This window comes from Ciconia boyciana, unplaced genomic scaffold (assembly GCF_034638445.1).
Source record: "Ciconia boyciana unplaced genomic scaffold, ASM3463844v1 HiC_scaffold_65, whole genome shotgun sequence".
NCBI lineage: Eukaryota > Metazoa > Chordata > Aves > Ciconiiformes > Ciconiidae > Ciconia > Ciconia boyciana.
Window position 1 is genome coordinate 1 of NW_027328433.1, and position 51,261 is coordinate 51,261.

Consider the following 51,261-nt stretch of genomic DNA (forward strand, 5'->3'; position numbering starts at 1 on the left):
TTCAACCCCTGCCATGGGCAGAGACACCTGCCACCAAACCAGGTTGCTCAAAGCCCCATCTAACCTGGCCTTGAACACTTCAGGGATGGGGCATCCACAACTTCTCTGGGCAACCTGTTCCAGTGCCTCACCACCCTCATAGTTAAGAACGTCTTCCTTACATCTCATCTAAATCTACCCTCTTTCAGTTTAAAGCCATTACCCCATGTCCTGTCACTACATGCACTTGTAAAGAGCCCCTCTCCAGCTTGCTTGTAGAGCCCCTGCAGGTACTGGAAGGCTGCTATAAGGTCTCCCCGGCGCCTTCTCTTCTCCAGGCTGAACAACCCCAACTCTCTCAGCCTGTCTTCATAGGAGAGGTGCTCCAGCCCTCTGATCATCTTCGTGGCCCTCCTCTGGACTCCCTCCAACAGGCCCATGTCCTTCTTCAGTTGGAGGCCCCAGAGCTGGACACAGTACTTCAGGTGGGGTCTCCCGAGAGCGGAGCAGAGTGGGAGAATCACCTCCCTCGACTGCTGGTCACGCTTCTTTTGATGCGGCCCAGGAGACGGTTGGCTTTCTGGGCTGCGAGTGCACGTTGCCGGGTCACGTTGAGTTTCTCATCAACCAACACCCCCAAGCCCTTCTCCTCAGGGCTGCTCTCAATCCATTCTCCACCCAGCCTGTAGTTGTGCTTGGGATTGCCCCACATCAATGGAAGCTACTGGCTGGTTACAGCCGTGAGCTTCATACAGCCTCACATACTTAGGGGTTTATCAGAATTAGTAGTTTCGGGTTCTTTCATCTCCTCCAAGCACATACCTCCTAAGCATCACTCTAATGCTTCTTCATCAAGAACATACAGTATCGCAAAACAAGCCTAGCCAATTGCAACAACAACACAGTTCTCAAATACAACCAAATCCTGACTTCCATCAGGCCCCTAGCCCATCGGTCCGCTTGTGTAGAGCTGTCAGTGAGCCTACTCACACAAGTACTCTGAGGGAAGTCAACAGCCCACCGATGCAAGGAGACGTCTGCCAGGGACCACACTGAATTTATAAGAGGCCAGGTGCCTTGCTTCAAGAACTTAATTTCTGAAGCAAAATCCAATGACAATCCCTCAGATGGTGCCCAGAAGTCATCACCTCAGTGATCCTCCCGTTGGCTACTATTTTTATTGGATAAACAGACCTTTATCCTCGGGTCTAACAAGTTGAGAAGCGATCAGCAGTGATTCATGGTTTCAAGGCAAGGGGCCCTCCCAGCCAGGCTGGCTCTTGCTAGCATTCCTTTGGCAGCAGTACTGTAGACGCTTTCAACTAGGTGAAAGACAGAGAGCGCAAAGCTTTAACCCAAACAAAACCCCTCCTGAACATATTCCCCCACCCACTGTCATTAAAATAGTTGACACAGCTGCTATGTAACTGTCCATGCAGTCAGTTACACTGCCTATGGGTGGCTTGAGACACAAGGTCTCTGAACAACTACTTTTCTCCCTGCACCTTTGACCTATCGGCACTTTTTGTCGCTCCAACAACTCCCTGTCAAATCCTCCTGTGAAGGTACAATATCAACACCTTGGGGAGAGCACAGGGCCCGTAGCAGGTACAGTTGGGAACGTATTGTAGAAGTGACAGGGGAATAGCAAGAGAGACAGAAGACAAGGCAAAACTAACCCTGGCTCAAGAAAACAATAGAATAGCCTCCATTGAGGATATCTCCTGTGTTCAAAAACTCTCAGCCCCCTCTCATCAGTGGAGTCCTTGCCCTCAGCCAAAGGGCACACAAAGAAAAACCCTACCAAAGTCTTTGTTGACTGGGAACCAGAGAACACCACCACTTGATACACAAGCTGTTAAGCACCAGCTCAGGAGCAGCTGTTTAGCTCACCAATGAGCCCTCCAAAGAGAGAGTGCTGCAGCCAGCCTCCTCTTCCCCACCACCCCACCCCATCACTGCCAGGCCCACCTAAACCATTCACTGGAGGAGCCACAGCTGGGCACCGAGCTGGAGAAAGGTTGGGAAAGAGTTCTCTTTCCCAACCTTTCTCCAGCTCTAGGCTTCTCAGGAGGATGCCCCTGCCCACAGGAGCTGGCAGAATTCAACTACAGAGAGGGCAGGGAGGGGAAGTGGGGAAGGTTTGCTCAGAAGCTGGAGACAAACCTTTGCTGTAAGTGGTCCTAACTATCACATACCAAACAGAGGAAGTACTCAAAATTAGGGTCCTGCACAAAACAAGCAGCTTAGTGGGGTTTTGTTGGTTGGTTGGTTTGGTTTGTTGGGGTAGGAATCAAGTTGCCCAGGATTTATGCTTTGCTGATGTGTGCGTTAGCTAGAGTCTCCTCTGGGGTGTAATCACAGTCAACTTCACAATTCGCTTGTCAAACTTGCAAAAATGCTTCCTTTTGTATGGAGGAGTAAACAGGTCAATATTCTGCCAAATTTTGCCCTTCCCCTGCCCTCACTGCTGACAATAACTACACACAGTAGCAGGTAAGGCTCAAGAGGTACTTGTCCAAGTTGAACTGACTTACCGCAAGTTAAGCAGAAAAACCAGCAAAAGCATCAGAGACTGGGACATTCTCTTGCTTCCAAGACAGGACAGATCATGCCTCTAGGAAAAGGGAGACAGGCAAGTGCTACTCCAACAATTAACTAATTAGCAAGCTAGTTCAGCAAATACCATCAACGTTTTGTGCACAGAGAAAAAAGACGTGTTTTTTAATAGTTAAAATATCATAGAATCACAGAATGGTTTGGGTTGGAAGGCACCTTAAAGATCATCTAGTTCCAACGCCCCTGCCATGGGCAGAGACACCTGCCACCAAACCAGGTTGCTCAAAGCCCCATCTAACCTGGCCTTGAACACTTCAGGGATGGGGCATCCACAACTTCTCTGGGCAACCTGTTCCAGTGCCTCACCACCCTCATAGTTAAGAACGTCTTCCTTACATCTCATCTAAATCTACCCTCTTTCAGTTTAAAGCCATTACCCCATGTCCTGTCACTACATGCACTTGTAAAGAGCCCCTCTCCAGCTTGCTTGTAGAGCCCCTGCAGGTACTGGAAGGCTGCTATAAGGTCTCCCCGGCGCCTTCTCTTCTCCAGGCTGAACAACCCCAACTCTCTCAGCCTGTCTTCATAGGAGAGGTGCTCCAGCCCTCTGATCATCTTCGTGGCCCTCCTCTGGACTCCCTCCAACAGGCCCATGTCCTTCTTCAGTTGGAGGCCCCAGAGCTGGACACAGTACTTCAGGTGGGGTCTCCCGAGAGCGGAGCAGGGGGAGAATCACCTCCCTCGACTGCTGGTCACGCTTCTTTTGATGCGGCCCAGGAGACGGTTGGCTTTCTGGGCTGCGAGTGCACGTTGCCGGGTCACGTTGAGTTTCTCATCAACCAACACCCCAAGCCCTTCTCCTCAGGGCTGCTCTCAATCCATTCTCCACCCAGCCTGTAGTTGTGCTTGGGATTGCCCCACATCAATGGAAGCTACTGGCTGGTTACAGCCGTGAGCTTCATACAGCCTCACATACTTAGGGGTTTATCAGAATTAGTAGTTTCGGGTTCTTTCATCTCCTCCAAGCACATACCTCCTAAGCATCACTCTAATGCTTCTTCATCAAGAACATACAGTATCGCAAAACAAGCCTAGCCAATTGCAACAACAACACAGTTCTCAAATACAACCAAATCCTGACTTCCATCAGGCCCCTAGCCCATCGGTCCGCTTGTGTAGAGCTGTCAGTGAGCCTACTCACACAAGTACTCTGAGAAGTCAACAGCCCACCGATGCAAGGAGACGTCTGCCAGGGACCACACTGAATTTATAAGAGGCCAGGTGCCTTGCTTCAAGAACTTAATTTCTGAAGCAAAATCCAATGACAATCCCTCAGATGGTGCCCAAGAAGTCATCACCTCAGTGATCCTCCCGTTGGCTACTATTTTTATTGGATAAACAGACCTTTATCCTCGGGTCTAACAAGTTGAGAAGCGATCAGCAGTGATTCATGGTTTCAAGGCAAGGGGCCCTCCCAGCCAGGCTGGCTCTTGCTAGCATTCCTTTGGCAGCAGTACTGTAGACGCTTTCAACTAGGTGAAAGACAGAGAGCGCAAAGCTTTAACCCAAACAAAACCCCTCCTGAACATATTCCCGCCACCCGCTGTCATTAAAATAGTTGACACAGCTGCTATGTAACTGTCCATGCAGTCAGTTACACTGCCTATGGGTGGCTTGAGACACAAGGTCTCTGAACAACTACTTTTCTCCCTGCACCTTTGACCTATCGGCACTTTTTGTCGCTCCAACAACTCCCTGTCAAATCCTCCTGTGAAGGTACAATATCAACACCTTGGGGAGAGCACAGGGCCCGTAGCAGGTACAGTTGGGAACGTATTGTAGAAGTGACAGGGGAATAGCAAGAGAGACAGAAGACAAGGCAAAACTAACCCTGGCTCAAGAAAACAATAGAATAGCCTCCATTGAGGATATCTCCTGTGTTCAAAAACTCTCAGCCCCCTCTCATCAGTGGAGTCCTTGCCCTCAGCCAAAGGGCACACAAAGAAAAACCCTACCAAAGTCTTTGTTGACTGGGAACCAGAGAACACCACCACTTGATACACAAGCTGTTAAGCACCAGCTCAGGAGCAGCTGTTTAGCTCACCAATGAGCCCTCCAAAGAGAGTGCTGCAGCCAGCCTCCTCTTCCCCACCACCCCACCCCATCACTGCCAGGCCCACCTAAACCATTCACTGGAGGAGCCACAGCTGGGCACCGAGCTGGAGAAAGGTTGGGAAAGAGAACTCTTTCCCAACCTTTCTCCAGCTCTAGACTTCTCAGGAGGATGCCCCTGCCCACAGGAGCTGGCAGAATTCAACTACAGAGAGCCCGGCGCCGGGGAAGTGGGGAAGGTTTGCTCAGAAGCTGGAGACAAACCTTTGCTGTAAGTGGTCCTAACTATCACATACCAAACAGAGGAAGTACTCAAAATTAGGGTCCTGCACAAAACAAGCAGCTTAGTGGGGGTTTTTGTTTGATTGGTTGGGGTTTTTGGGGTAGGAATCAAGTTGCCCAGGATTTATGCTTTGCTGATGTGTGCGTTAGCTAGAGTCTCCTCTGGGGTGTAATCACAGTCAACTTCACAATTCGCTTGTCAAACTTGCAAAAATGCTTCCTTTTGTATGGAGGAGTAAACAGGTCAATATTCTGCCAAATTTTGCCCTTCCCTGCCCTCACTGCTGACAATAACTACACACAGTAGCAGGTAAGGCTCAAGAGGTACTTGTCCAAGTTGAACTGACTTACCGCAAGTTAAGCAGAAAAACCAGCAAAAGCATCAGAGACTGGGACATTCTCTTGCTTCCAAGACAGGACAGATCATGCCTCTAGGAAAAGGGAGACAGGCAAGTGCTACTCCAACAATTAACTAATTAGCAAGCTAGTTCAGCAAATACCATCAACGTTTTGTGCACAGAGAAAAAGACGTGTTTTTAATAGTTAAAATATCATAGAATCACAGAATGGTTTGGGTTGGAAGGCACCTTAAAGATCATCTAGTTCCAACCCCCCTGCCATGGGCAGAGACACCTGCCACCAAACCAGGTTGCTCAAAGCCCCATCTAACCTGGCCTTGAACACTTCAGGGATGGGGCATCCACAACTTCTCTGGGCAACCTGTTCCAGTGCCTCACCACCCTCATAGTTAAGAACGTCTTCCTTACATCTCATCTAAATCTACCCTCTTTCAGTTTAAAGCCATTACCCCATGTCCTGTCACTACATGCACTTGTAAAGAGCCCCTCTCCAGCTTGCTTGTAGAGCCCCTGCAGGTACTGGAAGGCTGCTATAAGGTCTCCCCGGCGCCTTCTCTTCTCCAGGCTGAACAACCCCAACTCTCTCAGCCTGTCTTCATAGGAGAGGTGCTCCAGCCCTCTGATCATCTTCGTGGCCCTCCTCTGGACTCCCTCCAACAGGCCCATGTCCTTCTTCAGTTGGAGGCCCCAGAGCTGGACACAGTACTTCAGGTGGGGTCTCCCGAGAGCGGAGCAGAGGGGAGAATCACCTCCCTCGACTGCTGGTCACGCTTCTTTTGATGCGGCCCAGGAGACGGTTGGCTTTCTGGGCTGCGAGTGCACGTTGCCGGGTCACGTTGAGTTTCTCATCAACCAAGGCCCCCAAGCCCTTCTCCTCAGGGCTGCTCTCAATCCATTCTCCACCCAGCCTGTAGTTGTGCTTGGGATTGCCCCACATCAATGGAAGCTACTGGCTGGTTACAGCCGTGAGCTTCATACAGCCTCACATACTTAGGGGTTTATCAGAATTAGTAGTTTCGGGTTCTTTCATCTCCTCCAAGCACATACCTCCTAAGCATCACTCTAATGCTTCTTCATCAAGAACATACAGTATCGCAAAACAAGCCTAGCCAATTGCAACAACAACACAGTTCTCAAATACAACCAAATCCTGACTTCCATCAGGCCCCTAGCCCATCGGTCCGCTTGTGTAGAGCTGTCAGTGAGCCTACTCACACAAGTACTCTGAGGGAAGTCAACAGCCCACCGATGCAAGGAGACGTCTGCCAGGGACCACACTGAATTTATAAGAGGCCAGGTGCCTTGCTTCAAGAACTTAATTTCTGAAGCAAAATCCAATGACAATCCCTCAGATGGTGCCCAAGAAGTCATCACCTCAGTGATCCTCCCGTTGGCTACTATTTTTATTGGATAAACAGACCTTTATCCTCGGGTCTAACAAGTTGAGAAGCGATCAGCAGTGATTCATGGTTTCAAGGCAAGGGGCCCTCCCAGCCAGGCTGGCTCTTGCTAGCATTCCTTTGGCAGCAGTACTGTAGACGCTTTCAACTAGGTGAAAGACAGAGAGCGCAAAGCTTTAACCCAAACAAAACCCCTCCTGAACATATTCCCGCCACCCCCTGTCATTAAAATAGTTGACACAGCTGCTATGTAACTGTCCATGCAGTCAGTTACACTGCCTATGGGTGGCTTGAGACACAAGGTCTCTGAACAACTACTTTTCTCCCTGCACCTTTGACCTATCGGCACTTTTTGTCGCTCCAACAACTCCCTGTCAAATCCTCCTGTGAAGGTACAATATCAACACCTTGGGGAGAGCACAGGGCCCGTAGCAGGTACAGTTGGGAACGTATTGTAGAAGTGACAGGGGAATAGCAAGAGAGACAGAAGACAAGGCAAAACTAACCCTGGCTCAAGAAAACAATAGAATAGCCTCCATTGAGGATATCTCCTGTGTTCAAAAACTCTCAGCCCCCTCTCATCAGTGGAGTCCTTGCCCTCAGCCAAAGGGCACACAAAGAAAAACCCTACCAAAGTCTTTGTTGACTGGGAACCAGAGAACACCACCACTTGATACACAAGCTGTTAAGCACCAGCTCAGGAGCAGCTGTTTAGCTCACCAATGAGCCCTCCAAAGAGAGAGTGCTGCAGCCAGCCTCCTCTTCCCCACCACCCCACCCCATCACTGCCAGGCCCACCTAAACCATTCACTGGAGGAGCCACAGCTGGGCACCGAGCTGGAGAAAGGTTGGGAAAGAGTTCTCTTTCCCAACCTTTCTCCAGCTCTAGGCTTCTCAGGAGGATGCCCCTGCCCACAGGAGCTGGCAGAATTCAACTACAGAGAGGGCAGGGAGAGGGAAGTGGGGAAGGTTTGCTCAGAAGCTGGAGACAAACCTTTGCTGTAAGTGGTCCTAACTATCACATACCAAACAGAGTTTGGAAGTACTCAAAATTAGGGTCCTGCACAAAACAAGCAGCTTAGTGGGGGTTTTTGTTTGATTGGTTGGGGGTTTTTGGGGGTAGGAATCAAGTTGCCCAGGATTTATGCTTTGCTGATGTGTGCGTTAGCTAGAGTCTCCTCTGGGGTGTAATCACAGTCAACTTCACAATTCGCTTGTCAAACTTGCAAAAATGCTTCCTTTTGTATGGAGGAGTAAACAGGTCAATATTCTGCCAAATTTTGCCCTTCCCTGCCCTCACTGCTGACAATAACTACACACAGTAGCAGGTAAGGCTCAAGAGGTACTTGTCCAAGTTGAACTGACTTACCGCAAGTTAAGCAGAAAAACCAGCAAAAGCATCAGAGACTGGGACATTCTCTTGCTTCCAAGACAGGACAGATCATGCCTCTAGGAAAAGGGAGACAGGCAAGTGCTACTCCAACAATTAACTAATTAGCAAGCTAGTTCAGCAAATACCATCAACGTTTTGTGCACAGAGAAAAAAGACGAGTTTTATAATAGTTAAAATATCATAGAATCACAGAATGGTTTGGGTTGGAAGGCACCTTAAAGATCATCTAGTTCCAACCCCCCTGCCATGGGCAGAGACACCTGCCACCAAACCAGGTTGCTCAAAGCCCCATCTAACCTGGCCTTGAACACTTCAGGGATGGGGCATCCACAACTTCTCTGGGCAACCTGTTCCAGTGCCTCACCACCCTCATAGTTAAGAACGTCTTCCTTACATCTCATCTAAATCTACCCTCTTTCAGTTTAAAGCCATTACCCCATGTCCTGTCACTACATGCACTTGTAAAGAGCCCCTCTCCAGCTTGCTTGTAGAGCCCCTGCAGGTACTGGAAGGCTGCTATAAGGTCTCCCCGGCGCCTTCTCTTCTCCAGGCTGAACAACCCCAACTCTCTCAGCCTGTCTTCATAGGAGAGGTGCTCCAGCCCTCTGATCATCTTCGTGGCCCTCCTCTGGACTCCCTCCAACAGGCCCATGTCCTTCTTCAGTTGGAGGCCCCAGAGCTGGACACAGTACTTCAGGTGGGGTCTCCCGAGAGCGGAGCAGAGGGGAGAATCACCTCCCTCGACTGCTGGTCACGCTTCTTTTGATGCGGCCCAGGAGACGGTTGGCTTTCTGGGCTGCGAGTGCACGTTGCCGGGTCACGTTGAGTTTCTCATCAACCAAACCCCAAGCCCTTCTCCTCAGGGCTGCTCTCAATCCATTCTCCACCCAGCCTGTAGTTGTGCTTGGGATTGCCCCACATCAATGGAAGCTACTGGCTGGTTACAGCCGTGAGCTTCATACAGCCTCACATACTTAGGGGTTTATCAGAATTAGTAGTTTCGGGTTCTTTCATCTCCTCCAAGCACATACCTCCTAAGCATCACTCTAATGCTTCTTCATCAAGAACATACAGTATCGCAAAACAAGCCTAGCCAATTGCAACAACAACACAGTTCTCAAATACAACCAAATCCTGACTTCCATCAGGCCCCTAGCCCATCGGTCCGCTTGTGTAGAGCTGTCAGTGAGCCTACTCACACAAGTACTCTGAGAAGTCAACAGCCCACCGATGCAAGGAGACGTCTGCCAGGGACCACACTGAATTTATAAGAGGCCAGGTGCCTTGCTTCAAGAACTTAATTTCTGAAGCAAAATCCAATGACAATCCCTCAGATGGTGCCCAAGAAGTCATCACCTCAGTGATCCTCCCGTTGGCTACTATTTTTATTGGATAAACAGACCTTTATCCTCGGGTCTAACAAGTTGAGAAGCGATCAGCAGTGATTCATGGTTTCAAGGCAAGGGGCCCTCCCAGCCAGGCTGGCTCTTGCTAGCATTCCTTTGGCAGCAGTACTGTAGACGCTTTCAACTAGGTGAAAGACAGAGAGCGCAAAGCTTTAACCCAAACAAAACCCCTCCTGAACATATTCCGCCCACCGCCTGTCATTAAAATAGTTGACACAGCTGCTATGTAACTGTCCATGCAGTCAGTTACACTGCCTATGGGTGGCTTGAGACACAAGGTCTCTGAACAACTACTTTTCTCCCTGCACCTTTGACCTATCGGCACTTTTTGTCGCTCCAACAACTCCCTGTCAAATCCTCCTGTGAAGGTACAATATCAACACCTTGGGGAGAGCACAGGGCCCGTAGCAGGTACAGTTGGGAACGTATTGTAGAAGTGACAGGGGAATAGCAAGAGAGACAGAAGACAAGGCAAAACTAACCCTGGCTCAAGAAAACAATAGAATAGCCTCCATTGAGGATATCTCCTGTGTTCAAAAACTCTCAGCCCCCTCTCATCAGTGGAGTCCTTGCCCTCAGCCAAAGGGCACACAAAGAAAAACCCTACCAAAGTCTTTGTTGACTGGGAACCAGAGAACACCACCACTTGATACACAAGCTGTTAAGCACCAGCTCAGGAGCAGCTGTTTAGCTCACCAATGAGCCCTCCAAAGAGAGAGTGCTGCAGCCAGCCTCCTCTTCCCCACCACCCCACCCCATCACTGCCAGGCCCACCTAAACCATTCACTGGAGGAGCCACAGCTGGGCACCGAGCTGGAGAAAGGTTGGGAAAGAGTTCTCTTTCCCAACCTTTCTCCAGCTCTAGGCTTCTCAGGAGGATGCCCCTGCCCACAGGAGCTGGCAGAATTCAACTACAGAGAGGGCAGGGAGGGGTAAGTGGGGAAGGTTTGCTCAGAAGCTGGAGACAAACCTTTGCTGTAAGTGGTCCTAACTATCACATACCAAACAGAGGAAGTACTCAAAATTAGGGTCCTGCACAAAACAAGCAGCTTAGTGGGGGTTTTTTGTTTGATTGGTTGGGGTTTTTGGGGGTAGGAATCAAGTTGCCCAGGATTTATGCTTTGCTGATGTGTGCGTTAGCTAGAGTCTCCTCTGGGGTGTAATCACAGTCAACTTCACAATTCGCTTGTCAAACTTGCAAAAATGCTTCCTTTTGTATGGAGGAGTAAACAGGTCAATATTCTGCCAAATTTTGCCCTTCCCTGCCCTCACTGCTGACAATAACTACACACAGTAGCAGGTAAGGCTCAAGAGGTACTTGTCCAAGTTGAACTGACTTACCGCAAGTTAAGCAGAAAAACCAGCAAAAGCATCAGAGACTGGGACATTCTCTTGCTTCCAAGACAGGACAGATCATGCCTCTAGGAAAAGGGAGACAGGCAAGTGCTACTCCAACAATTAACTAATTAGCAAGCTAGTTCAGCAAATACCATCAACGTTTTGTGCACAGAGAAAAAAGACGTGTTTTTTAATAGTTAAAATATCATAGAATCACAGAATGGTTTGGGTTGGAAGGCACCTTAAAGATCATCTAGTTCCAACCCCTGCCATGGGCAGAGACACCTGCCACCAAACCAGGTTGCTCAAAGCCCCATCTAACCTGGCCTTGAACACTTCAGGGATGGGGCATCCACAACTTCTCTGGGCAACCTGTTCCAGTGCCTCACCACCCTCATAGTTAAGAACGTCTTCCTTACATCTCATCTAAATCTACCCTCTTTCAGTTTAAAGCCATTACCCCATGTCCTGTCACTACATGCACTTGTAAAGAGCCCCTCTCCAGCTTGCTTGTAGAGCCCCTGCAGGTACTGGAAGGCTGCTATAAGGTCTCCCGGCGCCTTCTCTTCTCCAGGCTGAACAACCCCAACTCTCTCAGCCTGTCTTCATAGGAGAGGTGCTCCAGCCCTCTGATCATCTTCGTGGCCCTCCTCTGGACTCCCTCCAACAGGCCCATGTCCTTCTTCAGTTGGAGGCCCCAGAGCTGGACACAGTACTTCAGGTGGGGTCTCCCGAGAGCGGAGCAGATGGGGAGAATCACCTCCCTCGACTGCTGGTCACGCTTCTTTTGATGCGGCCCAGGAGACGGTTGGCTTTCTGGGCTGCGAGTGCACGTTGCCGGGTCACGTTGAGTTTCTCATCAACCAACACCCCCAAGCCCTTCTCCTCAGGGCTGCTCTCAATCCATTCTCCACCCAGCCTGTAGTTGTGCTTGGGATTGCCCCACATCAATGGAAGCTACTGGCTGGTTACAGCCGTGAGCTTCATACAGCCTCACATACTTAGGGGTTTATCAGAATTAGTAGTTTCGGGTTCTTTCATCTCCTCCAAGCACATACCTCCTAAGCATCACTCTAATGCTTCTTCATCAAGAACATACAGTATCGCAAAACAAGCCTAGCCAATTGCAACAACAACACAGTTCTCAAATACAACCAAATCCTGACTTCCATCAGGCCCCTAGCCCATCGGTCCGCTTGTGTAGAGCTGTCAGTGAGCCTACTCACACAAGTACTCTGAGGGGAAGTCAACAGCCCACCGATGCAAGGAGACGTCTGCCAGGGACCACACTGAATTTATAAGAGGCCAGGTGCCTTGCTTCAAGAACTTAATTTCTGAAGCAAAATCCAATGACAATCCCTCAGATGGTGCCCAAGAAGTCATCACCTCAGTGATCCTCCCGTTGGCTACTATTTTTATTGGATAAACAGACCTTTATCCTCGGGTCTAACAAGTTGAGAAGCGATCAGCAGTGATTCATGGTTTCAAGGCAAGGGGCCCTCCCAGCCAGGCTGGCTCTTGCTAGCATTCCTTTGGCAGCAGTACTGTAGACGCTTTCAACTAGGTGAAAGACAGAGAGCGCAAAGCTTTAACCCAAACAAAACCCCTCCTGAACATATTCCCCCACCCCTGTCATTAAAATAGTTGACACAGCTGCTATGTAACTGTCCATGCAGTCAGTTACACTGCCTATGGGTGGCTTGAGACACAAGGTCTCTGAACAACTACTTTTCTCCCTGCACCTTTGACCTATCGGCACTTTTTGTCGCTCCAACAACTCCCTGTCAAATCCTCCTGTGAAGGTACAATATCAACACCTTGGGGAGAGCACAGGGCCCGTAGCAGGTACAGTTGGGAACGTATTGTAGAAGTGACAGGGGAATAGCAAGAGAGACAGAAGACAAGGCAAAACTAACCCTGGCTCAAGAAAACAATAGAATAGCCTCCATTGAGGATATCTCCTGTGTTCAAAAACTCTCAGCCCCCTCTCATCAGTGGAGTCCTTGCCCTCAGCCAAAGGGCACACAAAGAAAAACCCTACCAAAGTCTTTGTTGACTGGGAACCAGAGAACACCACCACTTGATACACAAGCTGTTAAGCACCAGCTCAGGAGCAGCTGTTTAGCTCACCAATGAGCCCTCCAAAGAGAGAGTGCTGCAGCCAGCCTCCTCTTCCCCACCACCCCACCCCATCACTGCCAGGCCCACCTAAACCATTCACTGGAGGAGCCACAGCTGGGCACCGAGCTGGAGAAAGGTTGGGAAAGAGTTCTCTTTCCCAACCTTTCTCCACCTCTAGGCTCTCAGGAGGATGCCCCTGCCCACAGGAGCTGGCAGAATTCAACTACAGAGAGGGCAGGGAGGGGAAGTGGGAAGGTTTGCTCAGAAGCTGGAGACAAACCTTTGCTGTAAGTGGTCCTAACTATCACATACCAAACAGAGGGAAGTACTCAAAATTAGGGTCCTGCACAAAACAAGCAGCTTAGTGGGGGTTTTTGTTTGATTGGTTGGGGTTTTGGGGGTAGGAATCAAGTTGCCCAGGATTTATGCTTTGCTGATGTGTGCGTTAGCTAGAGTCTCCTCTGGGGTGTAATCACAGTCAACTTCACAATTCGCTTGTCAAACTTGCAAAAATGCTTCCTTTTGTATGGAGGAGTAAACAGGTCAATATTCTGCCAAATTTTGCCCTTCCCTGCCCTCACTGCTGACAATAACTACACACAGTAGCAGGTAAGGCTCAAGAGGTACTTGTCCAAGTTGAACTGACTTACCGCAAGTTAAGCAGAAAAACCAGCAAAAGCATCAGAGACTGGGACATTCTCTTGCTTCCAAGACAGGACAGATCATGCCTCTAGGAAAAGGGAGACAGGCAAGTGCTACTCCAACAATTAACTAATTAGCAAGCTAGTTCAGCAAATACCATCAACGTTTTGTGCACAGAGAAAAAAGACGTGTTTTTTAATAGTTAAAATATCATAGAATCACAGAATGGTTTGGGTTGGAAGGCACCTTAAAGATCATCTAGTTCCAACCCCCCTGCCATGGGCAGAGACACCTGCCACCAAACCAGGTTGCTCAAAGCCCCATCTAACCTGGCCTTGAACACTTCAGGGATGGGGCATCCACAACTTCTCTGGGCAACCTGTTCCAGTGCCTCACCACCCTCATAGTTAAGAACGTCTTCCTTACATCTCATCTAAATCTACCCTCTTTCAGTTTAAAGCCATTACCCCATGTCCTGTCACTACATGCACTTGTAAAGAGCCCCTCTCCAGCTTGCTTGTAGAGCCCCTGCAGGTACTGGAAGGCTGCTATAAGGTCTCCCCGGCGCCTTCTCTTCTCCAGGCTGAACAACCCCAACTCTCTCAGCCTGTCTTCATAGGAGAGGTGCTCCAGCCCTCTGATCATCTTCGTGGCCCTCCTCTGGACTCCCTCCAACAGGCCCATGTCCTTCTTCAGTTGGAGGCCCCAGAGCTGGACACAGTACTTCAGGTGGGGTCTCCCGAGAGCGGAGCAGGGGGAGAATCACCTCCCTCGACTGCTGGTCACGCTTCTTTTGATGCGGCCCAGGAGACGGTTGGCTTTCTGGGCTGCGAGTGCACGTTGCCGGGTCACGTTGAGTTTCTCATCAACCAACACCCCCAAGCCCTTCTCCTCAGGGCTGCTCTCAATCCATTCTCCACCCAGCCTGTAGTTGTGCTTGGGATTGCCCCACATCAATGGAAGCTACTGGCTGGTTACAGCCGTGAGCTTCATACAGCCTCACATACTTAGGGGTTTATCAGAATTAGTAGTTTCGGGTTCTTTCATCTCCTCCAAGCACATACCTCCTAAGCATCACTCTAATGCTTCTTCATCAAGAACATACAGTATCGCAAAACAAGCCTAGCCAATTGCAACAACAACACAGTTCTCAAATACAACCAAATCCTGACTTCCATCAGGCCCCTAGCCCATCGGTCCGCTTGTGTAGAGCTGTCAGTGAGCCTACTCACACAAGTACTCTGAGGAAGTCAACAGCCCACCGATGCAAGGAGACGTCTGCCAGGGACCACACTGAATTTATAAGAGGCCAGGTGCCTTGCTTCAAGAACTTAATTTCTGAAGCAAAATCCAATGACAATCCCTCAGATGGTGCCCAAGAAGTCATCACCTCAGTGATCCTCCCGTTGGCTACTATTTTTATTGGATAAACAGACCTTTATCCTCGGGTCTAACAAGTTGAGAAGCGATCAGCAGTGATTCATGGTTTCAAGGCAAGGGGCCCTCCCAGCCAGGCTGGCTCTTGCTAGCATTCCTTTGGCAGCAGTACTGTAGACGCTTTCAACTAGGTGAAAGACAGAGAGCGCAAAGCTTTAACCCAAACAAAACCCCTCCTGAACATATTCCCCCACGCCTGTCATTAAAATAGTTGACACAGCTGCTATGTAACTGTCCATGCAGTCAGTTACACTGCCTATGGGTGGCTTGAGACACAAGGTCTCTGAACAACTACTTTTCTCCCTGCACCTTTGACCTATCGGCACTTTTTGTCGCTCCAACAACTCCCTGTCAAATCCTCCTGTGAAGGTACAATATCAACACCTTGGGGAGAGCACAGGGCCCGTAGCAGGTACAGTTGGGAACGTATTGTAGAAGTGACAGGGGAATAGCAAGAGAGACAGAAGACAAGGCAAAACTAACCCTGGCTCAAGAAAACAATAGAATAGCCTCCATTGAGGATATCTCCTGTGTTCAAAAACTCTCAGCCCCCTCTCATCAGTGGAGTCCTTGCCCTCAGCCAAAGGGCACACAAAGAAAAACCCTACCAAAGTCTTTGTTGACTGGGAACCAGAGAACACCACCACTTGATACACAAGCTGTTAAGCACCAGCTCAGGAGCAGCTGTTTAGCTCACCAATGAGCCCTCCAAAGAGAGAGTGCTGCAGCCAGCCTCCTCTTCCCCACCACCCCACCCCATCACTGCCAGGCCCACCTAAACCATTCACTGGAGGAGCCACAGCTGGGCACCGAGCTGGAGAAAGGTTGGGAAAGAGTTCTCTTTCCCAACCTTTCTCCAACTCTAGGCTCTCAGGAGGATGCCCCTGCCCACAGGAGCTGGCAGAATTCAACTACAGAGAGGGCAGGGAGGGGAAGTGGGGAAGGTTTGCTCAGAAGCTGGAGACAAACCTTTGCTGTAAGTGGTCCTAACTATCACATACCAAACAGAGGGGAAGTACTCAAAATTAGGGTCCTGCACAAAACAAGCAGCTTAGTGGGGGTGTTTTTGTTTGATTGGTTGGGGGTTTTTGGGGGTAGGAATCAAGTTGCCCAGGATTTATGCTTTGCTGATGTGTGCGTTAGCTAGAGTCTCCTCTGGGGTGTAATCACAGTCAACTTCACAATTCGCTTGTCAAACTTGCAAAAATGCTTCCTTTTGTATGGAGGAGTAAACAGGTCAATATTCTGCCAAATTTTGCCCTTCCCTGCCCTCACTGCTGACAATAACTACACACAGTAGCAGGTAAGGCTCAAGAGGTACTTGTCCAAGTTGAACTGACTTACCGCAAGTTAAGCAGAAAAACCAGCAAAAGCATCAGAGACTGGGACATTCTCTTGCTTCCAAGACAGGACAGATCATGCCTCTAGGAAAAGGGAGACAGGCAAGTGCTACTCCAACAATTAACTAATTAGCAAGCTAGTTCAGCAAATACCATCAACGTTTTGTGCACAGAGAAAAAAGACGTGTTTTTTAATAGTTAAAATATCATAGAATCACAGAATGGTTTGGGTTGGAAGGCACCTTAAAGATCATCTAGTTCCAACCCCCCTGCCATGGGCAGAGACACCTGCCACCAAACCAGGTTGCTCAAAGCCCCATCTAACCTGGCCTTGAACACTTCAGGGATGGGGCATCCACAACTTCTCTGGGCAACCTGTTCCAGTGCCTCACCACCCTCATAGTTAAGAACGTCTTCCTTACATCTCATCTAAATCTACCCTCTTTCAGTTTAAAGCCATTACCCCATGTCCTGTCACTACATGCACTTGTAAAGAGCCCCTCTCCAGCTTGCTTGTAGAGCCCCTGCAGGTACTGGAAGGCTGCTATAAGGTCTCCCCGGCGCCTTCTCTTCTCCAGGCTGAACAACCCCAACTCTCTCAGCCTGTCTTCATAGGAGAGGTGCTCCAGCCCTCTGATCATCTTCGTGGCCCTCCTCTGGACTCCCTCCAACAGGCCCATGTCCTTCTTCAGTTGGAGGCCCCAGAGCTGGACACAGTACTTCAGGTGGGGTCTCCCGAGAGCGGAGCAGAGGGGAGAATCACCTCCCTCGACTGCTGGTCACGCTTCTTTTGATGCGGCCCAGGAGACGGTTGGCTTTCTGGGCTGCGAGTGCACGTTGCCGGGTCACGTTGAGTTTCTCATCAACCAACACCCCCAAGCCCTTCTCCTCAGGGCTGCTCTCAATCCATTCTCCACCCAGCCTGTAGTTGTGCTTGGGATTGCCCCACATCAATGGAAGCTACTGGCTGGTTACAGCCGTGAGCTTCATACAGCCTCACATACTTAGGGGTTTATCAGAATTAGTAGTTTCGGGTTCTTTCATCTCCTCCAAGCACATACCTCCTAAGCATCACTCTAATGCTTCTTCATCAAGAACATACAGTATCGCAAAACAAGCCTAGCCAATTGCAACAACAACACAGTTCTCAAATACAACCAAATCCTGACTTCCATCAGGCCCCTAGCCCATCGGTCCGCTTGTGTAGAGCTGTCAGTGAGCCTACTCACACAAGTACTCTGAGGGAAGTCAACAGCCCACCGATGCAAGGAGACGTCTGCCAGGGACCACACTGAATTTATAAGAGGCCAGGTGCCTTGCTTCAAGAACTTAATTTCTGAAGCAAAATCCAATGACAATCCCTCAGATGGTGCCCAAGAAGTCATCACCTCAGTGATCCTCCCGTTGGCTACTATTTTTATTGGATAAACAGACCTTTATCCTCGGGTCTAACAAGTTGAGAAGCGATCAGCAGTGATTCATGGTTTCAAGGCAAGGGGCCCTCCCAGCCAGGCTGGCTCTTGCTAGCATTCCTTTGGCAGCAGTACTGTAGACGCTTTCAACTAGGTGAAAGACAGAGAGCGCAAAGCTTTAACCCAAACAAAACCCCTCCTGAACATATTCGCCCCACCCCCTGTCATTAAAATAGTTGACACAGCTGCTATGTAACTGTCCATGCAGTCAGTTACACTGCCTATGGGTGGCTTGAGACACAAGGTCTCTGAACAACTACTTTTCTCCCTGCACCTTTGACCTATCGGCACTTTTTGTCGCTCCAACAACTCCCTGTCAAATCCTCCTGTGAAGGTACAATATCAACACCTTGGGGAGAGCACAGGGCCCGTAGCAGGTACAGTTGGGAACGTATTGTAGAAGTGACAGGGGAATAGCAAGAGAGACAGAAGACAAGGCAAAACTAACCCTGGCTCAAGAAAACAATAGAATAGCCTCCATTGAGGATATCTCCTGTGTTCAAAAACTCTCAGCCCCCTCTCATCAGTGGAGTCCTTGCCCTCAGCCAAAGGGCACACAAAGAAAAACCCTACCAAAGTCTTTGTTGACTGGGAACCAGAGAACACCACCACTTGATACACAAGCTGTTAAGCACCAGCTCAGGAGCAGCTGTTTAGCTCACCAATGAGCCCTCCAAAGAGAGTGCTGCAGCCAGCCTCCTCTTCCCCACCACCCCACCCCATCACTGCCAGGCCCACCTAAACCATTCACTGGAGGAGCCACAGCTGGGCACCGAGCTGGAGAAAGGTTGGGAAAGAGTTCTCTTTCCCAACCTTTCTCTCAGGAGGATGCCCCTGCCCACAGGAGCTGGCAGAATTCAACTACAGAGAGGGCAGGGAGGGGGAAGTGGGGAAGGTTTGCTCAGAAGCTGGAGACAAACCTTTGCTGTAAGTGGTCCTAACTATCACATACCAAACAGAGGAAGTACTCAAAATTAGGGTCCTGCACAAAACAAGCAGCTAAGTCGGGGTTTTTGTTTGTTTGTTTGGGGTTTTTTTGGGGGGTAGGAATCAAGTTGCCCAGGATTTATGCTTTGCTGATGTGTGCGTTAGCTAGAGTCTCCTCTGGGGTGTAATCACAGTCAACTTCACAATTCGCTTGTCAAACTTGCAAAAATGCTTCCTTTTGTATGGAGGAGTAAACAGGTCAATATTCTGCCAAATTTTGCCCTTCCCTGCCCTCACTGCTGACAATAACTACACACAGTAGCAGGTAAGGCTCAAGAGGTACTTGTCCAAGTTGAACTGACTTACCGCAAGTTAAGCAGAAAAACCAGCAAAAGCATCAGAGACTGGGACATTCTCTTGCTTCCAAGACAGGACAGATCATGCCTCTAGGAAAAGGGAGACAGGCAAGTGCTACTCCAACAATTAACTAATTAGCAAGCTAGTTCAGCAAATACCATCAACGTTTTGTGCACAGAGAAAAAGACGTGTTTTTAATAGTTAAAATATCATAGAATCACAGAATGGTTTGGGTTGGAAGGCACCTTAAAGATCATCTAGTTCCAACCCCCCTGCCATGGGCAGAGACACCTGCCACCAAACCAGGTTGCTCAAAGCCCCATCTAACCTGGCCTTGAACACTTCAGGGATGGGGCATCCACAACTTCTCTGGGCAACCTGTTCCAGTGCCTCACCACCCTCATAGTTAAGAACGTCTTCCTTACATCTCATCTAAATCTACCCTCTTTCAGTTTAAAGCCATTACCCCATGTCCTGTCACTACATGCACTTGTAAAGAGCCCCTCTCCAGCTTGCTTGTAGAGCCCCTGCAGGTACTGGAAGGCTGCTATAAGGTCTCCCCGGCGCCTTCTCTTCTCCAGGCTGAACAACCCCAACTCTCTCAGCCTGTCTTCATAGGAGAGGTGCTCCAGCCCTCTGATCATCTTCGTGGCCCTCCTCTGGACTCCCTCCAACAGGCCCATGTCCTTCTTCAGTTGGAGGCCCCAGAGCTGGACACAGTACTTCAGGTGGGGTCTCCCGAGAGCGGAGCAGTTGGGGAGAATCACCTCCCTCGACTGCTGGTCACGCTTCTTTTGATGCGGCCCAGGAGACGGTTGGCTTTCTGGGCTGCGAGTGCACGTTGCCGGGTCACGTTGAGTTTCTCATCAACCAACACCCCCAAGCCCTTCTCCTCAGGGCTGCTCTCAATCCATTCTCCACCCAGCCTGTAGTTGTGCTTGGGATTGCCCCACATCAATGGAAGCTACTGGCTGGTTACAGCCGTGAGCTTCATACAGCCTCACATACTTAGGGGTTTATCAGAATTAGTAGTTTCGGGTTCTTTCATCTCCTCCAAGCACATACCTCCTAAGCATCACTCTAATGCTTCTTCATCAAGAACATACAGTATCGCAAAACAAGCCTAGCCAATTGCAACAACAACACAGTTCTCAAATACAACCAAATCCTGACTTCCATCAGGCCCCTAGCCCATCGGTCCGCTTGTGTAGAGCTGTCAGTGAGCCTACTCACACAAGTACTCTGAGGGAAGTCAACAGCCCACCGATGCAAGGAGACGTCTGCCAGGGACCACACTGAATTTATAAGAGGCCAGGTGCCTTGCTTCAAGAACTTAATTTCTGAAGCAAAATCCAATGACAATCCCTCAGATGGTGCCCAAGAAGTCATCACCTCAGTGATCCTCCCGTTGGCTACTATTTTTATTGGATAAACAGACCTTTATCCTCGGGTCTAACAAGTTGAGAAGCGATCAGCAGTGATTCATGGTTTCAAGGCAAGGGGCCCTCCCAGCCAGGCTGGCTCTTGCTAGCATTCCTTTGGCAGCAGTACTGTAGACGCTTTCAACTAGGTGAAAGACAGAGAGCGCAAAGCTTTAACCCAAACAAAACCCCTCCTGAACATATTTACCCCCACCTCTGTCATTAAAATAGTTGACACAGCTGCTATGTAACTGTCCATGCAGTCAGTTACACTGCCTATGGGTGGCTTGAGACACAAGGTCTCTGAACAACTACTTTTCTCCCTGCACCTTTGACCTATCGGCACTTTTTGTCGCTCCAACAACTCCCTGTCAAATCCTCCTGTGAAGGTACAATATCAACACCTTGGGGAGAGCACAGGGCCCGTAGCAGGTACAGTTGGGAACGTATTGTAGAAGTGACAGGGGAATAGCAAGAGAGACAGAAGACAAGGCAAAACTAACCCTGGCTCAAGAAAACAATAGAATAGCCTCCATTGAGGATATCTCCTGTGTTCAAAAACTCTCAGCCCCCTCTCATCAGTGGAGTCCTTGCCCTCAGCCAAAGGGCACACAAAGAAAAACCCTACCAAAGTCTTTGTTGACTGGGAACCAGAGAACACCACCACTTGATACACAAGCTGTTAAGCACCAGCTCAGGAGCAGCTGTTTAGCTCACCAATGAGCCCTCCAAAGAGAGAGTGCTGCAGCCAGCCTCCTCTTCCCCACCACCCCACCCCATCACTGCCAGGCCCACCTAAACCATTCACTGGAGGAGCCACAGCTGGGCACCGAGCTGGAGAAAGGTTGGGAAAGAGAACTCTTTCCCCACCTTTCTCCAGCTCTAGACTTCTCAGGAGGATGCCCCTGCCCACAGGAGCTGGCAGAATTCAACTACAGAGAGGGCAGGGAGGGGGAAGTGGGGAAGGTTTGCTCAGAAGCTGGAGACAAACCTTTGCTGTAAGTGGTCCTAACTATCACATACCAAACAGAGGGGAAAAGTACTCAAAATTAGGGTCCTGCACAAAACAAGCAGCTTAGTGGGGGTTTTTTGTTTGATTGGTTGGGGTTTTTTGGGGGTAGGAATCAAGTTGCCCAGGATTTATGCTTTGCTGATGTGTGCGTTAGCTAGAGTCTCCTCTGGGGTGTAATCACAGTCAACTTCACAATTCGCTTGTCAAACTTGCAAAAATGCTTCCTTTTGTATGGAGGAGTAAACAGGTCAATATTCTGCCAAATTTTGCCCTTCCCCTGCCCTCACTGCTGACAATAACTACACACAGTAGCAGGTAAGGCTCAAGAGGTACTTGTCCAAGTTGAACTGACTTACCGCAAGTTAAGCAGAAAAACCAGCAAAAGCATCAGAGACTGGGACATTCTCTTGCTTCCAAGACAGGACAGATCATGCCTCTAGGAAAAGGGAGACAGGCAAGTGCTACTCCAACAATTAACTAATTAGCAAGCTAGTTCAGCAAATACCATCAACGTTTTGTGCACAGAGAAAAAAGACGTGTTTTTTAATAGTTAAAATATCATAGAATCACAGAATGGTTTGGGTTGGAAGGCACCTTAAAGATCATCTAGTTCCAACCCCTGCCATGGGCAGAGACACCTGCCACCAAACCAGGTTGCTCAAAGCCCCATCTAACCTGGCCTTGAACACTTCAGGGATGGGGCATCCACAACTTCTCTGGGCAACCTGTTCCAGTGCCTCACCACCCTCATAGTTAAGAACGTCTTCCTTACATCTCATCTAAATCTACCCTCTTTCAGTTTAAAGCCATTACCCCATGTCCTGTCACTACATGCACTTGTAAAGAGCCCCTCTCCAGCTTGCTTGTAGAGCCCCTGCAGGTACTGGAAGGCTGCTATAAGGTCTCCCCGGCGCCTTCTCTTCTCCAGGCTGAACAACCCCAACTCTCTCAGCCTGTCTTCATAGGAGAGGTGCTCCAGCCCTCTGATCATCTTCGTGGCCCTCCTCTGGACTCCCTCCAACAGGCCCATGTCCTTCTTCAGTTGGAGGCCCCAGAGCTGGACACAGTACTTCAGGTGGGGTCTCCCGAGAGCGGAGCAGAGGGGAGGAATCACCTCCCTCGACTGCTGGTCACGCTTCTTTTGATGCGGCCCAGGAGACGGTTGGCTTTCTGGGCTGCGAGTGCACGTTGCCGGGTCACGTTGAGTTTCTCATCAACCAACACCCCCAAGCCCTTCTCCTCAGGGCTGCTCTCAATCCATTCTCCACCCAGCCTGTAGTTGTGCTTGGGATTGCCCCACATCAATGGAAGCTACTGGCTGGTTACAGCCGTGAGCTTCATACAGCCTCACATACTTAGGGGTTTATCAGAATTAGTAGTTTCGGGTTCTTTCATCTCCTCCAAGCACATACCTCCTAAGCATCACTCTAATGCTTCTTCATCAAGAACATACAGTATCGCAAAACAAGCCTAGCCAATTGCAACAACAACACAGTTCTCAAATACAACCAAATCCTGACTTCCATCAGGCCCCTAGCCCATCGGTCCGCTTGTGTAGAGCTGTCAGTGAGCCTACTCACACAAGTACTCTGAGGGGAAGTCAACAGCCCACCGATGCAAGGAGACGTCTGCCAGGGACCACACTGAATTTATAAGAGGCCAGGTGCCTTGCTTCAAGAACTTAATTTCTGAAGCAAAATCCAATGACAATCCCTCAGATGGTGCCCAAGAAGTCATCACCTCAGTGATCCTCCCGTTGGCTACTATTTTTATTGGATAAACAGACCTTTATCCTCGGGTCTAACAAGTTGAGAAGCGATCAGCAGTGATTCATGGTTTCAAGGCAAGGGGCCCTCCCAGCCAGGCTGGCTCTTGCTAGCATTCCTTTGGCAGCAGTACTGTAGACGCTTTCAACTAGGTGAAAGACAGAGAGCGCAAAGCTTTAACCCAAACAAAACCCCTCCTGAACATATTCCCCCACCCCTGTCATTAAAATAGTTGACACAGCTGCTATGTAACTGTCCATGCAGTCAGTTACACTGCCTATGGGTGGCTTGAGACACAAGGTCTCTGAACAACTACTTTTCTCCCTGCACCTTTGACCTATCGGCACTTTTTGTCGCTCCAACAACTCCCTGTCAAATCCTCCTGTGAAGGTACAATATCAACACCTTGGGGAGAGCACAGGGCCCGTAGCAGGTACAGTTGGGAACGTATTGTAGAAGTGACAGGGGAATAGCAAGAGAGACAGAAGACAAGGCAAAACTAACCCTGGCTCAAGAAAACAATAGAATAGCCTCCATTGAGGATATCTCCTGTGTTCAAAAACTCTCAGCCCCCTCTCATCAGTGGAGTCCTTGCCCTCAGCCAAAGGGCACACAAAGAAAAACCCTACCAAAGTCTTTGTTGACTGGGAACCAGAGAACACCACCACTTGATACACAAGCTGTTAAGCACCAGCTCAGGAGCAGCTGTTTAGCTCACCAATGAGCCCTCCAAAGAGAGAGTGCTGCAGCCAGCCTCCTCTTCCCCACCACCCCACCCCATCACTGCCAGGCCCACCTAAACCATTCACTGGAGGAGCCACAGCTGGGCACCGAGCTGGAGAAAGGTTGGGAAGAGTTCTCTTTCCCAACCTTTCTCCAACTCTAGGCTCTCAGGAGGATGCCCCTGCCCACAGGAGCTGGCAGAATTCAACTACAGAGAGGGCAGGGAGGGGAAGTGGGGAAGGTTTGCTCAGAAGCTGGAGACAAACCTTTGCTGTAAGTGGTCCTAACTATCACATACCAAACAGAGGGGAAGTACTCAAAATTAGGGTCCTGCACAAAACAAGCAGCTTAGTGGGGGTTTAGTTGTTTGATTGGTTGGGGGTTTTTGGGGGTAGGAATCAAGTTGCCCAGGATTTATGCTTTGCTGATGTGTGCGTTAGCTAGAGTCTCCTCTGGGGTGTAATCACAGTCAACTTCACAATTCGCTTGTCAAACTTGCAAAAATGCTTCCTTTTGTATGGAGGAGTAAACAGGTCAATATTCTGCCAAATTTTGCCCTTCCCCTGCCCTCACTGCTGACAATAACTACACACAGTAGCAGGTAAGGCTCAAGAGGTACTTGTCCAAGTTGAACTGACTTACCGCAAGTTAAGCAGAAAAACCAGCAAAAGCATCAGAGACTGGGACATTCTCTTGCTTCCAAGACAGGACAGATCATGCCTCTAGGAAAAGGGAGACAGGCAAGTGCTACTCCAACAATTAACTAATTAGCAAGCTAGTTCAGCAAATACCATCAACGTTTTGTGCACAGAGAAAAAAGACGTGTTTTTAATAGTTAAAATATCATAGAATCACAGAATGGTTTGGGTTGGAAGGCACCTTAAAGATCATCTAGTTCCAACCCCCCTGCCATGGGCAGAGACACCTGCCACCAAACCAGGTTGCTCAAAGCCCCATCTAACCTGGCCTTGAACACTTCAGGGATGGGGCATCCACAACTTCTCTGGGCAACCTGTTCCAGTGCCTCACCACCCTCATAGTTAAGAACGTCTTCCTTACATCTCATCTAAATCTACCCTCTTTCAGTTTAAAGCCATTACCCCATGTCCTGTCACTACATGCACTTGTAAAGAGCCCCTCTCCAGCTTGCTTGTAGAGCCCCTGCAGGTACTGGAAGGCTGCTATAAGGTCTCCCCGGCGCCTTCTCTTCTCCAGGCTGAACAACCCCAACTCTCTCAGCCTGTCTTCATAGGAGAGGTGCTCCAGCCCTCTGATCATCTTCGTGGCCCTCCTCTGGACTCCCTCCAACAGGCCCATGTCCTTCTTCAGTTGGAGGCCCCAGAGCTGGACACAGTACTTCAGGTGGGGTCTCCCGAGAGCGGAGCAGATGGGGAGAATCACCTCCCTCGACTGCTGGTCACGCTTCTTTTGATGCGGCCCAGGAGACGGTTGGCTTTCTGGGCTGCGAGTGCACGTTGCCGGGTCACGTTGAGTTTCTCATCAACCAACACCCCCAAGCCCTTCTCCTCAGGGCTGCTCTCAATCCATTCTCCACCCAGCCTGTAGTTGTGCTTGGGATTGCCCCACATCAATGGAAGCTACTGGCTGGTTACAGCCGTGAGCTTCATACAGCCTCACATACTTAGGGGTTTATCAGAATTAGTAGTTTCGGGTTCTTTCATCTCCTCCAAGCACATACCTCCTAAGCATCACTCTAATGCTTCTTCATCAAGAACATACAGTATCGCAAAACAAGCCTAGCCAATTGCAACAACAACACAGTTCTCAAATACAACCAAATCCTGACTTCCATCAGGCCCCTAGCCCATCGGTCCGCTTGTGTAGAGCTGTCAGTGAGCCTACTCACACAAGTACTCTGAGGGAAGTCAACAGCCCACCGATGCAAGGAGACGTCTGCCAGGGACCACACTGAATTTATAAGAGGCCAGGTGCCTTGCTTCAAGAACTTAATTTCTGAAGCAAAATCCAATGACAATCCCTCAGATGGTGCCCAAGAAGTCATCACCTCAGTGATCCTCCCGTTGGCTACTATTTTTATTGGATAAACAGACCTTTATCCTCGGGTCTAACAAGTTGAGAAGCGATCAGCAGTGATTCATGGTTTCAAGGCAAGGGGCCCTCCCAGCCAGGCTGGCTCTTGCTAGCATTCCTTTGGCAGCAGTACTGTAGACGCTTTCAACTAGGTGAAAGACAGAGAGCGCAAAGCTTTAACCCAAACAAAACCCCTCCTGAACATATTCCCCCACCCCTGTCATTAAAATAGTTGACACAGCTGCTATGTAACTGTCCATGCAGTCAGTTACACTGCCTATGGGTGGCTTGAGACACAAGGTCTCTGAACAACTACTTTTCTCCCTGCACCTTTGACCTATCGGCACTTTTTGTCGCTCCAACAACTCCCTGTCAAATCCTCCTGTGAAGGTACAATATCAACACCTTGGGGAGAGCACAGGGCCCGTAGCAGGTACAGTTGGGAACGTATTGTAGAAGTGACAGGGGAATAGCAAGAGAGACAGAAGACAAGGCAAAACTAACCCTGGCTCAAGAAAACAATAGAATAGCCTCCATTGAGGATATCTCCTGTGTTCAAAAACTCTCAGCCCCCTCTCATCAGTGGAGTCCTTGCCCTCAGCCAAAGGGCACACAAAGAAAAACCCTACCAAAGTCTTTGTTGACTGGGAACCAGAGAACACCACCACTTGATACACAAGCTGTTAAGCACCAGCTCAGGAGCAGCTGTTTAGCTCACCAATGAGCCCTCCAAAGAGAGAGTGCTGCAGCCAGCCTCCTCTTCCCCACCACCCCACCCCATCACTGCCAGGCCCACCTAAACCATTCACTGGAGGAGCCACAGCTGGGCACCGAGCTGGAGAAAGGTTGGGAAAGAGTTCTCTTTCCCAACCTTTCTCCAGCTCTAGGCTTCTCAGGAGGATGCCCCTGCCCACAGGAGCTGGCAGAATTCAACTACAGAGAGGGCAGGGAGCGGGAAGTGGGGAAGGTTTGCTCAGAAGCTGGAGACAAACCTTTGCTGTAAGTGGTCCTAACTATCACATACCAAACAGACGCGGGAAGTACTCAAAATTAGGGTCCTGCACAAAACAAGCAGCTTAGTGGGGGTTTTGATTGGTTGGGGTTTTTTGGGGGTAGGAATCAAGTTGCCCAGGATTTATGCTTTGCTGATGTGTGCGTTAGCTAGAGTCTCCTCTGGGGTGTAATCACAGTCAACTTCACAATTCGCTTGTCAAACTTGCAAAAATGCTTCCTTTTGTATGGAGGAGTAAACAGGTCAATATTCTGCCAAATTTTGCCCTTCCCCTGCCCTCACTGCTGACAATAACTACACACAGTAGCAGGTAAGGCTCAAGAGGTACTTGTCCAAGTTGAACTGACTTACCGCAAGTTAAGCAGAAAAACCAGCAAAAGCATCAGAGACTGGGACATTCTCTTGCTTCCAAGACAGGACAGATCATGCCTCTAGGAAAAGGGAGACAGGCAAGTGCTACTCCAACAATTAACTAATTAGCAAGCTAGTTCAGCAAATACCATCAACGTTTTGTGCACAGAGAAAAAGACGTGTTTTTTAATAGTTAAAATATCATAGAATCACAGAATGGTTTGGGTTGGAAGGCACCTTAAAGATCATCTAGTTCCAACCCCCCTGCCATGGGCAGAGACACCTGCCACCAAACCAGGTTGCTCAAAGCCCCATCTAACCTGGCCTTGAACACTTCAGGGATGGGGCATCCACAACTTCTCTGGGCAACCTGTTCCAGTGCCTCACCACCCTCATAGTTAAGAACGTCTTCCTTACATCTCATCTAAATCTACCCTCTTTCAGTTTAAAGCCATTACCCCATGTCCTGTCACTACATGCACTTGTAAAGAGCCCCTCTCCAGCTTGCTTGTAGAGCCCCTGCAGGTACTGGAAGGCTGCTATAAGGTCTCCCCGGCGCCTTCTCTTCTCCAGGCTGAACAACCCCAACTCTCTCAGCCTGTCTTCATAGGAGAGGTGCTCCAGCCCTCTGATCATCTTCGTGGCCCTCCTCTGGACTCCCTCCAACAGGCCCATGTCCTTCTTCAGTTGGAGGCCCCAGAGCTGGACACAGTACTTCAGGTGGGGTCTCCCGAGAGCGGAGCAGAGGGGAGAATCACCTCCCTCGACTGCTGGTCACGCTTCTTTTGATGCGGCCCAGGAGACGGTTGGCTTTCTGGGCTGCGAGTGCACGTTGCCGGGTCACGTTGAGTTTCTCATCAACCAACACCCCAAGCCCTTCTCCTCAGGGCTGCTCTCAATCCATTCTCCACCCAGCCTGTAGTTGTGCTTGGGATTGCCCCACATCAATGGAAGCTACTGGCTGGTTACAGCCGTGAGCTTCATACAGCCTCACATACTTAGGGGTTTATCAGAATTAGTAGTTTCGGGTTCTTTCATCTCCTCCAAGCACATACCTCCTAAGCATCACTCTAATGCTTCTTCATCAAGAACATACAGTATCGCAAAACAAGCCTAGCCAATTGCAACAACAACACAGTTCTCAAATACAACCAAATCCTGACTTCCATCAGGCCCCTAGCCCATCGGTCCGCTTGTGTAGAGCTGTCAGTGAGCCTACTCACACAAGTACTCTGAGGGGAAGTCAACAGCCCACCGATGCAAGGAGACGTCTGCCAGGGACCACACTGAATTTATAAGAGGCCAGGTGCCTTGCTTCAAGAACTTAATTTCTGAAGCAAAATCCAATGACAATCCCTCAGATGGTGCCCAAGAAGTCATCACCTCAGTGATCCTCCCGTTGGCTACTATTTTTATTGGATAAACAGACCTTTATCCTCGGGTCTAACAAGTTGAGAAGCGATCAGCAGTGATTCATGGTTTCAAGGCAAGGGGCCCTCCCAGCCAGGCTGGCTCTTGCTAGCATTCCTTTGGCAGCAGTACTGTAGACGCTTTCAACTAGGTGAAAGACAGAGAGCGCAAAGCTTTAACCCAAACAAAACCCCTCCTGAACATATTCCCCCCAGCCCCTGTCATTAAAATAGTTGACACAGCTGCTATGTAACTGTCCATGCAGTCAGTTACACTGCCTATGGGTGGCTTGAGACACAAGGTCTCTGAACAACTACTTTTCTCCCTGCACCTTTGACCTATCGGCACTTTTTGTCGCTCCAACAACTCCCTGTCAAATCCTCCTGTGAAGGTACAATATCAACACCTTGGGGAGAGCACAGGGCCCGTAGCAGGTACAGTTGGGAACGTATTGTAGAAGTGACAGGGGAATAGCAAGAGAGACAGAAGACAAGGCAAAACTAACCCTGGCTCAAGAAAACAATAGAATAGCCTCCATTGAGGATATCTCCTGTGTTCAAAAACTCTCAGCCCCCTCTCATCAGTGGAGTCCTTGCCCTCAGCCAAAGGGCACACAAAGAAAAACCCTACCAAAGTCTTTGTTGACTGGGAACCAGAGAACACCACCACTTGATACACAAGCTGTTAAGCACCAGCTCAGGAGCAGCTGTTTAGCTCACCAATGAGCCCTCCAAAGAGAGAGTGCTGCAGCCAGCCTCCTCTTCCCCACCACCCCACCCCATCACTGCCAGGCCCACCTAAACCATTCACTGGAGGAGCCACAGCTGGGCACCGAGCTGGAGAAAGGTTGGGAAAGAGTTCTCTTTCCCAACCTTTCTCCACCTCTAGGCTCTCAGGAGGATGCCCCTGCCCACAGGAGCTGGCAGAATTCAACTACAGAGAGGGCAGGGAGGGCGAAGTCGGGAAGGTTTGCTCAGAAGCTGGAGACAAACCTTTGCTGTAAGTGGTCCTAACTATCACATACCAAACAGAGGGGAAGTACTCAAAATTAGGGTCCTGCACAAAACAAGCAGCTTAGTGGGGGTTTTTGTTTGATTGGTTGGGGTTTTTGGGGGTAGGAATCAAGTTGCCCAGGATTTATGCTTTGCTGATGTGTGCGTTAGCTAGAGTCTCCTCTGGGGTGTAATCACAGTCAACTTCACAATTCGCTTGTCAAACTTGCAAAAATGCTTCCTTTTGTATGGAGGAGTAAACAGGTCAATATTCTGCCAAATTTTGCCCTTCCCCTGCCCTCACTGCTGACAATAACTACACACAGTAGCAGGTAAGGCTCAAGAGGTACTTGTCCAAGTTGAACTGACTTACCGCAAGTTAAGCAGAAAAACCAGCAAAAGCATCAGAGACTGGGACATTCTCTTGCTTCCAAGACAGGACAGATCATGCCTCTAGGAAAAGGGAGACAGGCAAGTGCTACTCCAACAATTAACTAATTAGCAAGCTAGTTCAGCAAATACCATCAACGTTTTGTGCACAGAGAAAAAAGACGTGTTTTTTAATAGTTAAAATATCATAGAATCACAGAATGGTTTGGGTTGGAAGGCACCTTAAAGATCATCTAGTTCCAACCCCTGCCATGGGCAGAGACACCTGCCACCAAACCAGGTTGCTCAAAGCCCCATCTAACCTGGCCTTGAACACTTCAGGGATGGGGCATCCACAACTTCTCTGGGCAACCTGTTCCAGTGCCTCACCACCCTCATAGTTAAGAACGTCTTCCTTACATCTCATCTAAATCTACCCTCTTTCAGTTTAAAGCCATTACCCCATGTCCTGTCACTACATGCACTTGTAAAGAGCCCCTCTCCAGCTTGCTTGTAGAGCCCCTGCAGGTACTGGAAGGCTGCTATAAGGTCTCCCCGGCGCCTTCTCTTCTCCAGGCTGAACAACCCCAACTCTCTCAGCCTGTCTTCATAGGAGAGGTGCTCCAGCCCTCTGATCATCTTCGTGGCCCTCCTCTGGACTCCCTCCAACAGGCCCATGTCCTTCTTCAGTTGGAGGCCCCAGAGCTGGACACAGTACTTCAGGTGGGGTCTCCCGAGAGCGGAGCAGAGGGGAGAATCACCTCCCTCGACTGCTGGTCACGCTTCTTTTGATGCGGCCCAGGAGACGGTTGGCTTTCTGGGCTGCGAGTGCACGTTGCCGGGTCACGTTGAGTTTCTCATCAACCAACACCCCCAAGCCCTTCTCCTCAGGGCTGCTCTCAATCCATTCTCCACCCAGCCTGTAGTTGTGCTTGGGATTGCCCCACATCAATGGAAGCTACTGGCTGGTTACAGCCGTGAGCTTCATACAGCCTCACATACTTAGGGGTTTATCAGAATTAGTAGTTTCGGGTTCTTTCATCTCCTCCAAACACTTGGGAAAGCCATTTTTCACCAAAGTCTTTGGCAATTTTCTCCTAAGAATAAAAGCAACCACTGGCAACGACCAACAAGTAATCCAAGATTTGAGCAAGATTAAGCCAGCCCTTTTCTGGCTACACAGACAAAATTCTGGAGCTGGGCTGCACTTGGTTCTTTCTCTCCACAAGCAACGGTGCACACTTTTGCTAACACATACTTGTCATAAATAACGCAGTCTCCTGACCAAAGGCCCCAAGCGCTCTCACACCTATAATATTAGGAAAACTGGCCAAAGACCACAGACTCGCAGATTTAGGTTTCAACTCCACCAATGGCAGAAAAAGGAATAAACCATCCTCTCCTCTATGATATAGTCATCACACCAATACCGCAAGGTAAAAAAAAAAAGACCCTCACGCCCACCCCAAATCAAATCAAGAAGCACTCATGCTTTTAGGCTCTAGGCTTAAGCAATGGCATAAGAAAAACCAGAACAGGTGGAGGGAAAAAAAAGGGCCAGGGAGCAGCACAAAGGGTCAGAGAGAGTCAGAGATGAACAGGAAGGAGGACAGGCACCGTGAGATACAGAATGAAACAAACCAGTGACAGTCAGCAAGACAAAGGGATAGAGACAGAAAGAGAAGGAAAGAGAGAGCTAGGAAGGCACGGACACAGAGTGGCACATACAGGAGCAGAGAGGAAGAGAACACCAGGGAACAGGCCAGAGCACTTGTGGGGAAAAGAGAGAGAGATGCAAATCACAACAAAGAGATGGAAAAGGAAAAAACAGCGATGGGTGCAGGACAGAGACAAGGGGATGGGAAAAAAACAAAGAGGGAGAGGGAGCAGGACGCAAGAATAGGGAGAAGAGGAGACATCTAGGGAAGCAAAAAAATTTGTTGCAGCGTGGGAAAGAGAAGGGGCCAGGGGAGAGGCAGGGGTGCACAAGAGGGAGACAGGGTCCCAAGGGCCCAGGACTCACCACAGCTCTTGCTCTCAGCGCTGCCAGAAGAATTTGCCAGTTCAGGCACTTCTTTCTCTTCCCTCCTCCCTTCCTCTTCTGTCACTCCGGTTGCTTGGCTGTCCTCCACCTAAGAAAATACATGAGTGTCCTACAGCTCTTATAAGACGAGGCTTCCTAGACACATAGCCTCGCTCGCTCACGCACTACGCGGCCATACCTCGCTTTGGGTTATGCATACAGACCCTGCGGTGCACGCTGGAGGCCTGGCATGCTGCAGACTACGAGGAGGGATCTTCCTCACCCAGAGAGGCAGGCTCTCTCTTGCCTGCAGTGGGAGGCAGCTGCCGGCCGGCCTTCCATTTCTTCTTCTTTACCCTTCTCTGGCCTCTCCAGCTTCAGCAGCTCCTGTCCACAGCCAGCAAGCACTCCGCCCGTCCCTTTTCGCCCCCACACCGCGAGGAGAGCCAGGCCAGGCACAGACAACCCACGCAAGCCTGAGGCGGGTGCCATCACCGGCAGCCCCAGGGGAGGAAGGGACAACCGTGTCCTCAGTGCAGCCTCTGGGAGAGAGAAAGAAGCAGCAGCAGCCACCGTTATTACCGCAGATCGCCCCTGGCTGAAGCCTCTCCTTCTGCAGGGGCTTCTGGAGACGCCGCCCCTTCCCCGCACCACTGCTAACGGCACCCACATTAAGGGATAGTCCAGCGCATTCAAGGGCCAGCTCACTGCCTTCCCAACAGGGCTTGGGGGCAGCCTGGGGCTACGGGACAGGCTTCAGGGGAGGTGCTGGAAGCTTGGAAGCTGACCATCCCGCCACCCCCAAGCAGCCAGGAGACAGCCCCGCACCCACCAAAGGGGCTCGCTCACCTCACCAGTGGCCCCGGCCCTCATTCGCCACTGGGGCCTGCGACCAGAGCACCGCCACGCTGCTCCCAGGCACAGCGCATGCACTGCCACCGAGAGCACGCCAGAGGGTCCACGGCCCCATACAGCGGCGAGCACGGTATAGCGCACTAGCGCAGCAGTCCCGACTGTTAATTTAATTTTTGTCACACTGTTACCCCACAAGCGTGAGGTCGCTTCCCAGCGGGCGAGACACCAATATACACCCAGGGCAGAGGTATTTTTATTTCATGTCTGTGCAGAGATGGGTGCTAGGTGGTAGCTCCACAAAGCTAGCACAGAGTTCGGTCATACAAGTACAGTATTTAGACAGTCTAGCTATGCATAAGTAATCACACAAAGCAGTTTTCTATCGGTTTACATTTCTCTTATTTCAACTTCAAGCTACAGAGCTACTTTAACATGCTGCGCATGCTGAGCGGTGAGGATTGCTGACGCAATGAGGTCCTCGGGAGGGGATCTGAACAGAGTAGAGATGTCCTCAGGGGACCGGGGACCGAACAGAGGCATCCGACATGGCGGAGGGAAGGCAAGAGTGCTCTGAGGGAAAATGAAAACCTGAGGAAGCGTTGTCTCTGAAGAAGAAAGATACAAAGCCCGCTGCAGAACTAAAGGATGGCCATGGACCACAAGGGCGCTGGCAGGAAGCGTCGCGACAGAAACAGAGGGGTGCCGAGATGGCCAGAGAGACAGAAGGCGGCTTGAGGGCACAAAGGCACTGGGGAGGGGATTTGAACAGAGTACGGAGGTGACGAGGGAGACGCCGACCCACTGGAGGCAAGCGAGATGGAGGAGAGGACAAAGAGACTGCTCTGAGGAAGAGGGAGGAGATGTTCTTACAAAGCGAGAGGGGTACAAGTTACGCTTCAGAAATAACAGCATGCCGAGGAGACCCTCTAACGCCTCAGGATGAATGGAGAGAAGAGAAAAAAATAAAAGACAGAAAGAAAATTTAAGAAGCAACAGGGTGTGTGACAAGACAGACAGAATTAAAAATCCAGGGACAGACAGCTCGATAACAGTCGACACAGAAAGAACATGGAAAAAGCAAAAGGGTACAAGGCAGAGGAGAAAAAATTTAAAAATAGGGAGAGCAAACTAGATAAAAGCAGGCATAGAGAAAAACTGAAAAACAAAGGCCTTAAAGGAAGAAAACAATAAAATAGAGGGACAGCAAACTAAATAAACAAAGACACAGAAACAACATTTAAAAAGCGACAGGGTGTCGTGGTTTAGCCCCAGCCGGCAGCCAAGCACCACGCAGCCTCTCGCTCACTCCCTCCCGGTGGGATGGGGGAGAGAATTGGAAGAGCACAAGAAAACTGGTGGGTTGAGATAAGAACAGTTTAATAATTGGAACAAAATAATAGTAATAATAATAATGAATTGTAATGAGGAGGAAAACCACAAGAGAGAGAGGAACAAAACCCCAGGGAGGGAAAATAAAAAAGATACAACTGCTCACCACCCGCCGACCAACACCCAGCCAGTCCCCGAGCAGCGACCGCTACCCCCCGGCCAACTCCCCCCAGTTTCTATACCAGGCACGACATCCTATGGTATGGAATAGCCCTTTGGTCAGTTTGCATCCACTGTCCTGGCTGTGCCCCCTCCCATTTCTTGTGCACCTGCCAGAGCATGGGAAGCTGAAAAAGTCCTTGACTGGTGTAAACACCGCTTAGCAACAGCCAAAACATCAGCGTGTTAGCAATCTTATTCTCATCCTAAAATCCAAAACACAGCACTATAGCAGCTACCTGGAAGAAAATTAACTCTATCCCAGCCAAAACCAGGACACAGGCTATGGCACAGGCTAGCATGAAAGACAAAATAAAGACAGTGAACTGGATACAAGTAGATAGAGAAAAAAATCCAAAAGCAACGTGACACAGGAAAGCCTGGAAATAATAAAAAAATAGGGTTAGACATCTGGGTAACAGTCGACAGAAAAAAATTTTTAAAGTCACAATATACAGCATAGGAAAAAAATAAACGAGAGAGAAAAAAATACATTAAAGTGAACACAGAAAGAAAAATTCAAAAGCTTTTTCAATTCAAAAGACATTAAGAGAGAAAAAAATTTAAAAATAGCAAAAAACCTAAGTAGATGGCAACATAGAAAGAAAATTTTAAAGGCAACTGGGCACAGCACAGACTAGAACTAATTAAAAAATGAGGACAGCAAACCGGATAAAGATAGACGAGGAAAGACCATTTAAAAGCAACAGGGTACAGGACAGACAGCAAACAATTAAACAGGGAGAGACATCTTGACAAAAGTAGACACAGAATGAAAATTTTAAAAGCAACAGGATACAGGAAAAAATAAAAAAAAGAGAGACAGAAAACAAGGTAAGAGTACACCTAGAAACAACATTTCAAAAAGAGAAGAATTATGAGAGTAAAAAAAAAGAAAAATAGGGACAGTTTACTAGAAAAAAGTAGACGGGGTGCAGAGCAGAGGGAGCCACTGAAAAGAGAGACAGGTCACTGCGCAGAGGGAGACCTCGAAATGCCATTTTCCCCAGCAATGCGGAAGAAGGCAGTGCCGGAAGAGTGAAATAAGAGCAGGTGGGGAGCTGGAAAGGGAGAGGCATAGAAAGGAAACGTAGAAGGTGACGGTGTGGAGGGCAGCGCTAGCAGAAGGGCAAAAAGCTTTGGGGAGCCAAACAGCCTGAAAGGGAGACAGAGGCAGGTACAGGCAAGGAGGCAGGCAGAGGTCTGGAGAAGCACGGCAGAGAGGGGCCCGGAGGCACGCGAGGGATGCGCGACTCACCGCAGCTCCTGCCACCGCCGGGAGACCTTCAGCGCCCGGGGCTTCTCTCTCGGCCCCTGCCCCTTCCTCCTCCACAGTGCCGGCTGCCTCGCCCGCCCAGGTGCCCCGATGCTCCTCTCCCAAGAGGCTTCCCAGAGACACGGTGGCTCACGTGTGCGGCCCATGGGGGCACCGAGCTCCCGGCACCACGCGCTGGTGGTGCGCTCTGTCGGGGACAGCTGGGAGGGATCCTTCCCGGCTGCGGGGACCGGCTGCTCCTTGCTGGAGGCAGCTGCCTGGGGAAGCCCCTTCCTTTCACTCCTCAGCCAGCTCCCACAGGCAGGCATGCCTAGGCAGCCCCCTCCCCACATAGAGCCCCTCGGCACAGCAGGGCCAGCCCCATCCTCAGCCCTTTTAAACCCTGGGCCCAGCCCCATCCTCACCTCATGGGTCCCACCTGTGCTGCCCCGGGCCACAGCTGGAGCCCATCGGGAACAGGGGGCCAATTACCCCAACCCTCACAAGCCAGACACAGCCAGCAACCTGGCACCGGCACGGGCAGACACCACCACCGAGCTGGCGCTGCCGTGGGCAGATGCTGCCACCAAGCTGGCACCAGCCTGGCAGACTTTATTGTACAGCCCAAAGCCGAGGTTGGCCTCTAAACAAGAAAACATGTGAAAGCACCCTTACAGGATGCCGGTCCGGTGGTGTCCATGATAGCTCTCACAGCCTCCCATGTAATAGACAGCTCCCCTGTCCGGGACCATGTTTGGCATGTCCCAGGCCCTCCCCGCACCCATGCTGAAAATCAAACAGAACAATTAAGGACTCTGCTTCATCGCCTCAGTCTCCAAAAGAAGCTTCCTTCCTCTGCTGACGGTCGACACGGATATCCTCGTGCTGTTCCTTGAATGCGGCCTGGCCTTGGGTGCCTGTACCACCAAAGGAAGAGAAAAGATCATGCTCTTGTAACGTGCTCCATCGTCCTCTTGTTCTTCAAGAAAACAAAAGAAAGCTACCTTCCCCATTGCTACGTAACAGAAGTTTGTGCAAGGGACAGCTGAGCCCATCCCCAGAAACTGAAAACTCTGCTATGACCCTGCTTTGCCTTTTGGCGACAGCGCCCGCCATCGGTGTGCCCCAAACAGGCGAGGTCCCGTTCGGGCTGGCATCCGCCACAAACAGGCAACGTCCCCTGCGGGCTGGCGTCCGCCACAAACAGGCGACGTCCCCTGCGGGCTGAACAGAGTCAACTGAACAGAGTCTTCAGAAGAACTTAGTTGTGCATTCAGCTTACAAGTAAATCCCACCCAAGCAATGCTAGGCGGCATGCTGGCATAGAAAGGAATTCATGAGTTCATTTAGTATTTCCAGTGGAACATTCCATAGCTTGTAAAAACAGCCTTCAAGTCTTTTTCCCTGTTGCACCAACAACGCTTATTTTAGTTCTGCTTAAGGGGTCCCCTACAACTACTTACTACAGCATGTGTGGCTCCACTATCAATTAAAAAAATCTAGTCTTTCATTCCCCAGCTTGACTGGAACCAGAGGATCGTCTGGGGAAACTTTCATAGATTCCTCCGGCCCCCTTCAGTCCAACCCAATCTCCGTCACGACTCCAACGGCTTCTTCTGTCTCTCTTTCCCGAGATGACTCAGACGGCGCGGACAATCTTTTTTCCAACGGCCCTCTCGCTTACGATTTGCACGCCGATTCATTCCCAGGGGAATGTCATAACCATTTCTACTATTATTTTTACGGCCCCTTCCTCGCCCACAAAATTCACCTCGTCTATTTTCTCTCCCTTTTTCTCGGTCTTCTGTCAAGGCAGCCAACAAAGAAGCTTGCGGCGTTACTCGTCCCCGCTTCTCCTTCTCCTCTGTTTCCTCCCGACTATTACGTACCTTATATGCGATTGACGAGAACCGCGAGATTGTCATGCCATCCTCGCCCTCTACCTTTTGTAATCTCTTTCTTATATCTGCTGCCGCTTGACCAACAAACAGCGTGTTCAATAACTGTAAATTGCTATCATCTTCCGGATCGAGATCTGTCCATTTTCGAGCTACTTCACACAATCTCTCAGAGAAGGCTGACGGGGTTTCCTTATCCCCCTGCCTTACTTCAGATAGTTTAGATAAATTCTTAGCCTTTGCACTCCATGTTGAATCCCATACGCACTTAACTTTGGATATTCCTTTACCCTCTGTAATCCCTCACGCTTGTGTTTGGATCCCACTCCAGATCCTCTTTTGGGAGGTACATAATGGTATTAGGCACCCCCCCACACACACACACACATTGTTGGACCAGTCCCTCTCTAGCCTTCTCTAAAATTGTTCTCCTCTCCTCAGGGGTAAACAAATATTCTAGGAGAGCCTGTACATCTCCCCAGTTAGGATTATGAGTCGTGATTAACAGTACTATACATTCCCTCTGGATTGTTTCGATAGGACCTGACTGCCCGTTGCAGTTTAATAAATCAGAAGCAGTAAAAGGTACGTGTACGGATACCGCTCTTCCTTCAGGCCCTAGAGCCTGGCTGAGGGGAGTTTGAACTATCGGTTTCTGTCCCCTTGTTCTTTTAGAGACAGCACTCACAACTCCATTATCGCTTGAGCTATCAGATTCCGGCTGTTTTGGAGGAGCTACCAACAGCTGAATATCCTCTTCCGAATTTTCCGATTCAATACAACAAGGTTTTCCCTTTTTCTCTTTTAACGCATATATTCCAACCTGATGTTTAGAATCCACTAAACCACCTTTCTTCTTAATATCCCAATCGCGTCTTAACGAAAAAAACATATCCACATAAGGCATTTCATCCCATTTTTCCGTTCTCCGACAAAACAACGTTCATTCCGATATAGCGTTATATCTCAAGGATCCATTCTCAGGCCATTTTTCACCATCTTCCAATCGAGATCGTGGCCACCGTTGATTACAATATCGTTTTAGCCGATTCTTAGTGGTGGGATCTCCCCCAAATTTATTGCAATGCTTCAGGATGCATCCTAGAGGAGAGCAAAGGGGTGCCTCCTGGGAAGCAGCAGCGCCCATAGCGGTACCGAAAAACCCAGCATTTCTACACAAACCAGAACGAGGGACGTCTCCCTCTGTTGAACAGGACGGCATGTAGAAACAAACAGAACTATCCTACTGCCACCTATCTTTCCTGGTGCGTCTTATGCAGAGCCCAGAACAGAACAGAGGGTGCCTGCTTCCCGAGAGGTCTTGCCCCTACCCCCCTTTTCTCCTATCGCGCCAAAATACCTCTTTTCACTAGCATTGCACCGTTGTGTCGCTTACCGCCCGACTGCAGGAGAGGAGCTGAAGGAGTCCCCGGTCGACAGGTCGGTGCGCGCCGGAGTCCGCTCAGGCCTCTTCTCCCCGTCGGACGCGGCAAGACGAACCGGGCGAGGCTGTCGGCTCGGTCCCATCTGGGGTGCCAAAACCGTTATCCCACAAGCGTGAGGTCGTTTGCCCGGTGTGCGAGACGCCAATATACACACAGGGCAGAGGTATGTTTATTTCATGTCTGCGCAGAGATGGGCGCTAGGCAGTAGCTCCACAAAGTTAGCACAGAGTTCGGTCATACAAGTACAGTATTTATCCAGTCTAGCTATGCATATGCATAAGTAATCACACAAAGCAGTTTTCTATCGGTCTACATTTCTCTTATTTCAACTTAAAGCTACAGCGCTGCTTTAACACGCTGCGCACGCTGAGCGGTGAGGGCTCTCTGCTTGGGCCGGGCTCTCCAGCTCGAGGGGTGTGGCTTTTAGGATTATAACGAGGATAGTTTGCGGGAGGGTGCTTCTTATCACGTTCCTACTAGTTGTTTCGGATGGTTCCCAAACCATTTTAATTAGCTTACCTATTTCTTCAGGATGTGCTTCTCTCCCAAGGACAGTAATTCTCGTTTAGACGTTCCGCTTTCCAGCCTGCATCCTCCTTATCGGCTTTACCTAAGCCCTGGCCTTCCACCAGCTCCTGGTAGACGACGCTGTTAGACTACAACACGACCGTTCTTTGACGCCAGTCAGTGGGATCGGAATTAGGAACAGAAAGAACAGGACAAGCTAAACACCCACACGAGCCTCACATCCCTCAAAAATGATTAAAAAACCCCAAATGACCCCCATTTTAGATTGCATTGCCTTAGGGACTGCCTCCTTCAAGTGCCCGGGCGGAGCGGTGGAATCAGTCACAGAATTCACTTGCCTGCCAGGAGACAGCCCTTGTCCTCGCAAGGCAAATTTTTCAAAACAGCGTGCTATTTTCCCATTTTATCAACTACAGCGGGCTTGCCCTACCAGCACGAGTTGAGGACGTTTTCCTGTGGGTTCATTTGACACGACATTAAGTTTTTAGCAGGCGCAAGCGACCAAGCGCGAGATAGAAAGTAAGCCAAGATACCGGCTGCCGTACAAAATTTGTTCAAGATTGTGCCTGCGGGAATCGCACAAAGCCCACGATGACTGAACAAGTATGTCGGAGGCCCCCCGGCAAACAGTGCCGACGTTTCGCGAAGCTCTTTTCCTGTCAAGAAAAGGACCTTTTAGACGGTATCTCTGTTGGAATTCAGGCTGCTTCCTACTCATTCTGGCAAGTTAGCTTTCACTGAGATCTTCAACCACCAAGCAACCTTTGTAATTCTTGCTCTCTGCCTACGGGGAATTTCAGCAAATCAGAACACTACTTCAAGCAAAATTCCGGGTCTGTTTCACGCAAATCAAATATCTAAGCCGTGGACAGGTGTCTGTAGAAAGACGACGACTTTAAAAGATAAAGGGAAGTAGAGTCCTCACTTTTCTGAAATGTCTTCCAGTCGTTCCATCGATTTAGCAGCCCGACCCAGCCGTCGAAATTCCGGAGCAACAGAGAGAGCGGTCGCATGTCCACGCCGTTCTCCCCTAGCCACAGAGCCTTCCGCTTTGCCCATTCCTGCCAACAGCCAGAGCATCGGCGCCGTAGCACCTTCGGAATAACGCACCTCCCACAGCTACGCACCTTTACAAAAGAACCGAGCAGTCTGTAAACAAACATTGCAACGGTTGCGGTAAGGGCTCAAACAGGGATGCCGATGTTATCACTCTGTGATTCAACAACCACTAAAAATGTCATTTTGCTCCAGTATTACAGGAGTTCATTGACTAGTGTCAAAAAAAAATTTTGTTGAAAATACATTGTTTGAAGCATGATTCCAAATGCAAACGTTAAGCAATTCTCGTGAGTCTTGAACTGAGCGGCATTCAGGATCTGACTAAAACAATGGCGGAACAGAGGGCTAGAAGCCCAAAACTAACTCACCATCCTGGCAACTATGGGAGACTTTTGGTGACTGTGGGGAACAGAGCTTGGGAAGCTTTGCCCAGTCTGGCAATAGAAAGCTAAGGCCCTGCAAACACGGTACGTTTAACCAAAAAAAATAAAGGGGGGGATGGGGAATATGTTGTTTTGTAGTTCCTCTGCTTTCTACACAGAACCAAAGCAGTTTTAGTTCAGTAATGAACGTTCACGCTTCCACAGGGTACTCTTACAAACATCAGCCACTGCTAATAAGCAACGGATGTAGTGGGTACAGAGAAACCTCCTGTCCAGCAAATGCTTTAAGCTTTTCTACGTTCAAGACTTTACTTCCCAGGTCCCTGCAAAGACCCTTACTCTGCCCTGCCCCACCCAACCCGTTCTATTCGGAATGATTGCTGAAAAACACGACCATTCCACAGCAAGTAAGCAAGTGACATCCCGACCCAGAGCTTTCCCTTACAGCACAATGCCAAAGCCAAGCCCAGAATTTTTACTTGCTGATGACCGGCAGCGTGCGAGAGCAGAGCCGGACGCGAGGACTTCCCTCCGGGATGGCTGATCCGCTGGTGCGCGCACACGCATGCGCGGTGCCGAGCTGCAGTTGCGGCTTCCGACCCTCCCGACGACCAAACGTCAATACCTCAGGGGGGGAGCCGCGCATGCGCGGTGGTGCATTTTCAACTGCTCGCTGCTGCCGTTCAGTGGATCAACGTCGGTACTGCAGCTGGGGAGGCGCGCATGCGCGGTGGGGCAATTTTTTTGGTGCTCGCTGCTGCCGCCCGGTGGACAAAGGTCGGTACTGCAGCTAGGGAGCCGCGCATGCGCAGCGGCGGACTTTCGAGTGCTCGCTGCTGCCGCCCGGTGGACAGCAGTCGGTTACTGCAGCCTGGGAGCCGCGCATGCGCAGTGGTGCAATTTCTTGGTACTCGCTGCTGCCCCGTGTGCACAAAAGTCGATACTGCAGCTGGGGAGCCGCTCATGCGCAGTGGTGCAATTTTTTTTGCTGCTCGCTGCTGCCGCCGGGTGGACAAGATGCAGTACTGCAGCTGCGGAGCCGCGCATGCGCGGTGGTGCATTTTCCCGAGCTCGCTGCTGCCGCCGTGCGGACAGACGTCGGTACTGCAGCTAGCAGTCGCGCATGCGCAGTGCCGCTTTTTCGTTGTGCTCGCTCCTGCCGCCCCGTGGACAAATGTCGGTACTGCTGCTGCGGCCCGGCGCATGCGCGGTGGCGCATTTTCCCGTGCTCTCTACTGCCGCCCAGGGGAACAACGGCGGTACTGCAGCTGGGGAGCCGCGCATGCGCGATAGCAGGTTGGGGGGTTTTTTTTTGTGCTCGCTGCTGCCTCTGTGTGGACAGAAGTCGGCACTGCAGCTGGGGAGAGCTCGCTCTGTCTTGTTGCCATTTAAAATTTCTTCATCTACATCCTCTTTTTATGCACTTTTAAACTCCTTTTTGTAGTCATATATATGAGTTCTTTTTCTATTTTATAACCCTCTATACCTCGATTTAGATTTTTTTCAGATTCTACCATCCTTTCTATAAGAGAGTAGACAGAGGGCTTTCTTGTCAAATCTTTTGACGTATATATACATAAAATTTTTCAATATACATAAAAAGGAGAGATTTTTCTCTACTTCCATGCCTCACACCCATATTTACAGGTTTTCATTATTTAATCCCTCCCCCACCAATTCTCAGGCATTTGGGGGCTGTCACCCCCCTTTCGGGGGGGTGAACTGTCCCGTGACCCACCCATCCCCCCCACTCACCCTGCTCCTCTGCCACATCACCATCGTCCGCCCCAGTGACATCGGGGTGCCCCAATAGACAGCATCACTCCCCAGCCTCCCCCCTTCTTCGTCACACCCAAAAGACAAACAAAACAAGAGAATCTGCCCCAACTGCCAGCTCCTTACTTTCGTCAGGCCATTTACATATGTACATGCCCCACCAAAAAAGGGAGCTCCGCTAGAAAATAAAGGGGGCAGCCCCCAAATGCTTGCAGCCCCCCAGGCCCTGTCCCGCAGCCTGGCAGCCGCCCCACGCCATAGGGGAGCGTGCCCGAGGACGGTGCCACGTCTCTCGCTCGGCCTCTGCTCCGCCATCTTCCCCCTCCCTTCCCGCGCTGCGACCGACTCCCCAGGGCAACAAACGGCCCCGGTCCCTCTCGGCCCCGGGCTCTCCCCACCACCTGCGGGGCACCCACCGCACACAGAGCCAGGAGCCTCCAGCCACAGGGCTGGCCCCTGACCCTCAGCATGCTTCACGACCCGCAGGGAAACCTGGCCGGGGGGATCTAGGGAGCACCACCAGACGCTTACAGCAAGACCGCTGAAAAACAAAAACCCCACATTCCCTTTCAGCACATGAAAAAAAAACACCACAGCAGAAAGTACAGGGATTCAGTCGGAATAAGGGATAGGAGAGGAGCTGAGCTAAAGCAGGATTCTAGGGAAACGGGTCCGCTCCAGATACAGCGCACGCTTTAACAGCTACACTGACTGCAACGCTTCAAATCCCTATTGAGACCAAGTGGTAGGATTTTCAACACCTTCTTCACCTAAAAGCGAACGCTCTTGCTGCTCTTGGAAAACGTCTCATCCCTTCCTTCCAGCACTGCTGCAGGGAGACAGCCCGGTGAGGCTGCAGGACAAGGCCGGACCGTCATCAGAATCTACGCTTACGGATCCACCACGACGGCTACGGCCCTCGCGCTGCTGCTGCTGCACGTCTTGCTCGCTCGGTCAAGAAAGCTGAAAGGGAAGTGTAAACCTTTAGAGAGTAACATGGAAAATAAAGAACACATCTCAGTAATTCACTCTACACTAAAAAGGTGGGCGTATGTTTATAGACATCCAACAACAAGACTTACACTAGAAAAGCATTTGAGTTTCCTTTTGCATTCATTTAACTTGCACAGCTGGGATACCGTTAAATCATCTCTCTCCAAAACGCACGGTTATTATGTGACCGGGGGGGGTTGTGCGCTATGTCACTAGGAGGGACATCTGCCCAGCTGCGCTGCCCAAGAGAGACGCTACTGAAGCGCCAGGGAAACGCACCATGGAAAGAGGGGCAGAAATAAAGTACTGCCGAGCACGCCGTCAAAATACCGGGGAAAACCCCGTAACGTTCAGTTGCCTCTCTCTTGAAACATGGAGAACAAATACCTCACTGCTGAAATACACCTCCTAAGTTGCATGCCACAGCTATTGGGCACTTACAGTTTCAACAGTGCCAGTCGCTTTGTCAATGACACCGTTTTAACTTCTCTTTAAAGTTTCCATTTGATAGAAAAGTCAGTGAGATAAGAGATCCCCCAGACGGTTTCACTGGGGGGGGGAGGGGGGGAGGCGCAGAAATCAAATCCCCAGTGCTGCAATACATCAGGCTACCAAAAGGGACCGGCAGATTTGCTAATGCTTTTGGCTGTACCGAAGCATGCAGAGGAACGCCTTTCGATCATATCTCGGCTGTTACAACTGAGAACCAAAGACCAGCGATGCCATCAACTTTTGGAAGACGTGCTGGGCTTGGGTCCTTGGAAGGAAATTGACTTTTTGGGGTGTTTGTAAAGAGAGTGAAAAGTCTTGTTGCTGATGACTTCTACTGGCACGTCCAGCCGCTCCGATGGGAAGTTCATCAAATGCAACTTCTTTGAATGAGAAGGATTGCCAGTCGGGAAAATCTCTTTCCAACTGAAGTCAAAAACTACACACTGTAGCTTCAGGAAAAAGGACCTTCTTGAAGCAGTAACTCACCAAAACCACATCACTGGCGGTACTTACAAGGCTGCTAACGCTTCTTGGGAAAGCCTGGAAAACACGCGGAAGCGACGCCCATTTGTCCCGTTTTGTCCACGTCTCTTCTTTGACCTTGACGGCTTTTCGTACGGATGCTAGGATCGCAGTAAGGCTTTTCAAGTACTGCTACAAGACATTTTAAAACCTTACTGACTGAAAAAGCAGAAAGCTTTTCCCAGGAAAACAAAGGCTCTTTCTTCTGAACACCTGAACTCTTCCCAACAGTTTCTTTCCTCTTTTTAGTACAAAATTATTTTCACAGTATCATTTCCTAGGAAGCGCACAGAAGATTACGCTTTCGGGAAGAGAAAAGAAACGGAGGGAAGTCAGCTTTGCGTAGGCACGCTCCAGAACACGCCTTTTTCTATCCGTAGTATTTGTGTTGAAATACTTCACAGAAAAACTACAGGAGGAGAGGTGGCACATTCTTCACCTTAACTTTCAAGTCCCTGCTACGAGTACCTTAGGAAAAACGCAGGCACACATCGTAGACATACCGTGGACTTGCAGACCACTACGGATCCTTTCCGTCCGTCTTGCACTTTCCTGGCAGAAGAAAGGGCGACCGCGGCGAAATGGTGGCAGCTGACATTCTGCTGAGAGAGGAAAAAAAACCCTTTAGCATAAAGCTGGGTAGGAATCTAAAGCTTCCTGTTTTGGTGAAGCTTGGTGAAGACTACAACTGAGCGGAGGAAAAAGTGTTTTGCATCGTCTTCGGAACAGTTGACGATACAGGCCGCTAGAGCTTGTGCGCTTTTTAGACAACCGTGCCTTTTTTTGACTCACGGGCAGCTTTGGTTTGCGCAGCAAAAAGACGCAGCAAAAGCGCAGCAAGAAGACGGCACGCCCTCAGACCCAGAGCACAACCCTCCGGACGGCCACACGCCCCTCGCTGTTTTGATGAGGAGCCGCCGAGCATCCCTGCGAGCACAGCTGCACGCGCAACATCACTTTCACCTACGCCGATTTCAGCGGATGTAGTTTCTGAAGCTTTACACCGAAAACCGTATCTTGACACTTCGCCACAGGAGAAGCGATCCGTAACTAGAACCCCACAAAAACCTAGAAACACCACTTGCAATCCCACAGCAGCGACAGCTTCAGAACTATTTAGACCAGGAACAAGGGAGAAAAATAACACCGCTTCATCGCGCGCACGGGAAAGCGGCAGAGAAAAGGGTCAGCATTCGTAGCCCTCACAGGAAACAGGCATTCTCCTTCCCTTCCTAAAGCCCTCTCTTGGGTCTAAATACCGCAGCACTACCGTGGCAGTATCGAGAGCAGGGAACAACAGCCCCGCCGCTGGACATTTACGTAGCGGCATACATAAACAGAGGGACACGTTTTGCCACGCACAACCCTGAACTTCCTGAAAACTCACGTTTACCAAAAAAAGAGCCGCTTGGAGCATACTGCCCAGCAGCGTTTGGCAATAAAACTGCCATGTGGTGGACCCACGCAAATTGCTCGGTAACCTGCTATTTGCTTCCCGTTGTTTTTCTTCCTTCGGAAATTCTACTTGCGGCCAAGTTATTCACTACGGCTTCAAGCATTGACCTTCCTGGGATTACCAGCACGTCTACACAGGCAAGTAACTTACCTGCTCTTCTACCGTTGTCCAAATTCCAATTACAGTCATGAAAGAGGAGTGAGAGAGAAGAAAAGGAGAGCTCAGGCAGCAAGAGAGCTCTGCAGGCTGCCGCCACTCAACGTCGCACTCTTCTTTTTAAACCACACACACGCGCCCCCCACAAAAAAACAGACCAAAAACCCCGTGACCTTGTACCTTTTTTCTTTCAGAGCTCATCCCTGTCTCAGCACGCCGTCTTGTCAAAGCGTGAAGTGCAGATGATCTGTAGCCCAATGACATTTGCGTGCGATGGATACGTGTTCAGAAGGAGTCCAGATCTGTAAGACAGGTGCCATTTTGGTGGGTTTAATAATCATCACTCGAGTGTATCGACGGACACGTTTGGGAGGAAACTAACTGTTGTGGTTTAGCCCCAGTCGGCAATTAAGTGCCACCCAGCAGCTGGCTCACCCTCCCCCCCCAGGGGGATGGGGGAAAGAAGCCAAGGAGCAAAACTCAGAAAACTCGTGGCCTCAGATAAGAAGAGTTGAATCATTGGAACAAAATAAGAAGAAGAATGAATTATCATGAGAAGGAAAACAACAAGAGAGCAAGAGAGGAACAAAACCCAGGAAAAAACAAGGGATGCAAGCCCTCACCACCCGCCGACCGATGCCCAGCCACTCCCCCAGCAGCGATCCCTATCCCCCGGCCAACTCCCCCCAGTCTCCATACTGAGCGTGACGCCAGATGGCACGGAATAGCCCTTTGGCCAGCTTCCATCAACTCTTTTGGCCGTGTCCCCTCCCAGTTGCTCGTGCGCCCGGCAGAGCGTGGGAAGCTCAAAAGTCCTTGACCAGTGGAAGCATTTCTTAGCAACAACTAGAACATCACTGTGTTATCAACATTATTCTCATCCTAAAACCCAAAACACAGCACTATACCAGCTACTAGGAAGAAAATTAGCTCTATCCCAGACGAAACCAGGACACTCATTCCCTTTTAAACGCAGCGTCTCCTTGGGGGAAAAAAAATGTGTTAGAGACGGAAAAAAAAAAATGACAACTCGGGGCTCCCAACCACCACCGAGCAGTGGGGAAATTAACGAAAGTGAAGACAAAGAGCAGCAACGCTGTAATCCTGATCACGGACTTCAGAGACCCTCCAAGTCTACACCTCAAGCCTAGGAATGACTAGTCCTTTTTTGGAAGGACAAACTTTTTTTTTTTTTTTTTAAAGTCCTAGACTGAAGGCTCCACGGAAGAGAATGCGGATTGACCCACAGCACAGCATGCCATCAACACTCTAATGAAAAAAAAAAAAAAGGAATAAAAATCAAGTTGAAATGTCAGTTTCCATCACATTTCACTCATTCTATTTCTACTGGCATCTAGGTGCTCCAAAATTAACTCTACTGACACCATAGTTCACTAACAGTGTAGTTGTGCATATAAAAAGAAAAGGCTTTTGCCAACTTGCCCATAAAGTCAGTCTGAACAAACAGAAGAGAAACACTTGACCCTGAAGAAGGTAACAGGCAGCTCTTCATTTATCCGAGATGAAAGTTCATTCTTTTACCCGAAAGGAGAACCTTCGGAACTGCCAAGGGACCAACCCAGGAACGAGGCATGCTCTGTTACCCGCAAGTCTTCATCACCTTTTCTGCACTGGCAGCAGATTTGCCTTTTCTCTGGGTTTCAGGCGGAGCATCTGTAGCGTCCCTGAACTCGCAAAGGTTTCTCCCCGCTCCCCCGGCCCCATACGCGCGATTCCCTGAGCGGCAAGCGGGACCGACCACACAGGATTTTCTGCACGTGACGCCGAAGGTGACACTGGGAAAAGAGGAGGCAAAAAATGATCCTGTTTGTCACACCCAGCCGACGGGGAAAACACAGGGGAGGGTTCTGCCAGAGGGGCCCTGCGGGGCCAGGCCGTGCACCTCGGGAGCTCCAACCGACCGGCCCCTCTCCCCTTTGCCAGGTACCGGGAGACACCGCTGCCTCCCGCGGCCGCCTCGCCCGCGCCCCCTCGCAGCGGGGCTGCCCCAGGAGAGCCGGGGCACCCCCACCTCTCCCCCACCCCCAGGAACGGGACCGGGAGACGCCCTCCACGCAGGGAGGGGCGCAGGGCATGGATTTAATCCCCGAGGGAAGAGGCCAGGCTCCCCGCTGGCAGAAGGACCGCTCGCCTCCCTGCTGCTCAGAGCCGCTTGCTGGGGACAGCCCAGCCTGCGCCCGGCCGCTCTGCAGCCCCGCTGGGAGCGCAGTCCGGCCGACGGATGCTCCAGCGAATAGACGCTCCTGCTCGTGGCCGCCCCCACTCAGCTAACGTTGCCTCTGGCTAACGCACGCTCCAGACAGCGGACACCCCATCTGCTTCCAGCTCCTCCTCGCTACAGCTCTGGCTAACCGAAGCTCCAGCTCCGTACCGAAGCTCCGCTGGATTTCAGCTCCTTCTCCTTACGAGCTCCAGCTATTTGCCACAGTCTGGGCTTTCGACAAGGTCGGAAAGCGGTCGCTGTCAGAACTGGAATATGACTATTAAACATCACAGCTGTACGCTGTGGAAATACCGATTCATTAGTTTGTACGATTAAGTACTTAAGAACTATTCTCAGCAGCGTACAAAGAAGAGCTGGGCTCCAAGAGGGCGTGCGGGGTCTGAAAAGCACCCTTCCCCCCCCAGAGGCCACCTCAGACCGTGAGGCTGGCCCAGGGCATGCCGGCCTCCCGAACTCTGGGCTCCGACGCGACCAGACCCCCACCCTCCAGGGAGGGTCCTGCCCACCCTCTGCTTTCCCCCGCAGCCCCCAATGCCCTCCCCCCGCCCTGCGCAAACAGCCAAACTGGCTTCTGCTTTGGGACCCCAAACCAGCTCCCATTTCTGAGCCCACAAACCCACCTGCTCAGCCTGTTCTCGAGTCCCAAAAATGCAGCACTTCACCTCTGCTCCTCAGCCCAAAAACGTACCGCTCGGTCCCCTCTGGCAGGTCCTGAAAACGCACGACTCAAGCTGTTTCTCAGCCCCAAAGTCAGCCACCTCAGCCTCTTTTCAAGCCCCGCGAACACAAGACCCGCTCTCCATTTTCAGGCCCCAAACCAGCTCACCCTCTCTGCTTTCCGACCCCTTTGCGGTCCCCATGCGTGATGCTGCGGGGCGGGGGGAGCGGAGCCACCCCACAGCCCTGCACCCCCAGGGCCACACATGCACTTTTGGGGAGCGCTTGGGCACTGCGGAGGGCCCGGCCCCACACCTCTGCAGGGCCGCACCAGCACAGGCAGGGCATCGCTTTATCACAGCTGCTTCCGGCTCGCTTTCTCCGGCACTGGTTGGGGGTGCCGGGCCCGCACCCCAAACCCCCGCAGCCCCAAGCACCCCCGCGGGGAGCCGGGCCCAGCCGCCTCCAGGAACCCCCGCCCGCCGCAGCCGCGGCCCTTCCCCGCCACTCCGGCCACCGGCACCCGCCCGGCGCCGCAGGAGTCCCCCGGGCCGCCGCTGCCCGACCTGCGCCGGGAGCGGCAGAGGCTGCCCAGCCCCACAAGCAGAACCTGAGAGCCAGATGGGGCTGCCCCTACTCCCCCCGCTCGCACACAGGCTCGGCCCCAAAACCCCCCGACGAACCCCAGGAGAGCGCTCGGCCCAGGGCTGCTTTTTCCCCCGCCAGTCCCAAGAGAACAGAGCCTGCACCCGCCCCTATTTCATACAGGGATGGGGAGCAGGACAGAGGACTGGAAAGAGAAAAGGAAGACAAGGGAGAAGACTGAGGTGCCGCCAGAGAATGAAAGGCCGAAAGAAAAGGTCAGAGAGGTAGAGAAATCAAACACAACAGGGACGAGAAGCCCTGCAGAGAGATGGAGCAAGAAAAGGCAGGGTCAGCGAGCAGGACAGAGGGGTAGAGAGGTGGGGGGGGAAGGGAGAATCAAATCCCCAGTGCTGCAATACATCTGGCTACTCTTGCCATGAAAAGCCGGTCTCAGGACTTGATAGTAGGGATGACTATTAAGCAGGAATTTGTTATTGCAGCGCTGGGCAGCACTGGGGATCCCTCTGCCACTAGTGCTCCACTAAGTTAGCACAACACATCAGTTCATACACAGCAAAATCATACATATTAATCAGATCTCCTTAAAAGGGCAGTTTTACGGTGATGAGTTCCCAGTAATCATTGACATGGTCCAAGCATGCGCAGTAAAATTAGGGTTAAGGTCTCTTCACCCTCCCACTGGTCTTCCATAGTCTTCCTCACATTGTTCACTAGTTGAACTTTGGGCTTCCTTTGTCCATAGATAGTCATTGAGTTAGCTCATTGGTCCTTCCGCCTTCAGGATGTTACAAGGGGGTCCATTTGAACTACTTCTTTGGTGCTTATCTTCCACACAAATGTCCTGAGTTCCTGTTATCAGTGATTTAATTAGGAAGCCTAACCAGCTTGCTCAAGGCCTGTTTAGTCCTATCAGGTAAGAAGTTACAGGAAATGTCCTACCATCAACTCTGCTCAGCAGGTAACTAAAACTATATTTCCAGGGGAAGAGAACAAAAGAGAACAAGAATGCTAGTGAAACTAAAAAAATTCAAGTCTATGTATCACAGTAAGGTCTTAGGGATTGTCAGGGATTTAACCCTTTCACCAGAGAACATGAAATAAGCCAGAAGGGTCTCTCAAACTTGGGCATATC

At 50.4% G+C, this 51,261-nt stretch overlaps 1 long non-coding RNA gene across 4 annotated transcripts; it reads right to left on the bottom strand.

The window, feature by feature from the left end:
* Window positions 1–33,697: 33,697 nt before the first annotated feature.
* Window positions 33,698–49,755, bottom strand: LOC140645974 (uncharacterized). Of its 4 annotated transcripts, XR_012040185.1 has the most exons (10): window positions 49,487–49,755; window positions 46,802–46,923; window positions 45,513–45,611; window positions 45,001–45,141; window positions 43,773–43,965; window positions 40,710–40,911; window positions 39,776–39,928; window positions 39,208–39,338; window positions 36,589–36,830; window positions 33,698–33,715 (listed from the first exon to the last, which is right to left on the bottom strand). It is a non-coding gene; the product is annotated as an uncharacterized lncRNA (long non-coding RNA). The 4 variants fall into 4 exon arrangements; XR_012040184.1 differs by lacking the exon at window positions 33,698–33,715 and having other exon boundaries at window positions 35,047–36,830; window positions 49,487–49,752; XR_012040186.1 differs by lacking the exons at window positions 33,698–33,715; window positions 36,589–36,830; window positions 39,208–39,338; window positions 39,776–39,928 and adding an exon at window positions 40,333–40,440 and having other exon boundaries at window positions 49,487–49,750.
* Between the last annotated feature and the right edge of the window lie 1,506 nt (window positions 49,756–51,261).